Raw genomic sequence first — 72,089 nt, 5'->3', positions numbered from 1 at the left:
TATGACCTAACCCTCTGTGTCGAATTAAAATTTTGTCTTTGCATAACCCAATATTTTTCCAACCATCTTAGGATGCTAAGACCCCTCACCAATCCTCTCGCTCCACTCATAAAAGAAAGCAGGAGTCTTCTGCTGAAGATGGGGTGACTAAAAAACAAAAACCAAAACCCAAGACCCCCGAGTCTCAAGGAGCTGTGCTTCTTGACGAATCGGGCGAGGAGTCGGAGGAAATTCATTCGTCCTTAATTATGAAACGGAAAAGTAAGGTTTTTGTTCACAATAACTTCTTTTCAGCTTTGTTTGGTACTAAATTTTAGTTTTTTGTGTAGCTTCGACAACTCCTTCTCTGAAAGTTCTGCTAGACCACCCAGATTCTCCCATGGTCATAACAGCTTCAAAAGGGAATGAGGCACAATGGACCTTCAACCTGGCGCTTCAGGTGCGAACTACTCAATGATGGGTCTGCGACCTTAGCCAAGATCAAATTTTTTTCTGAAACCTTTTCTACTCATTTCAGGTAGACCCCTCTAACCCACAAGGTGATGTTGCCGGTGTGGTTGAATACACTCCTCTCTCCAATGATGCTTCCATTCAAGGAGAACCTGCTTCAGCCGCTGGTGAGTTAATTGACTTAACTGTCACGGCTATTCAAAGTGATTCTGACTCTGTCACTAGTCCTGCTACATGCTATGCTTTTTATTCGACTAGTTCTGACTCTAGCCTTTCAGATCGCTCACTGACTCTAGGGACTGCCGAAGGCAATGTTGGCCTTGTCGAAACTACTCCCCCTCAACCTGATGGCGTGCAAAGTGACATTTCGGCTGTCACATCTACTCCTTTGACCACTGCTGAAACTCCTCGGGTCGACGAACCCATAGTCGTCTTGCCAACTACCGAGAAGGCTCCTTCTCCTCCACCGACTACTAATGGTAATGCTGATCAATCAGCAAAGAAAACCTTGGCTTCGACAGTTCCCATTAAAGACAACGTTCAGCCTTCTTCGATGGATATTGATATCAATTCTGCATTAGCGAGGCTGAACAACTTCGTGAGCCAATGTTCTCCTCTCTTTGATTCAGATCAATCCAGGGAATACTCCGACAAAATAGGACCTGAAGCTGCTAAGGTCAAATCGCTAACTGACAAGCTCAAACTTCATGCCTTCAGCCACGAACTGGTCGATTCACTACATGATGATCCTAGTCTCGGCCAAGAGCTTCAGGAAACTTGTACTCAACTGCAAGAGTTGGAGATCTCTGATTTCTGCAGAGAAGCAGTAGAGGCCTTCACCAAACTTCTTCCTTCTCTTATTAAGAATGTAGAGTTGACGAAGAAAAATGAAGATCTGATCAACGCTAAGCAAACGACTGTGAAGGCCAATGTTGACACGGTGATAAAGGCGAAGCAGGTGATTGAAGGAATAAAGAATCAGCTTAGCCAAAAGCGCCAAGAGCATCTTCCCATGGCTAAGAGGTTTGTAGCAATTCGCCATAGGCTTGCAGAACTGTCAAAAGAGATGTCTGATTTAAACAGAGAACTAGACCCCATCAACAAAGAGGAAGAGGAGTTCTCCAAGGAGATTGCCCCCCAGCAAGAGCACATGTTGTTGATGTTGTCGCTGTCAGCAAAACTACAAAACAGATTGAACAAGAGATTAAGACACTCAAGGGGGAATCCGACACCCTAGAGAACCAAGCCTCAAACCTTCAGACCTTATTGCGCGAATTTCAAAAATATTACGGCCGTTTGTAATCTTGTCGAGACCATCTGCGTATGGCTTAATTTTGATGTAATTTCTTTTTTTTAGCATTATTTGTAACTCTTTGACAATTGGTCTCCGTACCAACCGTTTAATGCCATATTTTCGTGTTTACTTGTTGGTTTTTGATTCATCTAACCAACTCTGTTTCGCATTTTTAATCTACGTTGTCGAAATAGTGAGCTCCTGAAGAGTAGATCTGTATTCCCTTAAGTATTTACCATTTACCCTGATGATCCTTCGATCTGGAGCTAACTCCTCTAACTCATAAGTATTATTGGTAAAAACTTGAAATACCTTAAACGGTCCCTCCCAGTTTGGTGACCATTTCCCTAGGACCCTGTCGTTTCTGTCCATAGGCAATATTACCTTCCAAACTAAATCGTTAATAGCGAACACTTTATTTCTCACCTTCTTGTAGTAAGCTCTGGCTACCTTCTCTTTTCCTCTTCTCAACGAATCTAGAGCCAACTGTCATACCCCAAAATTTACCCGGTACAATTCCCGTTTTAATTTATTAAGGGTGTTAAAAATTAAGAGCCATAGGGTTTAATATACCTATTATTAAACTCGTTCTCTTATAAAATGCCCTTATAAACTGGTTAAAATAAAATGGAGGTGTGGATAGGAAAATTTGGGGAAATCCATTTTGTTTTGGGCCCATTTATCTCTTATCATTTAATCATTTTATTATCATTTTTCACTTTTAATATTATTATTATCACTAACTGCAAGATTATTAGTATTATTAATTTTAACTGTTCTTTTTTATTAAAAATACTATTGTTAATTTCAATTCGTTTTATTAACCAATATTACTGATAATTATTATTAAAAGTACTATTATTAACTAGTTCTATTATTAGGAGGGTGTTAATATATTATTAGGAAATTATTAGTCAGGTTAAGCGGATTAACAAATTAAGTGAAGTTAATGGGCCACGTGGGTGTTGGATTTGGGCCAGGTTATGAGTGGAATCTAGATCGGGTTAAAACCGGATCCTGTTCATCTTCGTCCTCCTCTGGGCGCCGCTACAGTTAACCACGAAACCCTAATTCAACCACCTTCAACCCAGGCCCATGAACAAAGATCCAATCTTTAATCAATCTCAATCTTCATATGAATCTTCAGCAAAATCGAATCTTAACAAAACGAATTCGTAACAAAGTTTAAACAAAAACCAAATATTTTTATTAATCAAATTTACACAAATCTAATATTACAATCAACTAAAATCTGAAACGAATCAAATCACTAAAACCTAATTGAATCTAACTATTCCTAATTTAATCTAACCTACAACTAATATAAAAACCTAAAAGAAATTAGATGAGGGGGGATTTGGATTTTTTTCAGGAGTGGAACCCTAAGCGCCGCGCACGTTAGAGTTGTATCATCATCTTCATACCTGCAATACAGAATGAACAGAAGCGGATTAGTGAGAGGAGGAGCTTACACGATCCTGAATTCAAGAACTCGAGGTAATCTAATCAAAAACTTAGCTTAGGGTTCTTCGGATTGCATGTTCATGTGTTGTTTCGATTTGGATCTGGGTTTAATTTGAAGTTAGGGTTATTCGGTTAAGGTTGGGGTTCATCGATTAGTGAGAAGTTTCTGGGTTTTTCTGGGGTTTGGTTTGAACGTATGAATTTTCCGGTTGACGTTCAATCGGAAACGGGGGTCCTACGGCGGTTTTAGGGGCGGTTCGCGGTGGGGCACTGGGTTGCGTTTGTTTTTTTTCTTTATGGGCTTGTGTTGGTTGAAGGGAAGGAAAGGGAGAGAACGAGTGAGAGAGGAAGAGAAGATAGAGAAAAAAAGTAAGAAATGAATGGTGAGTTGAAGGTTAGAGGGGATAAGATTCGTCACCAACCATCAGATGCGCAACGTGTGGCATTCTGGTGGCCACACGGTACACGTAGCGCCCTTAATACAGTACCCTTCGCTTACGCTGCTCCCTAAGCCAAACACATGCAGGACGTTGATCTCTATCTGAACCTATCAGATCTTGATCTAACGGCCACAAGCTCGAACGCCCATCATAGTCACGTGCACGCATACGCACTTGATCCTACGGACTGAAGAAACCTTGGGCCATGCTCTTTCCTATCCGCACCCCTCCAAATTACTTAACCAACACAGAATGCACCCCCTACACAAAGCTAAAAAATAAAACTTAAATAATTAATTTTGTGAAATTTTAATTGTTTAATTGTTTGTCCTCTCTTGATGATTTAATCCAATTTTCTCCCCGAACCGACTATACCTATTAGTCGCATTAGGCGAGAAATAATTTTTGATCATTTAATTTATTTATTAAATAATATAATTGATTCTAATTTATTTATTAATAATATAATCGATTCAAGTTTAATTCTCTCCTCGACCCGACTAAATCCATTAGTCGCATTAGACGAGAGATAAAAAAATTACAAAATTAAAATACATTTAATTTGCTGCCCGCGATGATCGAATCTATCGATCTGAGTAACCAGCAATGCCCCATTAATTCGTTAGCTATACTGATCAAATCTATTGATCATCGCATCTAACGGTGACATATCAAATTAGGGTTGTACGCCCAAACAAGCATTCAAAACACACTAAACCATGATACTACGGATTTTCATCCTTTCCGACAAGGCAATCCAAAATGCCTTTCAAATCAAATTCAAAACTACGAAAGGCCATTCTAAAAGCCTTTAAACCATATCAACTCTAATTCTAAGGTGTAACACGGTGAACTGACTTTTTATCGATTGAAATGTCGCGGTAAGCAAGAGTCGCCACCGACTTTTATTTTATCCGAACAAATTCGGAAAGGCAAAAAGAAACAGAAAAAAAAACCTTTTAAGAAATCTGAGTTCGGGGGGTAATTTATGCAAAGGGAAGGTGTAAGGCACCCTTTGCATCCATGGTTTTCCATGGGCTCTTAATTGCTTTGCTTGCTCGTTTTCAGAAAAAGTAGATGAAAGAGATAGGGACTTTAGCTTGTGAATAAGCGTTGCCCTTTTGAAAAATTATGAGAAAGAATATAATAAAAAGGTTTGAGCATTGCAAGGCAATTAGGGGCAATTACCTTAAACTCAGATGATAGGTCTCTTTTTGCCTTTCAGAATGAAAGGGTCTATCCTTGCCATAAGAGGGCAGGAAGCCTTTCGCTTGGAGGTTGAAGGGTCGTCGAAATATCCTTTGCCATAAGACTGTCCCATGCCATAGAAGGGCAGGTAGTCTAAGGCAAGGATCAGAATAAGCCCTTTCGTAGGCAGCCAGAAGATACCTCAGCCTTTTTCCGTAGGCAACATCCGAGGGTCGAGGTCATATTGCGTATCGAAGGCAGCATCATTTAGGGTCCTATGACCTTTTTATCTAGGCAACATGGCTGAGGTATCTTCGAATTCGAGGGACGTGGCTTATTCTGCAAAAACACAAAGGCAACAGGCAACAAGGCAACAAGGCAACAAGGCAACAGAGAGGTTACCCAAAGGGTGCGTGTGTGCAACAATCACGTGATTATATTCAAGTACATTATCTTGTAAGATTAGCGATTCTATGTTCGATTCGAGGTTACACTCCCTAGATTACTAACCACGCAGTTTAACAGAAATAATTAACAAATATGGGGGAGGGAAATTGTAACCAGCGGATCCCTTAATAGGGTTTGACATAAGTAATAATAAAAGACATAAAATAAAATAGGGTTTAGGGTGTCGCACGCTCGCGAAATGTGAACAGAGTCGCCACCAATATATTTATCCCACGAAGGGAAAGGAATATCAGAAAACCTGGAATAAGGAAAGGATAAGAAAAGGTCTTGCGACCAGAGATAGGGTACGGGAGTCGGTTACGCAAGGGGAAGGTGCTAGCACCCCTCACGTCTGTGGTACTCCACAGGATCCACTTATGTTTGTTCTATTCTAGGGTGTATAAATCTAAAGCTTAATCACTAAGAGAATGCATGCAAATGAAAGAAAAAGAAACACGGGGAAAATAAGGTTTATAAATAGTTGTGCTCGCTTAGGCCCCGCGACCTAATGCCTACGTATCCTTTTCAGGAATCAGAGCGCCGTAGTTCGGCTCTTTAGTTTTTGTTTGTTTTTGTGTTTTTTAGTTGAACAGTTACATTCGCACTCCGCTGCTCGACCTCTGGAGTCTTAAGCTGGGAATGGAGCGGAAATAACGTGTCCGATTAGGAGAAAGAATGCCCTGAAGGCAAGAGAAAGAATGCCTCGGAGGCAAGAGAAAGAAGAGAGAAACTTGGTTTGTGTTTTTTATGTAACTTCATGATGAACAAAACCCAATACAAGGCTTCGCACCACTTCATTACTTTGTTTAGGTCTGAGCCTTTATTAAGTGTTTTAAATGTTTTTGGTTGAGTGTTTTTTAAGGGAATTTACTTTGCGATTCGAATCACATAAAAATGTATAATGATCGAGAAGCAGATTAGGGAATGAATCCCACTCACTTCTATCCCATTATGTAATGTTCGAGAAACAGATTAGGGAATGAATCCCACTCATTTCTATCCCATTAGTTAATGTTCGAGAAACAGATTAGGGAATGAATCCCACTCATTTCTCTCCCATTAAGTAGTGACCGAGAAACAGATTAGGGAATGAATCCCACTCATTTCTATGCCACTAAGTGATTGAGAAACAGATTAGGGAATGAATCCCACTCATTTCTCTATCACTTTCTTAATGTGATTCGTATCTCTATTTGTTAATGTTTTAATGTTGAAAGAGAAAAAGGAGAAGAAAACTAGCTTAAGATGAATAACTAGCCTAAGTGTTTAAAAGGGAATTTCTAGATCCTAATGTTATCATGGTTTCTACCTAAAGTTAGGAATAAATGAACGAAATTACAAGCACAAGCAAAGATCAAAATTACAAGTAAAATTTACAAGTAAACAATGATACAAAAATAGTGCAAAAATGACTAAAAGAATGACTTGAAATATGGTACAAAACATGGAAGCAAATGATGCAAAATATAGTACAAAAATCGAATTAAAATACTATTATTTATATGGTTTTTATGAAGGAAATTGAATTACAAGTCAAGTAAAAGACTAAAACAAATAGCCTAAAACTACTATTTTTAGTGGTCATTTTTATATGTCGAAAATTGTATTAAAGGTCTAAAAATATAGGAGAAAAATTAGCAATTTTGTTACCTAAAAGAAACATGAAAAATCTAAATAAAGAGACCTAAGATTCTAGTAATTTTTGTGAGACAGGGGGTGAATATTGAAGATGGTGGTCTGAATAGCAGGGGCTTAGGGCCCAGTGTTTTAATGATCCAGATTAACATGGCTAAACCAGATTTTGTTTTAATTCAAATTAATCCTACATTAAAATTCAGCCAATCTTAATTAAAGAATCAAATTATGTTAATTAGTCCTAATTAAATCTGATTAAAAATAATTAGTAACAATATGAATAAACAAGGTAAAAGGGGAATTAGGGTATAGAAGTGTGACCGTTCAGCTTTGAACTTCATCTCTCCCTCAGTGAACACGGCGGCGAGCGGCGGCCTCTCCTTACTCCCATCTCCGATCCGATATTCCGTCCATCATAAACAAGAATCGGAGCAATGTCTCGTCTGTCCGGTCAAGCTTTCCTCATCTCAATCTCTCGCCCTTAACTCTCTCTTCTTTTCGTTTTCGGATTCACGACAATGGTGGAGTTGTTGATGATGAAACGTGATGGATTGTTGTTCTTGTACCCAGATTGTGACGGAGTTGTAGTAGATGCCGTTACGGATTCGATGCCGAGGCTTGATAGCGGAGATCGAGCTTCTTGAGGATGGTGATTATGTTGCAGGTCCTTCCATGATTGAATTCGGTGCAGACCGATGAATACGATTGAAGGTGAAGAAGCTTCGAACGTTTCGATACCCGGAAGATGCGAAATAAACGCAGAGCCAAGATTGATTAAGGTATTTTTGTTTCTCGCACTTTGATTCACTTCCTCTTCAACTTCAATCTTTCTTCTCTTTTGTTAATTCTTCTTTTGATTCTGCGTTTGGTATAGAGTTGTTGTTTGATGAAGATTGAAGAAGAGCAAGGTTGGTAATGATCGATGATGATATTGATGATACGACCTGTTGCAGATATATGGTGATGATGAAGAGTGATGAAGATTCAGAAGGAGAAGAAGCTTTTTACAGATCTTGTGAAGAGAAAGAGACGAAGAGTGATTGGAGAAAGCTTGAAGATATGAAGGTGATGAAGGTTGTTACGATGCCGATTAACAATCAAAGGATACAACCGTTCTATGGAGGCTCTCGGGATGTTGAAGATTATGGAGATGGTGAATTGAAGTTTCAGTCTGAAGTGAAGATGATTGAAGGTGTAGATGGATGGGAGAAAAGAAGTTGCAGAGTGAATTGAGATGAAGATGGAAGAAGTTGCTGAGAGAATGAAGTGAAGGAAGGTGAAGTGAATTGTGGAGAATGGCCGAGAATGGTTCTGAAGATGATGAATGTAGGGTGAAGAAGATGTTGGTGATTTGTGAAAATATGGTGAAAAAGAGAGCCTTGAAGGAATGAAGAAAACTTTGTTATATAGAGATATTTCAGGTTCCTTCTTCTTCTGATTTTCTGTTAAATCTGTTAACTGAATTCTGTTAGCTGTTAGGAATTAGAATGGGAATTGGTTAGAGGTTAATACTAGGTTGTTGAATTTCTGTTAGGGTAGCTGTTAGTCAGTTATGTTAGTTACATTGGTTTTGACAGTTGAGGGTTAGTTATGGAGTTTAGTAGTTAGTTAAGATATGGTTACAAGTCTGTTAGAGAAAATAGGAAGGGGTTAGCAATTATGTTAGAATTCTGTTTTTGAATGGAAATTGCTGGTTATTAGACATAGTGTTGTTATGGTTTCATGTCAGCTCAAACTTGTTTCTTTTTCAAATTTCAACTCAGTTTTCCAACTTTCCAGAGGCGAAACCAGACTGTTACTCGGTGACATCACCTTGTCTTTCAATTGGTTTTGGGGCTGTTAAAGTTTGTTAAGATTGAAACTTGTTTGAAGGTGTGGAATGTGAACTTGTAAAAATGTTGTTGGCTATTTCTTTTTGCACTGAATTCTGACTGATGTAATGATGTATGGCTACTTGTATTTTCTGGATTTTTCTATAGTTGAAGTGATTTTCTTTTGAATGTGGTACAGGGACTGATTTTGAATTTGTTGGATGCAGGTTCTGTAGGTTTTTTCTTTGTTGCCAAGTTCAATAAAAGAGTAGAGGGAATGAAGCTGAATTGGTACCGAGTTTGAAGGTGAAGAGGCAAAGTCTATTGGACTTGAGTTGAAGATTTGAGATTAGGATAGGTCTAGAGATTTGTCTCTCTTTTTTTTTATGAAGAATTTGGTAAGGATTGTAATGGCCTGATGGATGTACCTTTGGGTATGTAATGATTTCTTATAGGATTTTTTGGATGTAGGTGATGAAATGTGAATGAGCTCACATTTTGTATTTTGATGAAATGTACATGATTTGCTGACATGGTTTTTTGAATGATATGGGAAAGACTTGAAGAGATTGTTCTTTGTAGAAGTCATAGGTCAAGTGCAGATTTTGATATTGTAATATATATAGTGGCAACTGTAACATGGTCTTGAATCATGAATCATGAGGAAGTGTAATGAAGATGTCACGAACTTTATTTGGTGCAATAGTTGATAATGCAATGTCTTTTCCTTTCAATATGCATTTATTTAAATTCTCCAATATCTCTTCATATTGCAATATTGAGAACTCTAAATAACTTTGATTACTTTTTATCTCGGATCCACTTCGAACTTCAATGAATAATTTCCTAATTATTTTGTCTCTTCAAAGAAACTCTTAGCTCAAATCAATTTACCGATTCACCCGAACTTGCCTTAGTTACAAAGGATCCACAAATTATGACAGATAATCTTGATACATAAATAATTCCCCTTAAGAAATTTCCTTGGTGATGAAACTTGAAGATATGAGACCTTAATCTCATCTTTAATCGGTTAAACTCAATAAGCTTAAGCAATGGACAATTAAAATCCCGATATTTCAAGATCCTTGATCCCTAACCAGTCTTATTAATTAATGATGCATGATGTTAGATGACCTAATATGCGAATGATTATAAAGCAATAAGCCAGTTAGAAGTAAAATTAGATGGGCAAATTTTGGGGTGCAACAGCTGCCCCTATTTAATCGTCTTAAACCTGAAGGAGAGATTGGCGCTAGCCTTTCGAGCATTCAAGGTAGAAGAAGATTAAATACCAAGTGAACCTGAAAATTTGCCTGAAGAAAGATGGAATCCACTGGGGTGAAAAAGATATTAACTCTGGGTTAATTATATTAACATGAGATAGACATCGACTCTGGGTCGAGGAGGAAAAGCAAGTCAATTCTGGGTTGAGGAATAAAGGGAAGTTAACTCTGTGTTGAATAAGAGGTAAACATCAACTCTGGGTTGAGAATAGTGAGGGAAATCGGTATTAATGGGACAAGATATGGGTATCAACTCTGGGTCGAGACAAGGTAATTCAACTCTGGGTTGAAAGAGGGTAGATGAAAAATTAGAAATAACCATCAACTCTGGGTTGAGTGGGAAGAGACAAGGGATAACCATCAACTCTGGGTTGAGAGGGAAATAGAAAAGATAACCGTCAACTCTGGGTTGAGTGGGGAAGGACAAAAGCTAACCGTCAACTCTGGGTTGAGTGGAAAAAGGTAAATGATAACCGTCAACTCTAGGTTGAGTGGGAACGGAAGAAGGTAACCGTCAACTCTGGGTTGAGTGGGAAAGGAAATTAACAAGGAATAACCGTCAACTCTGGGTTGAGTTGAGTAGAAAAATATAACCGTCAACTCTGGGTTGAGTGGGAAAAGAGAAAAGACAACCGTCAACTCTGGGTTGAGTGGGAAAAGATAAAAGATAACCGTCAACTCTGGGTTGAGTGGGAAAGAAAGACAAGGATCAACTCTGGGTTGAATTAAAGATAACCGTCAACTCTGGGTTGAGTGGGAAAGAAAGACAAGGATCAACTCTGGGTTGAATAAAAGATAACCGTCAACTCTGGGTTGAGTGGGAAAGAAAGACAAGGATCAACTCTGGGTTGAATAAAAGATAACCGTCAACTCTGGGTTGAGTGGGAAGAGATAATTAACTCGGGGTTAAAAGATGAAAGGAAAGTCAACTCTAGGTTGAACACAAAAACATCAACTCTGGGTTGGAGAAAGATGAACATGATTGACTTTGAAAGATGACACCACAATGGTAACTCTGAGTGAACCAGTGGAATATCAATTGAATGCTTGTAGAGAACCTCATTTGGTGAATATATATCTGGCTTATGCTTCACATGCAATGTTGGATTTATTTTATGCACTTCTGGAGATGCAATGCTATGATTTCTATATGCAGTGTATTGATTGATCAGGGTTTCTGCTTTGTGTGGAATAGATTAGGTGGAGTTCTGACACTCTGCTTGAGAATCAAGGTGGGGTGGATGCCCCTGCTTTATTGATGATCGGATCATGTGGGATAATGATAATGAGGATGCAATGATATGCATAATGATTGTATGATTATGAGTGCAATGATTGTTTCCAAGATATAAGGAATGAATGGAGTGTGCCCTTGCGGAAAAGTTGTTGCTTGAAGGATAGAACTGGTGAATGTGAGGTGTTTGACTTGACTCCTCGACACTTGTCTCGATATCTGATACTTGATTGAAGATGAAGAAATGACTTGTTACTAGCTTGCCCCAGTTTGTAAGATCTCTTGAGATAGAACTTTGATAATGCCTGAATCATGGAGATGTGCAATGGTCTGCCCCAGTGTTGATCATGGAATGAATGCCCCAGATTGAAAGGAACTTTTCCACCTAATGGATTCTTCAAATATTTGCTCAGCGGATGACCAACCTTTGCAAGATTACTCGACGAAGTTTCGATGTTGAACTTTCCTTGGTATCAAGTACTTACTTTCAGATTAGAGACAATTCTGTTTTGAAAAGGATGATGAGAATGCAATGCACATGTTAATCTCAAAGGAAAGAATTTTATTTGTCAAAAGGTTGTACTGATACTAACACAAATGACACAGCAACATTAGGAGTCAGTTTGACACGATTTCACAGTTTGTATGCTTTCGGAACGAACCCTGCTTCAATTAGGACTTTTGAGGGTTGTAACGTGGTCGGGTTCACGGTTTGAGAAACAAAGGATAAAGGCTCAAGTTCTACTTAACCCACCCATTCTTCGTGATGTTCTCCAGTCCTACGTTCAGCTAGTTTGACACGAGCGTTCACCTTTCAGGAAGGATTGTGAGGATCTTTTATGACTTTGATGGAGGCGGCAGCCACCCTTTGGTGCTTTTATTGATGGTCACAACCACTTGTCCCTTGGAGGACTTTTCTTTTTGGTCTTGTCTTTTGCTTTCCCTAACTTTTGCTTGGACAAAAGGTTTCTTTTGATTTTGGTTTTCGTTGTCCAACGGGATATGCCCTAATTTTTGCCTAAGTCACTTGCTTCAAAGCTTTTTTCTTTTTGACTTAGCGGGCTATTCTTTATTTCTTATTTGATTATGATTTTCTTTTGATTCTTTTTGCCTCGTTCGGGAACAAGTTGTATGACTTTTGTGATTAACTTGATGAAAGGTTATGACTGCCTTCTTCCTAGTGAATGAGAGACTTCCATTGTGGATTGTGCTCTTCTTCTTTTGTTGTGAGAGATGGAATATGATTGATCCTCTGATGGAATACCTGAAAGTTGAGCACTCGGTCGCACTGACTGAAGACTACCCTGCCCCTGGTTAAGATTGAGGGTTTTGTATTTTTTTGAAAAGAAACTACTACTCCTTAGGCTCAAAGGGTTTGACGAAGGTTTCACTCCCTTATAACTCCGGTGTTTAGGAATTAAAACAATGCCTGTACATCGTCAGCAGGATCTTTGTTCCAAAAGCATACAGTTAGTAGTTCATGTGTTTTTGATTTTTCATCATTCTCCTTTTTTAATTGCTTAAGACAAATGAGTGAAGTATCAATGAACATAATGACAAAGATGAAATGATTTGAGAAAAACATGTATATTGCATTATTTTTCTTTATTCAAACAGAATGAATTTCTTACAATGGGAAGTACTTGATAACAACGAAAGTAATACAATTGAAAGTGCTTGAGAAATCTAAACAATGGCAAGATTGGCCTTATTCTGATGCAAATGAAATGTTCTCTGACAAACATAAAGTCCTTAGGCTCCTTTGGTGGAAGGTGCCCCATGGGTTTGTTTGATAATAGCTTGATCTTATTTGTAATTCCCCATGATTCTCCTTCTGTGAGATCTTGTCAGATATTGGCATCGAGGAATCGTCTTGTCTGATCTGATGGAGAGGAAGAGTGGTAAGAGTCTTAGTAACCATGGATGCACATGCATGAATGCAAAAATGTTAATGAAGATGCAAATGTATCATAAATCAGGATCAAGGATCAAGGCCTCTTGGACAACAGCTTCTCATGGACAATAAGATATTGTCGAACCCTCCAGATTCAGAGGTTCGACGTTGCTTTCTGGATAAATAGCTTGTGCATAAGTCAAAGATGGTCGAGTCCTCCAGATTCAGAGGTTCGACGTTGATTCTGATAGATAACTGATGTAGAACTTCTGTATAAGTCAAAGATGGTCGAATCCTCCAGATTCAGAGGTTCGACGTTGATTCAGGATAGATAACCGTTGCATAAGTCACATAAGGCCGAACCCTTCATATTCAGAGGTTCGACGTTGATTATGATAGATAGTCTGAATGGGCATAGGGTGGGATGGAGGCATGTTTTCCTGCAAAACAAAATTTCCCAACCCCTCTCACAGGTAGGATCTAGTACAAGGTAGGTCAAAAGGTCTCCAGCGTTAACAGTTCTCCTGAAACACCATCATTGTTGCAAATACATGCCAACAATGGTATCCCATTTGAACCTCGACTGGTCGTGGGTCTCATGATCGCAATCAACAGAACCTGACATTCTGTTGGCGTCATGACTATCCACTCTATCCTAGGTAGCCTAAGTATCACTCTGGCCTGGGTATTGGGCCTTTTACCTCAAATCAGTAACATCCCATCCCAACAGACAGCAGAATAATAATCATAGTATATAAAATGCGATGCATAAAGAAATAAAGCAATAAAGCAATAAAGTAATAAAGCAATAAAGCAATAAATAAACACCCAAAGAAAAGAAAACAAACACAAGCTAGGATCGACTCGCTAAGAATGGACCAGCACAGGTCTATCACATCCCCAGCAGAGTCGCCAGCTGTCGCACGCTCGCGATATGTGAACAGAGTCGCCACCAATATATTTATCCCACGAAGGGAAAGGAATATCAGAAAACCTGGAATAAGGAAAGGATAAGAAAAGGTCTTGCGACCAGAGATAGGGTACGGGAGTCGGTTACGCAAGGGGAAGGTGCTAGCACCCCTCACGTCTGTGGTACTCCACAGGATCCACTTATGTTTGTTCTATTCTAGGGTGTATAAATCTAAAGCTTAATCACTAAGAGAATGCATGCAAATGAAAGAAAAAGAAACACGGGGAAAATAAGGTTTATAAATAGTTGTGCTCGCTTAGGCCCCGCGACCTAATGCCTACGTATCCTTTTCAGGAATCAGAGCGCCGTAGTTCGGCTCTTTAGTTTTTGTTTGTTTTTGTGTTTTTTAGTTGAACAGTTACATTCGCACTCCGCTGCTCGACCTCTGGAGTCTTAAGCTGGGAATGGAGCGGAAATAACGTGTCCGATTAGGAGAAAGAATGCCCTGAAGGCAAGAGAAAGAATGCCTCGGAGGCAAGAGAAAGAAGAGAGAAACTTGGTTTGTGTTTTTTATGTAACTTCATGATGAACAAAACCCAATACAAGGCTTCGCACCACTTCATTACTTTGTTTAGGTCTGAGCCTTTATTAAGTGTTTTAAATGTTTTTGGTTGAGTGTTTTTTAAGGGAATTTACTTTGCGATTCGAATCACATAAAAATGTATAATGATCGAGAAGCAGATTAGGGAATGAATCCCACTCACTTCTATCCCATTATGTAATGTTCGAGAAACAGATTAGGGAATGAATCCCACTCATTTCTATCCCATTAGTTAATGTTCGAGAAACAGATTAGGGAATGAATCCCACTCATTTCTCTCCCATTAAGTAGTGACCGAGAAACAGATTAGGGAATGAATCCCACTCATTTCTATGCCACTAAGTGATTGAGAAACAGATTAGGGAATGAATCCCACTCATTTCTCTATCACTTTCTTAATGTGATTCGTATCTCTATTTGTTAATGTTTTAATGTTGAAAGAGAAAAAGGAGAAGAAAACTAGCTTAAGATGAATAACTAGCCTAAGTGTTTAAAAGGGAATTTCTAGATCCTAATGTTATCATGGTTTCTACCTAAAGTTAGGAATAAATGAACGAAATTACAAGCACAAGCAAAGATCAAAATTACAAGTAAAATTTACAAGTAAACAATGATACAAAAATAGTGCAAAAATGACTAAAAGAATGACTTGAAATATGGTACAAAACATGGAAGCAAATGATGCAAAATATAGTACAAAAATCGAATTAAAATACTATTATTTATATGGTTTTTATGAAGGAAATTGAATTACAAGTCAAGTAAAAGACTAAAACAAATAGCCTAAAACTACTATTTTTAGTGGTCATTTTTATATGTCGAAAATTGTATTAAAGGTCTAAAAATATAGGAGAAAAATTAGCAATTTTGTTACCTAAAAGAAACATGAAAAATCTAAATAAAGAGACCTAAGATTCTAGTAATTTTTGTGAGACAGGGGGTGAATATTGAAGATGGTGGTCTGAATAGCAGGGGCTTAGGGCCCAGTGTTTTAATGATCCAGATTAACATGGCTAAACCAGATTTTGTTTTAATTCAAATTAATCCTACATTAAAATTCAGCCAATCTTAATTAAAGAATCAAATTATGTTAATTAGTCCTAATTAAATCTGATTAAAAATAATTAGTAACAATATGAATAAACAAGGTAAAAGGGGAATTAGGGTATAGAAGTGTGACCGTTCAGCTTTGAACTTCATCTCTCCCTCAGTGAACACGGCGGCGAGCGGCGGCCTCTCCTTACTCCCATCTCCGATCCGATATTCCGGCCATCATAAACAAGAATCGGAGCAATGTCTCGTCTGTCCGGTCAAGCTTTCCTCATCTCAATCTCTCGCCCTTAACTCTCTCTTCTTTTCGTTTTCGGATTCACGACAATGGTGGAGTTGTTGATGATGAAACGTGATGGATTGTTGTTCTTGTACCCAGATTGTGACGGAGTTGTAGTAGATGCCGTTACGGATTCGATGCCGAGGCTTGATAGCGGAGATCGAGCTTCTTGAGGATGGTGATTATGTTGCAGGTCCTTCCATGATTGAATTCGGTGCAGACCGATGAATACGATTGAAGGTGAAGAAGCTTCGAACGTTTCGATACCCGGAAGATGCGAAATAAACGCAGAGCCAAGATTGATTAAGGTATTTTTGTTTCTCGCACTTTGATTCACTTCCTCTTCAACTTCAATCTTTCTTCTCTTTTGTTAATTCTTCTTTTGATTCTGCGTTTGGTATAGAGTTGTTGTTTGATGAAGATTGAAGAAGAGCAAGGTTGGTAATGATCGATGATGATATTGATGATACGACCTGTTGCAGATATATGGTGATGATGAAGAGTGATGAAGATTCAGAAGGAGAAGAAGCTTTTTACAGATCTTGTGAAGAGAAAGAGACGAAGAGTGATTGGAGAAAGCTTGAAGATATGAAGGTGATGAAGGTTGTTACGATGCCGATTAACAATCAAAGGATACAACCGTTCTATGGAGGCTCTCGGGATGTTGAAGATTATGGAGATGGTGAATTGAAGTTTCAGTCTGAAGTGAAGATGATTGAAGGTGTAGATGGATGGGAGAAAAGAAGTTGCAGAGTGAATTGAGATGAAGATGGAAGAAGTTGCTGAGAGAATGAAGTGAAGGAAGGTGAAGTGAATTGTGGAGAATGGCCGAGAATGGTTCTGAAGATGATGAATGTAGGGTGAAGAAGATGTTGGTGATTTGTGAAAATATGGTGAAAAAGAGAGCCTTGAAGGAATGAAGAAAACTTTGTTATATAGAGATATTTCAGGTTCCTTCTTCTTCTGATTTTCTGTTAAATCTGTTAACTGAATTCTGTTAGCTGTTAGGAATTAGAATGGGAATTGGTTAGAGGTTAATACTAGGTTGTTGAATTTCTGTTAGGGTAGCTGTTAGTCAGTTATGTTAGTTACATTGGTTTTGACAGTTGAGGGTTAGTTATGGAGTTTAGTAGTTAGTTAAGATATGGTTACAAGTCTGTTAGAGAAAATAGGAAGGGGTTAGCAATTATGTTAGAATTCTGTTTTTGAATGGAAATTGCTGGTTATTAGACATAGTGTTGTTATGGTTTCATGTCAGCTCAAACTTGTTTCTTTTTCAAATTTCAACTCAGTTTTCCAACTTTCCAGAGGCGAAACCAGACTGTTACTCGGTGACATCACCTTGTCTTTCAATTGGTTTTGGGGCTGTTAAAGTTTGTTAAGATTGAAACTTGTTTGAAGGTGTGGAATGTGAACTTGTAAAAATGCTGTTGGCTATTTCTTTTTGCACTGAATTCTGACTGATGTAATGATGTATGGCTACTTGTATTTTCTGGATTTTTCTATAGTTGAAGTGATTTTCTTTTGAATGTGGTACAGGGACTGATTTTGAATTTGTTGGATGCAGGTTCTGTAGGTTTTTTCTTTGTTGCCAAGTTCAATAAAAGAGTAGAGGGAATGAAGCTGAATTGGTACCGAGTTTGAAGATGAAGAGGCAAAGTCTATTGGACTTGAGTTGAAGATTTGAGATTAGGATAGGTCTAGAGATTTGTCTCTCTTTTTTTTTATGAAGAATTTGGTAAGGATTGTAATGGCCTGATGGATGTACCTTTGGGTATGTAATGATTTCTTATAGGATTTTTTGATGTAGGTGATGAAATGTGAATGAGCTCACATTTTGTATTTTGATGAAATGTACATGATTTGCTGACATGGTTTTTTGAATGATATGGGAAAAACTTGAAGAGATTGTTCTTTGTAGAAGTCATAGGTCAAGTGCAGATTTTGATATTGTAATATATATAGTGGCAACTGTAACATGGTCTTGAATCATGAATCATGAGGAAGTGTAATGAAGATGTCACGAACTTTATTTGGTGCAATAGTTGATAATGCAATGTCTTTTCCTTTCAATATGCATTTATTTAAATTCTCCAATATCTCTTCATATTGCAATATTGAGAACTCTAAATAACTTTGATTACTTTTTATCTCGGATCCACTTCGAACTTCAATGAATAATTTCCTAATTATTTTGTCTCTTCAAAGAAACTCTTAGCTCAAATCAATTTACCGATTCACCCGAACTTGCCTTAGTTACAAAGGATCCACAAATTATGACAGATAATCTTGATACATAAATAATTCCCCTTAAGAAATTTCCTTGGTGATGAAACTTGAAGATATGAGACCTTAATCTCATCTTTAATCGGTTAAACTCAATAAGCTTAAGCAATGGACAATTAAAATCCCGATATTTCAAGATCCTTGATCCCTAACCAGTCTTATTAATTAATGATGCATGATGTTAGATGACCTAATATGCGAATGATTATAAAGCAATAAGCCAGTTAGAAGTAAAATTAGATGGGCAAATTTTAGGGTGCAACATAGGGTTACCAACGACGTAGCTTTGACATTTGACAAACCCTGAAAAGGAAAAAGAAGAGACATAAAACAGAGAGTGAGTGCATTATCGGTTCGAAGGCGAACTTTATTAACCACAAAGGTAAAAAGAATAATGAAATTAATAAATAAAAATAATAATAAAAGGCACTTAGCTTCGAATTTGATCTGATATGGTTGGCGGAAAACCTCGGGGGTAACCCTGAAAAAGGCAAAGGCAGAAATAGTGAAGGCAAGACAAACCCCTGATTTTAAGAGAAAATGAAATAGGCCTTAAAGATAAGATACTTAGCTCTGGTTTTTTTGATCAGGCGCGTTGTCGGAGTGAACCATGTCGATAACCCTGAAAAAGGCACAGAAGAAGAAGATTTTTTAGTGTAGGGTAAACCCTAATTAGGATTCAAATTCTCTATAATGACAAATTGATTTAATTAATTATTGGTCTTGCGACCTAATTAATTAAATCGGAATAAAGAAATTAAATCGAGTGTAAAAATAAATTTTTAGGAATTTTTGGAATTAAAATAATGCATATATGGATTTTTGAAAGTATTTAAATAAATAAATAAAATAATATATACATATATTAAATCAAAAGGCAAAAACAAAATATTAAATATTATAAAAAAAAATATTTTTTTGTTATTATAAGGTTTTTATAAAGTTTTATGTAAATAAAAGAAAAGAGAAAAAAAAATAATTTAAACATGTATATATATATATATAAGGCGGATTGCATATAAATAAATATAAAAAATTTTGGAAAACTTAGCTGGTGATCGTGTGTGGCGCGCATGTGAGAGTCTATGGTGCATCCCCGCTCCTGGCTGCGTTGGATTGATCTGAAGATGGAACGGAGGGCTGTGATGATGAAGGAACTCCATAGTGCGTGTTTCATAACGCACTAGATTTTGGGGGAAGATTCAAAAACGCGCGCGCATGAATGACCAACCAGGGGCTGACGCGTCATCGTCTTCTTCCTTGGACCAGGGCTTTTAACAGCGCTCGTTCTCAGAAGCGCTGTAGTATGTCAAAGCTCCAAACCTGAAAATAGCGAATACCAGGAAACACACACAGAAATCTTTCGCGATAGGTCCATCATGCTCGTATGGACATCACGAATTCGGTTATGGAATCAATTGAATCAAAAAGAACCCGTACAAAAAACCCCCAAATCGAAGCTTTGAAACCCTAACATGGCATAACGATCAATACGGCATATAAATGTAATTAATTCTCCAGAAACGATCAACACATCAAGACAAACACAATTATGCAATTTAAATCTATGAATGATGCGTGTATTATGCAGATCGAAAGGAAATAGAAGTTGACAAACCCAGGGGTATACGTTGGTGTTCTTGCGATTCTGAACCTTGGTATTGATCGTAACAGCTTCCTTGGAGGTCCAGGAACAAGTTGCAATCAACAAAACAACCTGAAGTGTCCTGTAATTCAGAATTCGAAATTGAGTTTTTGCTCGGAGTTTTGGAATCGATTTGGGTTCTCTAGGGGCTGCCAAACTTGAAACCCTGCATCTGAATTTGTTTTTCTACTTATAGAGGTGCTATTAGGTCAATAAAACTGAGGGAAATCTTGATAAATCTTTGATTGCCATTTAAGAAAATTTGATTGAAAATTCTTTGGAAAATATGTTTCTAATTTGATCCAAACTCAATCTTTCCTTCACATATTTATTTTGCACGAAAATATATGTATAATGAAGCATCATTGTGATTAGATTTGATTCTAATCAAATTTTCTTTTCAATCTTTTGATTTTCTTTAATTTTATTGAATTTTGAATGAATAAAAAATTCTATAAAATTAATTTAAATCAAGTAAATTCGTGGATAATGATTTATGGGCCCCTAATATCATAAGGACCAAGTTTGGAAGAAAAAGAATAGGCCTATTAGCAAGAAATCCAAAATTCCTTCACACTTTCCCTTCTAAAATAGCCTAACTTTGACAAGGTGTATCTCTCTCAATTTTTGAGGTATGGGGGTGTTCTAGGACATTTTGGAAACCTTAGAGAGTCCTTTATCCAATGCCTTTGGTCTCATATCAAAATCATTTTCCATTTTTATTTTATGACCTTTTGAAAAACATGCCTTTTTGTTGACTTTTGAAAAGGACCTATAATATATGAAGCCATATCTCTTAAACCATTGACCTATGGGCTTTGATTCTTGGACCATTGGATAGAGGAATGAATTCCCTTCAAAATGAGCTTTGGTGGGAATTTTTCTGATGAAGTATGAATATTTGGTGAATTTTCAAAGTTTGGTTGACTTTTTCAGTTCATGCCCAAAATAGTAACCTTTGACTTTTGACTTTTCTGATCTTTTCTTGCATCATCATGATCAATCCTTGATCAAATGATGATTTTAGGGTTATGAGGATATTGTTGACCAAGTATCTTGAACTTTGACTGTATTTTGACCTGAAATGACTGTTTTGCCCTTGAGAGTCGACTGTTGACCTAATCAAGATTTGAGGAGCCAAATTTGTTCTATTTGACTTGAAACTTTATATGGAGATGCTTTGGGATGTTAGTGACCTTATGGAACCACCTTGAGCCATTGATTCAATGACTTTCCCTTGAATTAGTCAAACCCTAGTTTAGAGCTTCTGTGTGGGAGACTGTGTTTTGGAGCTTTGTATGGAAAATAGCATGGGCAAATTTTGGGGTATGACAGCTGCCCCTGTTCAATTATCTTAAACCTGAAGATGTAGAGTGGTCTGCGCGCCAGTCGGTATCTGAAGGTGGAAGATGATTGAACATAAGAATACCAAGAAATTTGCCCTCTTTGAAGTAGGGACTTTTTTGTCGGAGATGGGCTTGTGGATGCCATCTTGGTAGTTGAATTGAATTAATTGTAGTGACTCTATTGTCATGATTGTTTCTGTACTGAATACCAGGATTAGACATGTGACTTAATCGTTATGACTCCATCATCGTGACTTAGTTGTCGCGATTCCATCATCGTGACTCGGTTGTCGTGATTCCATCATCGTGACTCGGTTGTCGTGATTCCATCATCGTGACTCAGTTATCGTGATTCCTTTATCGTGACTCAGTTGTCGTGATTCCTTTATCGTGACTCAGTTGTCGTGATTCCTTTATCGTGACTCAGTTGTCGTGATTCCTTTATCGTGACTCAGTTGTCGTGATTCCTTTATCGTGACTCCGTTGTCGTGATTCCTTTATCGTGACTCAGTTGTCGTGGTCTTTTCTGATTTGCGTGTTGTGATTAAGTCTATTTCTTTCTTTGATTGTGTCAGCACCATTCGTGGTGGCCAAATTAGGTCTTGGAGAGATGATCGTGTCAGTACCATTCATAGTAACTGAATTAGATCGTAGATATTGTTTATCTGCTTGTACTTATGTCCTGGGAAATGTAGAGTTAGTCTTTATGCAATGTTATGATGCATGTGTTATGAGTTTCTCAAAATAAATGAGAAACTTGTATATGAGACAATGTATGTAATGTATGAACATGTTTATGATATATGATGTCAGAATGTGGTTTGTCCTTGATTGAGAAAATAACTCTCTGCATCATTGTGATTTTGATATATGATCTTTTTTGAAGATGCTTAGCTGGGGATTTATGATTTCTGCTTGGGGACAATCAATAACTTGATGCACCCTGATTGGGAATAAATATATTAGTAAACCATGTTGGAGAAGAGCGAAGTGTTGAAGAAACCGATTGTGTTGAAGATGTAAACTCTATTGGGGAGCCATATCTTTGTCGGGACGAGAGCATTTGAAGATATCTTCTTAATGATTGCTCTGTGGGGATATGATCTTGTGAACCCGACTCTGTGGGGGAGACATGGGTGTCTTGAAAGTTGCCCCCAGTATTATAGCTGCCATTCATGGATTTGTATTGGGACACCCCGCTGAGTATTGATCAAGATGTCGGACTGGACTGGCATAGTTTTGCCCCAGTTAGCAGGAACTTTAGAAAGATTCGCCTCGCGAGGACTTTGTGAGATATAAACTATGGGCGATATGCCCCTAGTAATCATAGGCCCTATATAATGTCCTATGTTGGTTGAGAAGTAGCTTCGGATTTTCTGGGATGTGTGCCCTTGATTATTTTGGCATCCTTGAGAGATTCTCGGAATCTTGACTTGATTGCCCCAGATTGACTGGATAAACTATGTCATGCCCCTTGTATACATAAGAGACATTGCTTCTGAAGTAATCTCGTCTGTCGGAGTAACTTTCAGTCATTAGTTGTACCCTGTGCAAGTTCTTTCTGATGCTAACATTTGAAATTATGTAGCAGAATATGTTTAATAATGAATTCATGAGATGCAATGCATACGTTTGTCTTGAGTTTTAAAACAAGAGATGTAAAAGCGTGATATTTGTAAAACATGCTATTTTTTGTAGAAGCGAAATATCCACTCAGCATTTTAGTAAACCTTAAGGAGTCAGGATACCTTTTTGGTGACAGTATGCTTTCGAACTAACCATGCTTCAGTTAGGACTTTTAAGGGTTGTAACGTGGTTTGGTTCACGGTTTTAAGAAACAAAATATAAGGGCTCAAAGTTTATTTATACCCATCCCCTTCTTCGTGATGTTCTTCATTCCTAAGCTCAGTTGGTTCGACTTATGCATTCAGGCTCCAAGAGACTTTTGGATTTGCGCCTTTGATAATGTTGATGGTTCGCAAACAGAGAGAACTTTTGAGATGGCAGTCACTTCTTCCTTTTGGTAGTCACAACATTGTGTTGTTTAGGAATTTATTAACTTCTCTCTTTTTTTCTTCATCTTTTGATATCCCTAACTTTTTCCTGAACTGTCTATTTTGAGCTTGCAGTCAGCGGGATGCCTTGATTTTTGCCTAAGTCTTCTTTTTGATTTTTGACTTAGCAGGCTTTTCTTTGTACATATGTTTTTTCATTTTTTTTTGAAAGATATTGACTGCCTCGCTTGACGATTGATGAACCATCATTGGCTTTTGACATCTCCAACATTTCTTTGATGTGTACGAATGATCGTTTGTGATTGAACCCTTTGTTAAAAGGCGTAATGAACGATTTTCTTGAAATAGAATGCACAGCCAAATTAAACTGAGAACTACCCTGCCCCCGGTTATGATCAAGGGTTTTAAATTGTGCAAGAAAGAAAACTTCTACTCCTTAGGCTCAAAAGGGTTGACGAGGGATTAACATCCTTGTATCTCCACTGTTTAGGAATTGAAATAATGCCTGTACATCGTCAGCATAGTCCGCTCAAAAGCATATTGTATGAGGCTGCGGTATCGTTTTCGTCATCCTCCCTCAAAAGGCTTACAGTTTTAGCAGGAGTTGAATATCATAAAAACATATGTAAAGTAAAGACATAGCTTTAAAATGAGTGATAACGAAATAAATTATTCAAGCCAAACATATGCAATGCACTGATGATGATTATTAAAAATAGATAATGTCTATCATAATTCGAATGTTTACACAAACAGAATAGGAATTTGCAAACGAAAGTAAAACTAATGATTAAAAGTTTATCCTTCTAGCCATCCACATTATTAGCAGCTACATTAGGAGTCTCAGGAGGATCAAACTCGACTTCTCCAGCATCGATCATATCTTGGATTTTGTTCCTTAATGTCCAGCAGCTGTTCGTATCATGTCCAGGACTATCAGAGTGGTATGCACACCTCATATTGGGGTTATAGCTTCGAGCAGAAGTACTAGGATTCTTAGGGGGATCCTTTAGAGTAATCAACTTTAACTTCAGCAGGTGTTGTAGTGCTTGAGCCAGTGACATATTGATCTTTGTGAACTGACGCCTAGGCGTGTCTTGCGTGCTTTGACGACTTCTCTGAGGTGTCGGTGTGGAGATCAAAACTGCCCCAACAGATTGGAGAGGCTTCTTTGTAATACCTGAGGATGTAGCAGCTTGAATCTTACCACTTCGGATGCCATTCTCAACGCGTTCCCCAGTCAGTATAAGCTCAGTGAATCCAGATGACGAACTTCCCAGCAAATGACTATAGAAAGGGCCAGTCAGTGTATTCATAAACATATCTACCAACTCTCTGTCAGTCAAGGAAGGTTTGACTCTTCCAGCTAGATCTCTCCATTTCTGAGCATACTCCTTGAAACTTTCCTCGGGTCCCATAGACATGCTTTGTAGTTGGATGCGAGTTGGTGCGAGGTCAGCATTGTATTGGTATTGCTGGTAGAAGGCAACAACCAAATCTTCCCAAGTATGGATGTTGGTACTTTCTAGTTGATAGTACCATTCGAGTTGAGTGCCAGATAAGCTTTCCTGAAAGAAATGGATCCAGAGCCTCTTATCAGCAGTGTGAGGCTGAATCTTCCTTACATAAGACCTCAAGTGCATCTTGGGACAGGAGACTCCATCATACTTAGCAAAGGCGGGAGTTTTGATTTTTGGAGGAATAACAACCCCAGGAACGAGTCCAAGCTCTTCAAAATCTAGCCCAGGTACCTTCTGAATTTCCACGCTTCTCAGACGCTCTTCTAACAGCCTATACTTCTCATCAGAATAATCCTCGTCTTGAGGATACTCTTCTTCTTCTTCTTCCTGAGCATCAGAACCTACATGGCTTCCCTGGTTGTTCTTGATACTGAAATCATCTTCTTCCTCTTCCTCTTCCTCGTCTTTAGGAATCCCAGCTTCTTCGGCCTTCTTGGGACGACCCTTGAATCTTCTTCCCAGGTTGATCACACTTTTGGGTTTCTTGGTCTTTTTCTCCTTCTTAGTCAGGAGAGCTTTCAACTCGTCTTGCCCTTTGGACAAGTTCAGGATCAGAGCTTGAAATTCAGCATTTTGAACTTGGAGATTCTTCACAGATTGTTCGAGATCCATGATGCTGAATTAAACAGCGAGGAAGGATGAGAGACCTATTGTAAGAAACCTGTTATGCGGTGTTATGAATGCAAATGCAATGTTTTCAAGGATCTTTAGGAATTAAGTTAGCAACATTTAGAAAATGATTTGGTCATGTCTTTGTCTGAAGAAATCTGAACTTTGTCTTTGAACGTCTTTCTTTGAGAATCAAGCTCACCATATCCAGTGGGTCATAGCCTCTGATTCGGGATACTTCTGAATTTGAAGATATATGGCTAGAGGAAAATAAATCCTCTTGCCCCTTGCTAGGTATTATGTCTTTGAATTGGAAGGTATGTGGCTAGAGGAAAATAAATCCTCTTGCCCCTTGATTAGGACATCAACCTTTGATAGAGGTACCTGAAATTGTGCGCCTTAAATCCCTAAGATCCTTGAAAGGGTTAGTTAAATCATGTTATGCTTATGATGTCATGATGTCATGATGTCATGCGAATGAAGTTCATTAGGCATAGTGTGAGATGGTAAGGACAAACAAGTCCTTTCGACAAAACCTGCGAGGAAATGAAGGTTAGTAGCAAACACAAACAAGTCACACAAGTCACACAATTTTTGGCTTAAGGCTTGCATGGAGTATCATCAGGTGTCCTTCCCAAGGGTATTTCTATGGATAAGGAGATTTTCTGCAACGGGTTCTACCAAGTGACTCAGAATTGTCGACCCTCCTAAAGCACCCTCGAACATGATACATACATACCATGCAATGATACTTTGAGAAAGAGCCTATCTGAGTTGTAGTATCGGGTAGCGACTATGCTCTCAACATACATCAAGAGTAGTCCCCCCACTACGTTCCTAAAAGTCAGGATGGGTTAAAGGTTACTAACAGTTCTTGAGCTCCGACTCACCCACAGGTATCCACACGAACCTCCCTCATACAAGAGAAGCATGTAAACACCTATAGAGGCCTAACTCAAGCGTGAACTCTCATATTGACCAATCCTCCACATACATGAAGGAGGTCGCCATGACTATGCCACTTCCTATCTTAGATGTACTTGAATCCGGGAATAGGATTCGTCCTTCAGTTAATTCCCAAAACGCCCCTGAAAAATAAAACAAACAAAGCAAACAATAGAAAACATTTAAAGTGAATCCTAAACTTTTAAGGTAACCCCTCTTTTATTCCAAAAATCCCCAGCAGAGTCGCCAGTTCCGTAACACGGTGAACTGACTTTTTATCGATTGAAATGTCGCGGTAAGCAAGAGTCGCCACCGACTTTTATTTTATCCGAACAAATTCGGAAAGGCAAAAAGAAACAGAAAAAAAAACCTTTTAAGAAATCTGAGTTCGGGGGGTAATTTATGCAAAGGGAAGGTGTAAGGCACCCTTTGCATCCATGGTTTTCCATAGGCTCTTAATTGCTTTGCTTGCTCGTTTTCAGAAAAAGTAGATGAAAGAGATAGGGACTTTAGCTTGTGAATAAGCGTTGCCCTTTTGAAAAATTATGAGAAAGAATATAATAAAAAGGTTTGAGCATTGCAAGGCAATTAGGGGCAATTACCTTAAACTCAGATGATAGGTCTCTTTTTGCCTTTCAGAATGAAAGGGTCTATCCTTGCCATAAGAGGGCAGGAAGCCTTTCGCTTGGAGGTTGAAGGGTCGTCGAAATATCCTTTGCCATAAGACTGTCCCATGCCATAGAAGGGCAGGTAGTCTAAGGCAAGGATCAGAATAAGCCCTTTCGTAGGCAGCCAGAAGATACCTCAGCCTTTTTCCGTAGGCAACATCTGAGGGTCGAGGTCATATTGCGTATCGAAGGCAGCATCATTTAGGGTCCTATGACCTTTTTATCTAGGCAACATGGCTGAGGTATCTTCGAATTCGAGGGACGTGGCTTATTCTGCAAAAACACAAAGGCAACAGGCAACAAGGCAACAGAGAGGTTACCCAAAGGGTGCGTGTGTGCAACAATCACGTGATTATATTCAAGTACATTATCTTGTAAGATTAGCGATTCTATGTTCGATTCGAGGTTACACTCCCTAGATTACTAACCACGCAGTTTAACAGAAATAATTAACAAATATGGGGGAGGGAAATTGTAACCAGCGGATCCCTTAATAGGGTTTGACATAAGTAATAATAAAAGACATAAAATAAAATAGGGTTTAGGGTTACCAACGACGTAGCTTTGACATTTGACAAACCCTGAAAAGGAAAAAGAAGAGACATAAAACAGAGAGTGAGTGCATTATCGGTTCGAAGGCGAACTTTATTAACCACAAAGGTAAAAAGAATAATGAAATTAATAAATAAAAATAATAATAAAAGGCACTTAGCTTCGAATTTGATCTGATATGGTTGGCGGAAAACCTCGGGGGTAACCCTGAAAAAGGCAAAGGCAGAAATAGTGAAGGCAAGACAAACCCCTGATTTTAAGAGAAAATGAAATAGGCCTTAAAGATAAGATACTTAGCTCTGGTTTTTTTGATCAGGCGCGTTGTCGGAGTGAACCATGTCGATAACCCTGAAAAAGGCACAGAAGAAGAAGATTTTTTAGTGTAGGGTAAACCCTAATTAGGATTCAAATTCTCTATAATGACAAATTGATTTAATTAATTATTGGTCTTGCGACCTAATTAATTAAATCGGAATAAAGAAATTAAATCGAGTGTAAAAATAAATTTTTAGGAATTTTTGGAATTAAAATAATGCATATATGGATTTTTGAAAGTATTTAAATAAATAAATAAAATAATATATACATATATTAAATCAAAAGGCAAAAACAAAATATTAAATATTATAAAAAAAAATATTTTTTTGTTATTATAAGGTTTTTATAAAGTTTTATGTAAATAAAAGAAAAGAGAAAAAAAAAATAATTTAAACATGTATATATATATAAGGCGGATTGCATATAAATAAATATAAAAAATTTTGGAAAACTTAGCTGGTGATCGTGTGTGGCGCGCATGTGAGAGTCTATGGTGCATCCCCGCTCCTGGCTGCGTTGGATTGATCTGAAGATGGAACGGAGGGCTGTGATGATGAAGGAACTCCATAGTGCGTGTTTCATAACGCACTAGATTTTGGGGGAAGATTCAAAAACGCGCGCGCACGAATGACCAACCAGGGGCTGACGCGTCATCGTCTTCTTCCTTGGACCAGGGCTTTTAACAGCGCTCGTTCTCAGAAGCGCTGTAGTATGTCAAAGCTCCAAACCTGAAAATAGCGAATATCAGGAAACACACACAGAAATCTTTCGCGATAGGTCCATCATGCTCGTATGGACATCACGAATTCGGTTATGGAATCAATTGAATCAAAAAGAACCCGTACAAAAAACCCCCAAATCGAAGCTTTGAAACCCTAACATGGCATAACGATCAATACGGCATATAAATGTAATTAATTCTCCAGAAACGATCAACACATCAAGACAAACACAATTATGCAATTTAAATCTATGAATGATGCGTGTATTATGCAGATCGAAAGGAAATAGAAGTTGACAAACCCAGGGGTATACGTTGGTGTTCTTGCGATTCTGAACCTTGGTATTGATCGTAACAGCTTCCTTGGAGGTCCAGGAACAAGTTGCAATCAACAAAACAACCTGAAGTGTCCTGTAATTCAGAATTTGAAATTGAGTTTTTGCTCGGAGTTTTGGAATCGATTTGGGTTCTCTAGGGGCTGCCAAACTTGAAACCCTGCATCTGAATTTGTTTTTCTACTTATAGAGGTGCTATTAGGTCAATAAAACTGAGGGAAATCTTGATAAATCTTTGATTGCCATTTAAGAAAATTTGATTGAAAATTCTTTGGAAAATATGTTTCTAATTTGATCCAAACTCAATCTTTCCTTCACATATTTATTTTGCACGAAAATATATGTATAATGAAGCATCATTGTGATTAGATTTGATTCTAATCAAATTTTCTTTTCAATCTTTTGATTTTCTTTAATTTTATTGAATTTTGAATGAATAAAAAATTCTATAAAATTAATTTAAATCAAGTAAATTCGTGGATAATGATTTATGGGCCCCTAATATCATAAGGACCAAGTTTGGAAGAAAAAGAATAGGCCCATTAGCAAGAAATCCAAAATTCCTTCACACTTTCCCTTCTAAAATAGCCTAACTTTGACAAGGTGTATCTCTCTCAATTTTTGAGGTATGGGGGTGTTCTAGGACATTTTGGAAACCTTAGAGAGTCCTTTATCCAATGCCTTTGGTCTCATATCAAAATCATTTTCCATTTTTATTTTATGACCTTTTGAAAAACATGCCTTTTTGTTGACTTTTGAAAAGGACCTATAATATATGAAGCCATATCTCTTAAACCATTGACCTATGGGCTTTGATTCTTGGACCATTGGATAGAGGAATGAATTCCCTTCAAAATGAGCTTTGGTGGGAATTTTTCTGATGAAGTATGAATATTTGGTGAATTTTCAAAGTTTGGTTGACTTTTTCAGTTCATGCCCAAAATAGTAACCTTTGACTTTTGACTTTTCTGATCTTTCCTTGCATCATCATGATCAATCCTTGATCAAATGATGATTTTAGGGTTATGAGGATATTGTTGACCAAGTATCTTGAACTTTGACTGTATTTTGACCTGAAATGACTGTTTTGCCCTTGAGAGTCGACTGTTGACCTAATCAAGATTTGAGGAGCCAAATTTGTTCTATTTGACTTGAAACTTTATATGGAGATGCTTTGGGATGTTAGTGACCTTATGGAACCACCTTGAGCCATTGATTCAATGACTTTCCCTTGAATTAGTCAAACCCTAGTTTAGAGCTTCTGTGTGGGAGACTGTGTTTTGGAGCTTTGTATGGAAAATAGCATGGGCAAATTTTGGGGTATGACATAAGGCGTACAACCTTGTGCCCGAACTACGTTGACTCTGATTCTCCCTAAGGAGATACGTAGGCACTTGGATAACCAAGGCGAGTCCCCCTCCCTAAAATCTCAATTTTGCCCTTTTCACTTCCTTAGCTATTAACCTTTATAATTTTGCCATAAAACTGTTACCTTAAATTCAAAGCCATAGGAAAGGGTTGAGGGTGCCTAACACCTTCCCTTAACCTGATTATAATAATCTTACCCCGATCTCTATACTGCGTAGAGTTTCCTATTTGCCCTTCAGAATAGGTGGCGACTCTAAGTCTAATTTTTAGGGCAGGTTGCTACACCAACATTCTTTCTTCATCTAAATCGACGAGCTCATCTCTCATCATACTCCAATAGTCTTCGAATGGTATCTCATGCTGTCTTTGTATCCTTACTGATTGAACATATACTTCGACTGGTAACACAACGTCGTGTCCATATGTCAATCTAAACGGTGTCGTGCCAGTTGCCTCTTTGGGAGATGTTCGACATGCCCACAGGGCCTGACTTAAAGAGTGATGCCAAGTTTTCGGCTTTTTTCCTACATACTTCTTTATTAGGTTGATTATTACTTTGTTGGCAGCTTCGACTTGACCATTCTCCTGGGCATAGTATGGCGTCGACGTCAGTAACTTTATGTCAACCTCCTGGGCGAACTCCTGCATTTTCTTTCCAGTGAACACGGTTCCTTGGTCGGTTGTGATAGTCTCCGGTATCCCAAATCGACATATAATGTGATCTTGTATGAAATCTATCACAGCTTCTTGGTCGACGTTTCTCAAAGCTATGGCTTCGACCCACTTTGTAAAGTAATCAATACCGACCAAAATATATCTCTGCTGCTTCGACGATGCTGGTTTTATTTCCCCGATTACGTCTAAAGCCCACCCTCTAAACAGCCAAGGCATCACAATAGCATGCAACTCGCTTGCAGGGACGTGCTGAATGCCCCCATGCATGTGACACTCTTGACATCCTTTTGTGAATTCTATGAAGTCTTTTAACATTGATGGCCAATAAACTCCCGAGCGCATTAGAGTACACTTCATCTTATTGCCAACTTGATGTGCTCCGCAAGCCCCGCTGTGTACATTCAACACGGCCAGATAAGCTTTGCTCTCTCCTAGACACTTGAGGAGCACTCCTTCGGGTGTTTTCTTGAATAGTTCGTTTTCCAACAAGACGAAACTAAGAGCCCTGTAATTTATTTTCTGATCTGTCAAACCTGTAGGGTTCGCAGTTATTCCAACAATGGCTTACGCTAGTCGTCTTCTCGACCATTATCGATTGTAAAAATTTCGAAATTTTTGGCGTCGGCTGCCCCTGATTTTATCATAGACAAGTCTGAGGGGGATAACACAGTTGCTCGAATTATTTCACTCACCTGAATAGGCTCTTCATCACCGCCTCTCTTATATCTTGACACCTCTTGTGCTAGATCATTGGCTTCTTGATTTTCTTGCCTGGGTATATGTCGAATATTCGCTGATTTGAATCTTCTAAGCAATCTGTTCGCCACTACCAAGTACATAATTAGATTTTCTTTAACGCATTTGTACTCCTTGGAGACTTGCTTTACTACCAACTCAGAATCTCCCATAATTTCGACATTCCTTGCCCCCAATTCTAGCAGCAGTTCAAGTCCAGTTATTAAGGCTTCATATTCAGCCTCATTGTTGGTACACATACCAGCTATTGAGTACTTGAACTCTGCTGGAATTCCATCTGGAGAAATTATGATTCCTCCAATACCCGTTCCATATTTGTGACTGGACCCATCGAAATACAATTTCCAAGGTGCCAAGTCGACATAATTTTTAGGAATTTCAACCATAGAATGGTCGACCAGGAAGTCTGCTACCACTTGCCCTTTCATTGCTTTCAGAGGAGCATATGTTAGGGAATATTCAATTAATGCTAATGCCCATTTACCAATTAGACTATGTAAAATTGGTTTAGACAACATGTGCTTAATAATATCAGAATGCAAAGAAACATACACATCAACTGGTTTTATATATTGCTTCAACTTCATACAAGAGAAATACAGACACAGGCATAGTTTTTCTATATCACTATACCTAGTTTCAGGATCATTTAACATTCGAATAAGGTAGTACACCGGTCTTTCGACACCCTTTTCATTTTCTTGAACTAACATACTTCCTATAGTCGATTCCGAGACTGCAATGTACAACCTCATGGGCCTGCTTCTGACAGGTGGTGCCAATATTGGAGGTTTCGTCAGATATTCTTTGATCCTGTCGAAAGCCTCTTGATGCTGACTTTGCCAGATGAAGTCTTCGTTCTTCATTTGAAGTAGTGGTGAGAACGCCTTCGTCTTTCCACTTAAGTTAGATATAAACCTCCTTAAGAAATTTATCTTCCCTAATAAAGATTGAAGTTCCTTCTTTGTCGATGGAGGTTTAATATCCATAATGGCTTTGGTCTTGCTTTGGTTGACTTCTATACCATTTTTATGCACTACAAAGCCAAGGAAATCTCCTGCCTGCACACAAAAAGCACATTTTAATGGATTCATTTTTAATCCATGTTTCCTCATTCTTTCGAAAGATTCCTAAGATGCTCTAAGTGTGTCGACCTGCAGGTCGACTTTATGACAATATCCTCGATATATATTTGCATAAATTCTTCAATAAAGTCATGAAACATAGAATTCATTACCCTTTGGTACGTGGCACCGGCATTCTTCAGGCCGAATGGCATAACCACCCATTCATATGTTCCTAATGCCCCCGAGCATCAAAATGCCGTCTTCGGCATGTCTTCTTCTGCAATAAAAACTTGGTTATAACTTGCATAACCATGTAACATACTTAAATATTCAAAACCTGCCGCTGAATCGATTAACATTTATGCTATCGGCATGGCATACTCATCTTTTGGGGTAGCAGCATTTAGATCTCTAAAATCAATGCATACCCTTAGCTTCCCATTCTTTTCCATAATTGGTACTATGTTCTCTAACCATTCAACGTACCATGAATTTCTTATGAACTTGCTCTTAAGAGTCGTTCGACCTCTTCCTTTATCTTCGACATTATTGCTGGCGCAAAACGTCGAGGTGTTTGTTTTACTGGTTTCTTGACAGCTTGTATTGGCAATTTTAATTCAACCAATTCCCTGATCAATCCAGGCATTTCATTATAATCCCATGCGAAGCAATCTTTAAATTCTTTTAATGATAAAATTACCTGCGACCTGAGTTCTGGGTATATGTTGACGCTGATGAATGTGGGTCTCTTATCTCCCTCTTTGCCCGGATCGATTTCTTCCAAAGGATCTTGTGGTTGCATCTTCTTTGGCGCCATAGGATCCTTTTCGAACCCTAAAGGTTCGTCGTTGTATATGCAGTCGAAATGCTGATTATCGACGTCTTCTTTTGATGTTTCTGCTTTTGTGGTCGAACTGTCATTTATATCTTGTATTTGATTTTCTTTGTCAACCATGTCGGTTTCAGGTTTTAAAGTCGAATTGATTTTGTTTTCAGCAATATATGCCGAAATCCTTTTTAGAGCTTCTAGTTCAGACATCACCAGTTGTGTTTCCCCAGCCTAATGGCACAGGGTCTGACAGGTATGGATCCTCTAAAGGCTCCACATCCCAGATAAAGCCATGGGTCTCGTGTAATTTTCAGGAGACAAATGCTTCACTGAGGTTTGGGTAGAAATCTTCAGTTGGCTGGAAAGGGGCTATGTTGGCCAGCTTCATGTCGAACTGCTTTTGACCAATATTGTTAACATCAGCCATGAAAAAGCTTTGGTCGTCCTCAATATTCTCGACAATACCATATTCCCTCCAGATAATTAACCGTTGGTGCATGGATGATGGTACAGCTCCTACACCATGTAACCATTCCCTTCCAATTAGCAGGTTGTAACTGGGCTTTCCTTTGATAACCATGAAGATGGTTGGTCGAGTCACCGAGCCGACAGTGATACTCAGTTGAATGACACCCATTGTGTTTTTGGTGCTTCCTTCGTAGTCTGAAAGGACCACGTTATGAGATCTAATATCAGTGTCAAACATTCCAATTTTCTTCAGCATGTGATGTGGTATAATGTTCAATGTCGCACCACAATCGACCAACACTCTGTTCACAGCTACCTCCTCTACTTTAGCTCTTATTAGTAAAGGTTTCAAATGGCCTCTCATCGTCATATCTGGGCATTCGAAAAACGCATCTTGGTTCTCTATGGAACCATTGTTCATCACAAAGTAACATGTAGGCCTATGCAAGGCCATTTCAGCAGCAGCAGTTTCGTCCATATCCTCAGCTTCGGTCGGGACGTTGAACTCCTGGGGCAAGATCGACACCACATTGACTAGGATATCGAGACTCTCTCCTGAATCAGAAGCAAAGCTGTCTGTTGCTTCATCTGGATCCTTGGTAGCAGGTTTACCAACAAATTCCTTGATTTGTTGCTTGACAGCTGAATCGACCTTCACCTTATATTGCTTCTTTTTGTAGACCTTTTCATTTGCAGCCTGCCTAGCAGCAGCAGCGACTTGCCTTTCAGCCTGCTTCCTTCTTTGAAAACACCTCCATTGGGTTCGACTCATGGGATTTTTGCCCATGTAGTTCTCAGATATGTGGCTCTTTCTCTCTGAATGAATCTCCAAATGATAACTCATTGGAGCTTTTCCCTTCCTGTCCTTCTCAGCTTCGACGAATTCAGGTTTTTCCCGCGACATCTGAGGCTTGATCCAAGTGCCTTTGGGCGCAGCAGCTGGAGGCACATAGCTTCTTGGCCTATTTTGAGATGCTTTTTTAGGGTCCCTCCTTTCCCATTGGGCTCTGCCTCATTCCAACTGCAGCTTTTGGAAATTCTCTGCAGCAACTCTGTCAGTCAAAGCACTGCATCTGGAGCACAACCCCACTTGGGAATCCTGATTCCTGCATCGAAAAGGAAATCCAACAAATCTTCATCATGTTTGGGGTACATATCAGCAAGTCGAACTTGGGGAGTTTCGCCGGTGCTTTCTTCCAGCATGTCATCAGGTATCTCAATCAGTTCCACCATGTTGATATCGACAGGGTCAGCAAACAAAGCCTCTTCCTGTTTGAGTGGGTCAGCGTCGATTTTTCATCCTTCTGGCAGCAGATTTCAGTCGACCTTCGTGAAGTGACTTATGGACCAGATCCCTGAAAAGAAAACATCGAGAGATTGAATGCCCAAGAAAATTATGATACTTGCAAAATACTTTTTTTTGTCGATGTTCTAATGGTGGTAGTTTAGTATTTGGGGGTACTAAAATCTGGCCATCTTTAACTAATACATCGAAAATTTCCTCGCATTTACTAATATCAAAAGTGTAAGTTTTAGCAGGGAATTTCGAATTGTTATCAACAGAGACATTTTTTCCTTTCGACGGAAACAATGATTTACATTCGTATGCTGGCCCTGGTTTCATTTCGGCCAGATCAATCTCTGCCTCTGTCGATGAGATGTAGTCAGCTTCATATATGGGGTCTGTATCATCATAATCGACGTAAGCTACCTTTTCCTTTTTAGCTTTTGCCTTGGTATGCCTGAATTTTTCTAGTCTTAAGCGTTCAAGGTGTCGAACCCTATCAGCTAACTGCGACATACTTTTGACAAAAGTTGGGTCTATTTTCTTCCTAATGGAATAATCTAACCCTCCTGCCGCCATCTGAACCAGTTCATGTTCAGGCACCTGCATGAAACATTTTGCTTTAAATGACCTAAACCTATTCAGATAGTCGTCGATGGTCTCTGTGAACCTCCTTTTGATGCTCGACATTTCGACCAGACTGATTTTCAAATGGCCTTCGTAAAACTGCTCATGGAAAAGCTTTTCCAATTTTGTCCATGAATCGACAGAGTTGGGGGGTAATGTAGTAAACCAAGTGAACGCTTCCTTTGTAAGAGACAATGGAAAATGCTTAACTCTGAGGCTTTCGTTATTCGCCATGTCCCCTGATTCAGTCAGATATCTAGCAATATGCTCGACTGTCGATTCCCCAGTTTTACCTCCGAACTTGGTGTACTTAGGTATTTTCCAGCCCCTAGGATTCTCTTTCTGTACAATGTATTCAGCTAACGGGGAAGAATATGTCGGCCTTTGTAATGGAGTATTCATTCTATTTCTAGCCATAATCCTTTCGATCATTGTAGTAAGGTTATTCTCCATGGCTACTTCTTCTTGTTGATATTGCTCAACAAATTGATCTGCATCCTGTTGTCGACCCACCATCACAACCTGTTGTCTCCCTCGTACTCCACCTTGATTTGGTCGCCACTTGGGGATTTGATTTTGTGGTACTATTTCTTCATCCAATGAATCGTCTTTTGTAGGTGTGTGCACAACCATCTGCCTGTGAGCTTGAGGAGGTTGTCAACCGGTCGTCTGAGGTGCCCTCAGATAGTTGCATAGTTGAGTGAGTTGATCGACCACCTGTCTATTCGATTCTGCTGATTCCTGCATTATAGGATTAAAGACAGTTCCTTTTTAGTTAGTCAGCATGTTTACCAACTCATGATTGCTATCGTCCATCTGTTGCCTAAGCACAGCTACAGACGTGCTCGACAAAGGTACAGCTCTGTTCTGATTTGTCCTATTTTGGGCACCTGGTGTGGATCCTTGTGCATCTGACACTAAAGCAGGACTTAACGTCGACTGACTCCCAACCATCAAGGAATACAGCATTCCATATGTGGGGTCAGCGGTTCCGAAACGAGGTACATTGTGTCGAAATGATGTACCTCTTGCTCTAGTTCCCCCTGGTGATATCACAAGGATATCTGTTGTTACCATTCTCAGAACTACAGCATCTGTCTCTGCACCAGTCACTGGGTCGACCGGAGTAAGCACTGTGTTGGAGGAGTCTAGAGAGTGTGAAGGGACTTCATCAATGTTATTTGGGTTAGGTCTTTTCGTCATCCTAGACCTAACCTTTTTGGGTGTTTTCGTCATACATATAACGAAATAATAATTAGCACGACGGTCCCACTGGGCGTTCCATTTTGTTCACTATGGAAATTGGTGAACAACCGCTGGTCTTCCCAAAGCCTTGAAACCAAGGGTTACTTGCAAGATCGACCAGTTGATCTTAGGACCACGTGCTAAAGTTCTTTGGAGTTGTACTTATCTCGTCGAAGTGTTTGCCTAAGAGACGATTTTCTTAGACTGGTGACAAATACAATGCTTTTCCACACTAACTGCTAGATTCGACCGACAGGTGACTCGTGACCGACGGGACGAACTTAGACTTAAACTTTGTGATATTGTGACTACTTTGACTCTAAACCTCTGGGGGTGACTCTTGACCACCAGATGGTGTCGACTCAAGGGTGGTTTTCTGATGACTACAACCAGTTTCAGTTTACTTATATGAAACAATAATTAAAAGACAAACACATATTGGTTAAAAAGCACAATGTAGATGATAGTTTCGAAGCATATAATTAAACAGTAAAAGGATTGCATTGAAATTAAAGATGGTGATTCACATACATCAGAACTCTTAGCAACTCTTGTTTCCTGAAGGGCGGAAATTGGGCAGAGTGTAAGCAAGTAGATTGATTGTAATAGTGAACACTTATATGCTTTACATGAAGTAACCACCTAGTACAATCTACGACTAAGATTCAAATAATCAGCAACGGCCTCACAGGATCTTTCTTTGTGTTTTGGCGCCTTTGGCACACGATTTTGGTCTTGTAACCGTTTCCTTGATATTTCAAACTTTGATTTTTGAAGTCTCGCACTTCATCTGTTCCTGATAACCGTCTTCTGTCGACACTGCATCCCACCATCGAACACTTCATCTATAAAAATTGCTAAGTGTGGAACCTCCAGGTTCGACTTCTGCTCTTGCTTCGACTCCTAACCATCTCGACATCATCTAATGTCGATTTTGGCTTTGTTTTACTTTTGTGCAGGTTTCCTGTTTGAATGTGGGAGTCTTCTGATGAGGGCACGTGTCTTGTTTTTCCTCTAAGAATTTTTTTAAGGGTAACAGTTACCTATATTTTTAATAAAGGAGTTTCATATTAACAACAAATACTGCTTAGAATACATAAATATGCCACGGTTTTAATAGTTAGTTTAGATCACAAACATGATTTTTTACGTTAACAAAAGGTTGCTTTAACAAATCTAGTTCACAAATCAAAAATTGATGGTTAAGATTGTTTACCGTGTGTAATCAATATTAATATTTGTACTTGCTAAAAGTACAATAAGCAAGCGTGACCTTCCCTAATGTAAAAGAGCTATAAGAGGCTTTAAAGTGGTTAGGATATTGAGACCTAAACTCAAATGAGGTGAGAAGCTACTATAAAGGTGTATTTTTCTATGTTATTAACCCTCTTTTAGTATTATGGTATTGATATATTTATCTACCAATGGTCCAAATCGAGTGAATCAAGTCTCCCTATAATTTAGCAACAATTCTCAGCATGATTGCACTTTATAGACATGAAAGCTGGAGATTCCAGTGAGACACATTTGGACAAAGAGAGCTCGAACCAAAATGGTGGCACTTGAACTAGTGTGAGAGAGACTTGGAAGGGTGAAGGGTAAGCGTGTTCACTCGCCCCGATCCCCAATGTCTTTCTAAATCATACCACTTCATGATCCTTTTAGCACGAGAACTCGTAGAGGCTGAACTGTTTTAACCCCTAAATCATCTTTGGTCCCTCAGCATGGTTGGTACCCTTCTCACAACGTATTAAGGAAAATTTCCTAGTGGCATTGGAGGCAAAAGCATCAAAGTTTGTATCTTGTGTAGTTTGTTGGATAAACTTAAATGCTACATTGGGCAGCAAAAAAGTTAGATTCTCTTGGGTAGTTAAAAGTTTGTTTCTCCTAGGAAATAACAATTTATTAAATGCTATAACCTTTCTCTCTTATCTCTTGGTCTCTATATAAAGACCTCATTGTAACAATTCTTAACATATTGTGAAAACTATCAATATCAATAGAAGAGTCTTGCTTCCTTCAAATTGGCATCAGAGCTTATGGCAAATATGATGAGTCAAATGCCACTGCCTTAATTATCAAAATCAAATTATGAAAACTGGAGCATCCAGATGAAGGCGCTGCTTGGATCGTTAGATGTATGGGAAGTAGTAGATGTTGGGTTTGAAGAACCAGAAAACACGACGGGAAACACAGCAGCCCAGAACAAGGCGTTGAAAGAGACGCGGTCTAAAGACAAAACAACATTATACATGTTGTTTAGAGCTGTAGACGAATCAGGATTTGAAAAGATCGCTGGTTCAAATATGTCAAAGGAAGCATGGGAAACTTTAGAAAAGGCGTTCAAAGGAGCAGATAAAGTCAAGCAAGTTCGATTACAAACTCTTCGAGGAGAATCAGAAAGAATGAAGATGAAGGAGTCGGAGTTTACTACATCACGCGTGTACAAACAAGTGTAAACCAACTGAAATGAAATGGAGAAGCAATGACTGATGCTCGTGTTATCGAAAAGATTCTAAGATCTTTGATAAACAAATTCGAAAACATAGTATGTGCAATAGAAGAATCGAAGGATCTCTCGACAATAACTGTCGAAGAAATCGCTGGTTCACTTGAGGCACATGAACATCGCAAAATACAGAGGAAGGAGGAGACACTTGATAATGCATATCTAACAAAGGAATCCACTAGAGACGAAAGGGCACTCTTTTCTCAAAATTGGCATGGGAGAGGACGTGGCCGTGGAGGTCTAGATGGTGGTCGAAGTTATCAAAACGACAAGTTTGAGAGAAGACAGGCAAGCCAACAAAATTGGCGAGGTAGAGGACGTGGTCCGAGAGGTGGTAGATCGAACTACTCCAACATCGAATGCTACAAATGTAACAAGCAACTCCTACAGATGCTATAACTGTGGTAAAGGAGGACATCTTGCAAAGATTGTCGACTCAGAAGAAAGGTGAAAGAGACAACAAATTTTATCCTTGAGACAGAATCGAATGAAGGATTCCTATTGATGACTCAAAAGGAGGTAAGCACAGAGAATGACACTATGTGGTATCTTGACTCAAGGGCAAGCAATCATATGTGTGGTCACAAACACCTATTCAAAGAAATAAAAAAGATTGAAGATGGTCATGTATCCTTTGGAGATGCATCAAAGGTGAAGGTTTAAGGCAAAGGAACAATTTGTTACTTGCAAAAGGATGACTTGCTTGGGTCAATTCAAGACATCTATTTTGTGCCATAACTCAAAGCAAATATTTTGGGTTTGGGATAACTCACAGAGAAGGGTTATTCGATATTCATGAAGGATCGAATACTGCATATGAAGGATAAATTAGAGGATTTGATTGCCCAAGTCGAAACGGAGGGAAATCGAGTGTACAAACTGAATCTAAGAAGCATTCGAGAAAAATGGTTGAAAGTTAATGTCAAAGACCAGTCGACCTTGTGGCATCTGCGGTTTTGTCATCTACATCATGCTGGGATAAAGAGATTAGCAAAGAAGAACATGGTGCATGGACTACCTAGCATGGAATATGAAAGAAAATTTTGTGAAGAGTGTATACTTGGTAAGCAAACAATAACTTCCTTTTAGAAGAAGTCAGAATATCAGGCTAAGCACATCCTTGAATTAATTCACACTGATATTTGTGGACCAATCACTCCAGAATCCTTTAGTGGAAAGAAGTATTTCATCTCCTTCATTGATGATTTTTCAAGGAAGACTTGGGTCTATTTCTTGAAAGAAAAATCTGAAGCACTCGACACATTTAAGAAGTTTAAAGTAATGGTGGAGAAGATAACTAATCGACACATCAAAGCTCTTCGATCTGATAGAGGAGGAGAGTATACCTCAACAACCTTTATGAAGTATTGTGAAGAGCAAGGCATAAGGAGATTTCTAACTGCAGCATACTCACCTCAACAAAATGGGGTTGCTGAAAGGAAGAATCGAACAGTCCTTGACATGGTTCGGTCAATGCTTAAGGGCAAAAACATGATGCTTGAAAAAGGAAAATATAAACTCTATATATATATATATATATAATAATAATTTAGGTGTAAATTATAAATAAATAAATAGTATATTGAAAAAATAAAATGATATTAAAACACACTTGTTGTGCTAAAGTGACACTTATTTAACACTTTAGGGGTAGTTAGAAATTGATGGACTGCGTATTAAATGAAATCCCATTGTGTGATGATGCTTAGTCAAGTTTGTGATTGGCATTAAATTGCTAGATCGAAGAAAGAGGCCAAATCCAAGTCAAACTTAATAAACATTAGGTGGTTACAAACTTAAATGCATTTATAAAGCCCTTTATTAAACAAATAATGCAAACTTGGTGGTCATGGTAGTTGATTCTTCTGAATCAGAAAAAGACGAAACCTTAATTTCTTCTCCGAAAAGTACTCTTACACCAGAGAAGAAATCTGTAGCTCTAAAAGAGGAGGAGCCAAGGAAGTTATGGAAAGACGTAATTAGCGAAAATCGGAATACAGAGAATGGGATGTCTCTTGAATTCATTGCACCCACTGTGGTGAATGGAGTGTTGGAGGCTGAGATTGAAGTGGAGGACATTATTGGAGAGCTCAAATACTGGGAATAAGCCCTAATCATGTACGTTATTGGGCGTGATATTAGCATGACTTCAGTTAAACAATTCATAGAAAGGAACTGGAATTTTGTGAAGCTTCCAGACTTATTCTACAATGATGAAGGGTACTTCATCATGCGATTACACTCATTCCAGGAGAAAGAAGCTGTGTTATCTAAAGGGCCTTACACTATACTGAATATGCCAATGTTAATCAGAGATTGGTCGCCAGATTTTAATTTGAAGAGAGACATTCTCAAAACTATACCAATTAGGGTCACTCTTCCTCATCTACCTTTATATCTATGGGGAGCCAGAAGTTTAGGGAGAATTGGAAGTATTTTGGGGACTCAAATTGTTACTGACGAATGCACTGCACAAAGGCTCAGAGTCTCATATGCTCGAATTCTAATAGAAGTTGATATCACCCAGGAGCTTCCTACAGAGATTGTTATCAAAGACACAGAAGGGAACAAGATGACTCAAGTTTTGGAATACGAATGGAAGCCGAAGTTTTGTGGTAAATGCAAGAAATTCGGCCACATTTGTGATAAACCTCTAGTGAAGAAGGAGAAAGTATGGAAACCAAAATTTCCTCCTAATCTGAACAGCATTGATGCAGCTGAATCAAGTAATAAGGGAGTGACTACTACCAAGGATGATGATACTGACTGGACCAAAGTGCAGAGGAGTGGTAAGAAGCAGTGATAGAAGCATGTACACCTAGGATTCAATGCACAAATGATTTTGGACCTCTTGGAGATTTGAATGCCTCCTTGTTGGTACAAGACAAGGTGCCATGATTGTTTCTTGGAATGTTAGGGGACTCAATAAGGTAGGAAAGACTAGAAAAATTATTTCCCTTCCCAAGGGTCTAAATCCTACAATCATAGTTCTTTTGGAAACTAGAGTGAAAAGAAATAAGGCAGTGGCTATTAGAAATAAGCTTAATGTGCATGAAAAGTACCTTGACAATTATGATCATCATGAAAATGGGAGAATTTGGTTACTTTGGGATGACAACAAAGTTGATGTTAAACCAATTAGCAGCACTAGTCAGTTGCTACACTGTGGAGTTTATAACAAAAATGGTGAGTTCCTTAATTGGCTTACTTCCATCTATGCGATGAACCACTTGGAGGATAGGAGAAAGCTATGGAAAGACATTGTGAATTTGCAGGTTCAGAATCATGACTCTTAGTGCTTACTTGGTGATTTCAACAATGTGATTCATGCCCAAGACAGAATTGGGGGTAGAGATGTCACTGAAGCTGAAACTTCTGATTTTAAAGAGATGATGCAAAGTGTTGGGGTGTATGAAATAGACAGTACTGGTGACTACTTCACCTGGTTGAATAAGCAAGTTGAGAACACCATCTATTCGAGAATTGACGGGTTTTTGGGGAACTTAACGTGGCTGCAGCAGAACATTGATTCTACTTTAATCATCATGCCTCCTACCATTTCTGACCACAGTTTATTATGTCTAAAAATAACAATAAAGCATAACCATTTCAGAGGCAATTTCAAGTACATAAATAGTTAGGCTAGGATCACAGGGTTTCATGATGCTGTTGAGAAAAATTGGAGGATTCCTATATCGGGGAACCCTATGTATGTGTTATGGGTGAAACTAAAGAGGCTGAAAGATGTGTTAAGAGTTCTTTGCACTCCTTTCCATGATATGAAGAGGAAAATAGATGCAGCCAGGCAGGAGCTTGAAAAGGCTCAAATTGAGCTCTGCACTAACAGATTCAATATTGATAAAATTGAGAATGTTCAAACTTGGTCTAATAATTTGATGACTCTTAATGCGGTGGAGGAAAGCGACCTGAAACAAAAGGCTAAGTTGGATTGGATTAGGCTTGGAGACGGAAACAATTGGTACTCCCATGCATCTATTAGAGGAAGACTTAAACAAAATACCATCCAATTATTACATAAGGAAGATGGCAGTATTATAACTAGTCAAGAGGACATTGAAAAGGAGGTGTTGGAGTTCTATGGAGGTCTTCTTGGCTCCACTGACAGCAACTTGTTGGGAATTAATATTCCTGCTATTAGAAAAGGCAATACTCTAAACTAGCTTCAGAGGGATTTCCTAGAGGGTCCTGTTACAAACTGTGAAATAACCAAAGCTATTAAGGAGATGGGAATCAACACTACTCCTGGGCTGGACGGCTTTGGTTCGGGATTTTTCAAGGATGCTTGGAACATTGTAGGAAATGATGTCACTGCTGCTATTCAAGACTTTTTCACTCATAACAGGCTGCATAAAGGTTTCAACAGTGTTGTTGTTGCTCTAATCCCAAAACATAAAGAGGCGAGAATGATGAAAGATTATAGGCCCATTTCGTGTTGCACTACGATTTACAAGGTGATCTAAAAAATTTTAAACAACCGGCTAGGAAGCCTAATTGGGTGCATTGTAAGTAAGAATCAGGCTGCCTTCGTGCCTGGCCAGCATCTGCACGATCATGTATTGTTGGCTTTCGAGTTGTTGAAGGGCTATGAAAGGAAGCATGGCGCTCCAAAATGTATGCTTCACATTGACATTCAGAAAGCGTACGACATGGTGCATTGGGATGCTCTGGAGAAAATTCTAAGTGAGTTTGGTTTCCCTGGAAAATTTATAGGGTGGATAATGACTACTATTAAAACGGTGTCATATATGTTTAAGGTTAATGGTAAGCACACTGTGAAGATGTCAGCCAAGAGAGGTATTAGGCAGGGGGATCCCATCTCCCCCTTGCTGTTCATTTTGGTCATGGAGTATCTAAATAGAATTCTTTGCCAATTGGAGAAGATTCCTGATTTTAAGTACCATTCAAAATGCAAAAATTTGAAAATCACTAATCTCTGCTTCGCTGATGATTTGTTGTTGTTTGCTAAGGGTGATGCGGTTTCGATTAGCCTCTTGATGGAGAAAATCAATTCTTTCTTAAACTCCATGGGTCTCAAGGTCAACCCTACAAAATGCTCTATTTTCTTTGGGGTTGTTGATTGGGAAACAAAAGATGACATATTGAAAATCACTGGCTTTTCGGAAGGCAAAATTCCGTTTTGCTATCTTGGGATCCCTATGTCTAATAAGAAACTAGCAATAAAGCACTATGATGTCCTTATTGAGAAAATTATGTGCAGAATCACTCACTGGAGTTCCCGTCTCCTTTCTTACACGGGAAGGGTACAACTTATTCAAAGTGTCATTTTTGCCACGGTTAATTTTTGGATGCAGTGTTTGCCTCTTCCCAAAGGAGTTATTCAGAAGATCAATGCTTCCTGTAGAAGTTTTCTTTGGACAAGTGATAAAGCAATTTCCCGTAAATCTCCGATAGCCTGGGAGAAAGTTTGCAGCCCCAAAGCAAATGGAGGTTTGAACATTATAAATCTCTCTCTTTGGAACCAGGTTAATTTACTAAAGTTGTTGTGGAACATTTGTCAAAAATCTGATAGTCTGTGGATAAAGTGGCTTCATATTATGTCAAAGATAAATCTATATGGAGCTTAGACATTAAGAATAGCCACTCTTGGATTTTTAAGTGTATACTGAACCTGCGACCTATCTATCAGCAGCACATTCAGCTTATGCAAGATGGTTTCAAGTCAAAGAAAATATATTTGGCCTTGGTCAGTGGTACTGATAAAGTTTTCTGGAGAACGATATTTTTTTGTAATTTGGCAAGGCCTCGTGCCCAGTTTACTCTTTGGCAGGCTTGCCATACCAGACTCGCGACTAAAGACAGGTTAAAGAAGTTCGGTCTTTTGACGGAGGACAAGTGTTTTTTCTGTCCAAACCCGGAAATTCATAACCACTTATTCTTTGGGTGCCAGCGGCTTAGGAGAATTTGGCAAATGGTTCTATCTTGGCTTCAGGTGCAACACCAACCGGGTGAATGGTATGATGAGATTAGGTGGATTGCTCAAGTTTGCAAGGGTAAAGGGTGGCGAGCTGCTCTTTTAAAATGCGGTTTCACTGAAACCGTATAATTTACGTGGAAGTTTAGAAATAACAGTATTTTGGGAAAGTTTGTAGATAAGAGAAAGATTGAGGATTTGGTTATCGATACGGTGATTTATAGAGTTTGGGCAAATAGGATGTATAGGAAAAACCTTGAAATTCTCATGATGTAGGTTTTTCTTTTTGGTGGTGTTTCTTGCCCGTTTTCTTTTTCGTGTCTTGTTGGGCTGGATCGTTAGCGATCGCCTTGTATATACCGTTTATGTGATTACTTTCTTCTTCAGATGCAATCATTTTCTTGTAATATCGAGCATTATTCTTGTAATATCATGATAATTTTCATTTATGTGATTACTTTCTTCTTTAGATGCAATCTTTTTCTCCACTAATGAAACAATTTTAAGAAATAATTAAATCAATAAATGGAAGAAACATGAAAAGGTAAAATGCTAAAACCAAACCGAAAACAAAAAAAAACTATAAACTATACTCACTGGAAATTGAAGTGAATGCCAAAACAGAAGAAATTGGCAAACTGTTTGTTAAAACCAGAGTTGTAAGAGATGTAGAGTATTAGACAGCTAGAACAACAAGAACAGACAATGGCGGTGACATAGGCGGCGAAAAACAACAGTAAAGCTACCATAAAAACGATTGAGAATTAATTTATTTTTAGGATGAGGGATTACGGCATCGTCACTATATTGTACAAGGGTTATAGGTTGTAGAAGTTGCAGAATTAACGCGCTAAAATTTAGCGGGAATTTTTTATTCTTTTACTAAATGAGATCGTGTGGTAATTATGTGAACAATATTTATTTATTTAAAAAAAATTATAATTAGTGAAATAGAACGTGCCTTAAAAAACGTGTTCGTATGATTCGTCATTTTTACCATTCGCTCCAAATAGCAGTGCTGTTTTTTTTTATTAATTTAATTATTCATCTTGCAACAAAAAATATATCTTTATTTTTTTGTTAATATTTATTAATTTTTAGTTATATTTTTTTGTAGCAGTAAATTTTGAAGCAACAAAAGATACAAATTTATATGTCATACATATTTCACTTCTTCATCTAATTCACTCTCTCTATAATTCAACTTCTTCAACAATATTTTTACTAAATTTTTTATTTATAATTTGCTAATTCTTAGTCATGTTTTTCAAACCATATATTTATCATGCAACTACTAATTTCGAAATCATGTTTTCATTATTGTTGAAATTGATAGTTGTGTTGTTGGAGTTTGAAATCTCACCTTAAGTAGGTTTCTTGGTTGTTGGGTGTATAAAATTGTGGTGACAACTTCATCCTTAGAGCTAGTTTTTGAGGTTGAGATTCAAGCATATTTAATAGTTATTATTAATGTGTCTTGCTTAATTTTTTTCTGTTTTATTTAATTTCTAATTTTATTGTTCTCTTAATTATCTTCTATATTATTTTTCTAGATATAGGCTTTAAAAAAGAGAAAAATATATATTTTTTCTTAATAAAATTGTAATTGAAGAAGTTAGGCTATCGATGGGGTGAGATATAATATAAATAAAAGTATCTATTGTCCGAGAAAGTATTAAAGTTTAAAAATAAATTTAAAATAAGTTAATATGAGTTTTTATGTTGATTGATTTTATAAAAAGATTATGAATAATTTGATAGTTTGTATTTTAATATAGTTTTAAAAATAAAAAATATACAAAAGTTTAAACACGATAAAATATAAAGGTTTAAAAATAATAAAATGAAAAAAAAAATGCTAAAGTAATGGCCTTCTTATTTTTGGTCTAGACAAAAAAAAAATCTCCTCTTTTTAAATGTAACATTTTGTTTTCTCAAATTTTATGGATTTTTTTTTAAAATATTGACTTTCAAGCATCATAAAATAATTATTTTATTAGAATTTTTGAAAATATTGGATTATATGATATGATGGATTAGAAGATGAATTTTTATTATTGTTTTGAAAACGAATTTAAATTAATTTCATTACCATAGGTCGTAAATTATTGCATTGATCTCGGTAAATTTTTTCATTTATTTTAAATTCACATTCCTTCCTTTTCTTTATTTAAATTAATAATGTAAAATATAATACAATAAGTTGTCTATTTAACTTTTTTTACTAATTTTATGTTAATTTCATTTTAAATAATGAAATCATACTATGAAGCATTGAAATAATTATCTTATATTTTAAGTTACAAGACAACCAATATTAAATTTTTTATATTAATATACTCTACTTATTTCTCTTAATAATAATAATAATAATAATAATAATAATAATAATAATAATAATATTAATAATAATAATAATAATAAGATTTAAATTACTCCACTAACTACGTTAGTTATTAAAAAAAATCCATGATAATAAGTATAACTTTTTTTTATATATATATTTTTAGTTTTATAATATTTATTTTTTAATAATATTTATGTTGTTTATGAATATTAACAAAAATAAGAATATTTTTAAGTAAATTTAACAATAAAACTATTATATTATTATAATTTCAAATTAAGAATATGTGTATTCCAGATATATTCTTGCATCGCACAGGACAAGCAACTAGTAAACCTAAATGTAAAATAGTCTAATACAATCACGAAAAATAATTTAATCATATTATATAATATTATATAGTTTTAATTCATTTTTACTTGAAATGGAAAACATAGAGTTAAAGTTTAATATTTAGTAATACATATATTGAATTAAGTATTTATAATATAAGCAGCAGATTTAAAATTGTATTTTTATTTGGTGTTCGGTTGCGTAGTATACTGACTTTTTTTAAAATCTTATTTTAAATATTTTCTTACCAATTTGTTTCAATATTTAATCTTGACTTCCAACTGGATAATCATGTCTAAGTATTTATTAAAAAAAATTAAATTCGGCCCAACATCGCTTATAACGTTAATCATTACAAATTGAAAAATATATAGTAGTCGTTTTATATGAATTAAAAAAAATTAAAACTTTAAATTTGATTAATTAAAAAAAGGACAATCATATTTTAATTTATATTTAAATGAAAAATCAAGTTACTTTAAGAATAACCTAATAAGTTTATCAAAATAATAAATTTTACAAATTTAATCGTCAAATAAATATTTCTTATTGAATATATCACATTAATAAATTATTTTAATTTTTAAATTTTACTAAGGAAGTTCGATTTAATGTATCATATAATTTTAAAAGTATAAGTAAAATATTGACAATATATAAGATGTCATAGTTATGTCAATCTAAGTGAAACAAAAATTAATTTTGAATAATTAAGTTTCTTTAAATGTTGATGAAAGTTCTTATAAATATTCCGTTATGGTAGGTTATGCTTTTGTAAGAGAGATCTCATAATTGTAACTGTTAAAATTTAGTGGACATATTAATTTTGTTGGTAATTTATTTTTAATGGATTGATGTTAGCTTGGAATAAATTATAGAAATGTGTGTTGCGATAATGTAAACATTATCAAAGAATATATTTGTAGAGATTGTATTATTTGATTTTACCATACTTAGACATCTATTCATTGCTTGTATTCTTTACTTTTAAGTGATTATACGAGAATTCTATTTATAATTACAAAAGTATAATTATTATTTTTCATATAATTTTTTATTTTTAATTTTTCTTAGTATAGGATATCTCAAATAGTAAATATAGGGATGTAATCGGATCGGTTTGGACCGATTTTTGGTCAAAAAAATGTTTGATCCGATGATATTTCCATCGATTTGGTTTGGTTCGATTTTCAAAATTTTTCAAAAATGGAACCGAACCAAACTAACCGGTTTGGTTCAGTTTGATTTGGTTTGGATGATCAGTTTATAATGTTTATTTTTTTAAACATTACATTCATTAGTATATTCTTCACTATCGTGTTTTTTTGGTGTATTTTATGCTATTATTTTTTTAAATAATACATTTCATGTCATTTATTTCATACTCTATTTCATTTCATGTCATTTATTTTTTTAAATAAATAGTTTGAAAAAATAAAATGATATTAATTTTAGAACACACTTCTTGTGCTAAAGTGACACTTATTTTAACACTTTAGGGGTAGTTAGTAATTGATGGACTGCGTATGAAATGAAATCCCAATGTATGATGATGCTTAGTCAAGTTTGTGATTGGCATTAAATTGCTAGATTGAAGAAAGAAGCCAAATCCAAGTCAAACTTAATAAACATCATGTGGTTACAAACTTAAATGCATTTATACAGCCCTTTATTAAACAAATAAAGCTGTTCAAGAAAAAAAAGCCATTTTCTGAACTTTGTGAACACTAAACAATGTCCAACCATAACCATAATCACACATTTTCAATTTCTGCTACTTTGTTAATTTTTATGCTGCTAAATCTGTGTTTAGAGACTTCAGGGCTAACACAATTTGAAGCCTTGTTAAAGTGGAAACAAAGTCTCCCTTAACAATCAATTCTTGATTCATGGATCATTAGCAACTCAAGTTCAACACAAACACCATGTTCATGAAGAGGTATCATTTGTAATTCAAAAGAAGCTGTGACAGCTATAAACTTAGCTTAAACTGGACTTCAAGATACTCTTAATCACTTAAACGTATCCGTTTTTTCAAACCTTCTTTACCTTGATCTTAAAACAAACAACCTCACCGGTGTCATATTTGAAAACATTGGTGTTCTTTCAAAACTCCAATTTCTTGATCTTTCTGCTAATTATTTTAATGGAACTTTGCCTCTTTATATATCCAATTTGACTCAAATTATAGAGCTTAATGTTTCAAAGAATGACGTATCAGGTATATTAGACCGTTGTTTGTTTCCTGGAGAAATTGATGAGTCTGGTTGCAATATTGGACTTATCAGTATCAGGAATTTGGTTTTTCAATATACTCTTTTGGGTGGTCGACTTCCGAAAGAAATAGGGAACATAAAATACTTGACTTCTCTAGTACTTGATGGAAACTATTTCTCTGGGCCTATTCCTTCGTCTTTAGGAAATTGTAAATATTTAAGCATTCTTAGATTGAATGAAAACGAATTCTCTGGCCCAATCCCACCAAGTATTGGCAAATTGACCAGTCTAACTGATCTAAGGTTTTTCAAGAACAACTTAAATGGTCTTGTTCCACAAGAATTCGAAAACCTTTCATCTTTGGTTGTGTTGCATCTTGCTGAGAACATTTTCATTGGTGAGTTACCACCACAAGTTTGCAAAAGTGGAAAACTTGAAAATTTTAGTGCAGCTTACAACAGTTTCATAGGTGCATTTTCCAAGAAGTCTTAGAAACTGCCCTTCTTTGTATAGAGCTAGACTTGAACACAATCAGTTAACTGGTTATGTAGATCAAGATTTCGGAATTTATCCAAACCTTACTTATATGGATTTCATCTATAATAAAGTGGAAGGTGGTTTATCACCAAAATGGGGATCCTGCAAAAAGTTACAATTACTCAAAATGGCTGGTAATTCAATAAAAGGCAACATTCCAAGTGAAATTTTTCATTTGGAACAATTACAAAATCTTGATCTATCTTCAAACCTATCGACTGGAACTATTCCTTCACAAATTGGATATTCTTCAAATATGTATAATTTAAATTTGGGTGGAAATAGGCTTTCGGGTAAAATACCAATTGAAATTGGAAATCTTTTTAATTTACAATATTTAGACTTTTCAATGAACACGTTGTTAGGAGAAATTCCGATTCAGATAGGAAATTGTTCTAACTTGTTGGATTTAAATTTGAGTAATAATCATTTGAATGGAACAATTCCATTCCAAATTGGAAACCTTGGTTCCTTACAAGAATCTTTGGATTTGAGTTACAATTCTTTTTCAGGGGAGATTCCTACAAATATTGGTAAGCTGTCAAAACTGATAAGCTTGAATATCTCTAACAATAATTTATCAGGTTCTATTCCTGATGAAATTTTCGGAATGTTGAGTTTGTCGAATCTTAACCTCTGTTACAATCATTTGGAGGGAAACATTCCTAAAGATGGCATTTTCGAATTCAACTCTTGTAATTCATATGATTTGAGCATTAACCAAGGTCGATGTGGTAATTTCCAAGGTTTTAAACCATGTAATGTATCACTAAGTGAACATAATGGTAATGGAAATGACAAGAAAAAAGTTGTGATTCCAATTGGTGCTTCTTTAGTAGGTGCACTTTTACTTTCATTGGTATTTGTTGACATATTTTTCTTATGCTATAAGAAAAAAGCAAGAATGTCAAGGCTAAAAGAGTCTTCATTTAAGATAACAAATTCATTTTCAGTTCGGTACTTCAATGGAAAAGTTGTATACAATGACATAATTGAAGCTACAAACAATTTTGACAACAAGTATTGCATCGGTGAAGGAGCATTTGGAAATGTTTACAAAGCAGAATTGAGAGGGGGCCAAATATTTGCAATGAAAATTTTGAAAAGTGGATAGAATTCAGACACTAAGAACATAGAAACATTTGAAAGTGAGGTTGAAGCTATGACAGAAACAAGGCACAGAAACGTTGTGAAGCTTTATGGATTTTGTTTTGCAGGGATGCACACATTTTTAGTATATGGATAAAGGGAGTTTGGCTGATATGTTGACTGATGATATGAAATCAATAGAGCTTGATTAGTTTAAAAGGGTTAATATTGTTAAAGGTGTGGCAAGATTTTGGTACTGCATTGTTTCTCAAGCCAAATTCACCTATTTGTACATCTTTTGCTGGAACATATGGCTATGCTGCCCCAGGTGATGTTTGATTATGAAAATGATATCTGTCATACCCCAAAATTTTCCCATCTCAAAGACACCCTCTCCTAAACAATGGCTCAATGAACTAGGGTTTTGAATTCTCTAAAGAAAATCAATGAATCAAAGTCTCCAATGGATTTCATATGGCTTATGATGTTTAAAACCATCTCTATGGCAAATTATAAGCTTTAATTCCAAGGATTGCCCAGTCAATTGCTCAGAAAGTCAACAGTCGACTAGTTTGACCTAAAAGTCAACTGTGGTCAAAGTGTAGTCAAAATTCCTGATTTTTGGTCAACATCCTTATTTGGAAGTATCATTCATAATTTGATCAAGGATTGATCATGATTCATCAAGAAAAGATCAGAAATCAACAAAACCTAAAGTTTCTAAATTAGGATTTTTTTGACCTAAAGTCAACTGAACTTTGACCAGCCATAACTTTCACATGGAACATCATAAATTTTCCATCCAAAGCTCAATTTAAAGGAAATTGAATTCCCTACAAATATGTATCTCACAAGCCAAGTACAAAAATTCTTCATTTGAGAGATATGGATCAAAATATTATAGGTTATTTTTGAAAGTCAACCAAAAGCAGTTTTTTGTCAAAGCCCATATCATCAAGATAAAATCCTCAAATGGAAAAAAACTTCCAAAGTGGCTTATAGAGGACATCATGAGGTTTCCAAAAAGTCCTAGAACTCCTCCATATCTTAAAAATTGAGGGAGATGTGCTTTGTCAAAGTTGGACAATTTTAAAGGTAAAAATGTGAAAGAAACGGGTTCAGAGTGAATTTCTTTGCAAATAGGCCCAAGTTTTTAAGGTCCAAACTTGTTGTTCAAGTTATCAAGAAGGTCTAATTCAATGCCATGAATTTTTTGGTTTAATATTCATATTTTTATTGAATTTAATTCATGGAAAATATAATATAAATCAAATAATATGAGAAAATATGAGGGGGATTTGTTTGACTCTATTTTCACTTGATTCCAATCACCAATTATACCACATGATCACAACAAATTCGTGCTAAGTGTGATTGGTGGGAAAAGATTGAAATTTGACTATTTTAGAAACATTTACAAATCAAGTTTCAATCAAATTCAATATTTGATTTGGTGAAGATTTAATCAAGTTTCATAACCCTAAATCCTTCACATATAAGTAGGTAATCACACCAAATGGCAAGGACACGATTTTGCAGCCTCAAAGAACCCTAACTAAGTTCTCAAAGATTCAAGTTCCAAAGCAATTCGAATTCGATTTGGCAGCCACTTTCAGAAAGATTTGAGGATCAATTTGCGTTCCAGGAGCATCAAGGAAGCTTTCCCAGTCAAATTCAAGGCTTGAAGCATCACGAATCATCGTCCCTGAGCCACGGTTTGCATCAAAATAAACTAACTTCGATTTCATAATTCCATGCATCATAAATGAATTTTGATTGTGTACTCGGGTTTAATATGATCCTGTGAACGTACCTGGCTATTTTAATTATCGTTTAATCGTTCCTATCAAGAACTGCCATTGTTAGGGTTCGAGTTTTGAAAATTAGGGATCCATAGCTAGGGGCGATTGCAGGCCCAATTAACAGGTTCATTAGGTTCATAAGGCCGATTAGAATCAATATGGGCATTCGTTTTGCGTTTTTGGTTTGTCTTCTTGCAGGTTCCATGTTCTTGAACTTCGCTACGAGGGTTTGTTCATAAAATCGCAGCAAAGCAGAAGCCAAATCGTAGCAAAATCTGGGCTCCAAAACGGTGAAGAAGACGATTACGTGGAGACGTCCCATTGGCCCGTTTCAAACGAAAAAAGGCGCGCTGGTCTTTTAATTTCAGAGGGATCCGGTGACCAGCTTTCCACGTGACTATGATGCACCCTCGCTCTCCAGCCACATGATCTCATCCGTTCCAGATCTGACGTCCCAGGTCTTGCGACCATATCATGCGCCCTCAGCCATGCCACACTGAATAAAAGCTAAGTTTTTTTCTATTTTTTTTATTTTTAATTACATAGTTTCTTTTAATTATTTATTTTCTTTTTGTCTATTAAATATTTATGTTTAAACATCTTTTTATCTATTTACCAAAGTTTATAATTTTTTTATATTTGTTTATTTTATTTATTTCTTTTTATCAAATGTTCGATTTTTTATTCTGTTAATAATTGTTTTGTTTTAAAAATTCAATGTTATTTTCATAAATACTTTTAATCAATTAAATAATTAGGATTTAATCCAATAATTATTTGATTGATATATTAAATCGAACTTTCGACTTTTCTTTAATTTTTGGTGTTATTTAAATTATTTTTAAATTATTTAATTTTATGGTTTCTAACCCTGATTTATCCTAGTAAATCAGGGTTGTCGATCTTTAATGCACTAACCATCTCTCTTCTTCGTGCCTAATTTTCAGGGTTAACCAGATTGATTAAAGCTCAAACCTTGTGGTAACCCTAAACTTATCAGCTATTTAATTATTTCTTTTCTTGTGGTTTGCCCACAAACTGTTTTTGCCTTATTATGTAACTGCTCCGAGGTTGTAATAGTAATTAGGATTCTATTTTGCTGCTTTATTTTCTGATTAACTGCATGGTTAGTAATTTAGGGCGTGAAAACCTTGAATTGAATTTAGAATAATTAATTACAAGATAATATATCTGAATCAACCACGTGATTGTGCACCCACACACCTTTAATGGTAACCCTTCTTGTTGCCTGTTGCCTTGTTAATTGCTGCCTTGTTTATTACAGAATAGTCAAGTCCCTCGGATACGAGGATGCCTCAACAAATGTTGCCCTCAGTTCATTATCATTACTGAAGATCATAAGTCCCTTCGATGTTTCCTCCGGTTATTAGATCTCGTCCCTCGAGGTTGCCTACGATATGATATGATAGTCCCTTTCGATTGCTGAGGTGTCCTCATTGGTTGCCTAAAATGAGTATTTTATCCTTCCCTTAGACTACCTGCCCTCTTTATGGCAGGGACAGTCTTATGGCGAATGATAACTTCGATGACCCTTCAACCTCCAATAAAAGGACTTCCTACCCTCTTATGGTATGGATAGCCCTGAAAGGCTAAAAGAACTTTTTTAACTTTAATGGTAATTACCTCCTAATTGCTTGCTCTGGTTTAAATTTATTTTTGCCCTTTTATAAAAAATCTTCAAAAAGGCTATACGCTTATTTACAAGCTAAAGTCCTTATTCAAATGCTTTTTCTATACATTTCTAAACTTTTGAAAACAAATGAGCTAAGCAATTAAGGGCCCATGGTTAACCATGGATACAAAGGGTGCTTTAAACCTTCCCTTTGTATAACCTACCCCCGAACTCAAAATCTTTTAAAAGGTCTTTTTCTGTTCTTTTATGCCTTTCTTATTGGATAAAATAAAAGTCGGTGGCGACTCTTGCTTACCGCGACATTTCTAAAATGTCAGTTCACCGTATTACAGAACTGGCGACTCTGTTGGGGATACTTCGAATAAAAAGAGGGGTTACCTTAAAGTTTAGGATCACTTAAGTGTTTTCTATTGTTTGCTTTGCTTGTTTTATTTTTCAGGGTTGTTTTGGGAATTAAATAGAGGACGAATCCTACACCCGGATTCAAGTACACTTGAGATAGGAAGTGGCATAGTCATGGCGATTCAAGTACACCCGGATTCAATAAACTTTAAAGTCGTGTGTCTTTCCCGGGGCACAACGGTCCGTTTGTTTGGGCTTTTCATTTCATAAGCATATTTTCATTCAATAAAGCATTGGACGTTTCGTATTCAAATTGTGTGTTCTCTTGAATTTTTTTTACTTTTCTATAGCTATGTGTCATACCCCAAAATTTACCCTATTTTATTTAATATTTTATTCTATTATTTAGCATATTATGATTATTATTCTTGTTTGTTTTTATATTTAACTTATAAGAAGTGTATGCAAAATAGAGGTGTGAGCTATTAAAATATTTCTTAGGCCCATAGAATTAGAGCCCATATAGAAGTATCTTGTTTTAATATTTATCTTACCTATATTTATTTAACTAATTGATTAATTTAAAAAAATTGCATTTTTATTACTTATTTCATTAAAATGTTGGTTTTAGTTAAATAAGTTTTTTAAATTAGAAAAAGAATGAACCACGACCTTATCCTCATTAAAATTAAAACAAACCAATTTTCTAGAACTAATTAGTTTAAATAATAAATATTAATGAAAAAATGACAAGAATTAGTAAAGAAAAAAGGGGGCGCTTGTGGCCTATTTTTTAGGCTATTTTTAGGCTAAATTTGTGTTTTATTTTTTATATTTACTAGAATTATGACCAAATTAGGGAAAATTCTTAGGTGGACAGGGACCTAAGAATTTGTTTTACAAACAACCAATCACATAATTTTAATTAATTAAAAAATAAATTAATAATTTTCTCTCTCCTTCATAATCTCAATCACCCCATGAATCCAATTAAAAACAAAATTAAAATAAAAATAAATTAAAAATTACTCACTTCTTATTGGTTGTGCCTAAGAATATAGATTTATGACCGTGTCCATGCAAGATTTGCTCCCAAATTAGCTATTAAATTTTTGATTCTCACGTGTAATGCAAGTATCCAATCTTTTTGTTTAACCTGATTAATTTGTTATTATTAATAGTATTAATTATCATTTAAAATATTGTTATTATTATCATTCCACTCATTATTATAAATATCTCTATTGTTATAACTAGTGTCAATAATCACTTAAAATAATAATTATTAACATTATTATATTTATTTTTTTTATTTTTTTTATTTGGAAATAATTGACTAAGTCAAATTAGGGTTTTAAACCCTGTTCATCTTCTACATTCAGCAGTCGCAGCCCCTTCATCCCCATCTCCTTCAACACTAATTCTGCTAAAACACCCTAAAACTAATTTTGAATCAATAAACGGACTTGAATAGAATCAAAAGTTCATGAAAGAAAAATCTTTATTAATTAACAAAATTATCATAACCAAATCAATTTACAGTAAAATCAAAACACAACTTTAACAGCAAATCGGATCTTTCCTAATCTAAATCGAATCAAACAAATTCGTAAGCTTTAATCATATTACATAAACAAAAAAAACGAATCAAATCTCCAATCTCCAATCAATTTGAATCAATACTAATTAAAACATATTTCCTAATTCGTTTATCCTAAAAACTGTATAAAACGAAAACCTAAACAATCTAAAAAGGGGTGGAAAAAAAATGAACACAATAGAAGGAGTAGAAAAAGAGTTGGAAGCATAGAGCCTTCATCTTTTTTTTCTTTGACCACCGCCGCCGCGTCCTTCATTTTCCGACGTACCTACGAGAAAGAAGGAGATCGGAGATCAGAAAGAGGAGGAGAGGAAAGCTATACGAAAAGAATTTCTGGGAAGAGGTAAATCCTTCACTTAGCTTTTAGGACTTGATTGCTTTTTTTTTTGTGTGTGTTGTTTTCTCTGAGTTATTTGGGGTCGAATTCCGTGTAATTGATTCAAGTTTTTGGGCGATTGTTTTTTGGGTATTCATTTGGGATTAAGGTTCGCGTTCATGGGTTTTGGACTTGGTTTATGAAGATGAGAGGGGAAGAAGATGAAGATTATGAATATCTTCATATGGGTTTCATAGTTCTGGGTTTTCTGTTGTTTGCAGAGAGGGAAAAGGTGAGAGGCTGAAGGTTAGAGAGAGATGGGGATCAATTAAAAATGAAATAAAAATTGAAAAAATTGAATTATGATTAAAACTAGTCAGAGACCCGTGCTGTCGCCCGGGTGTATTATTTGTGGTGTAGATACGAAAAAAAGGTGAAGTAAAGAATTTTGACCAAAATGTATTTAAAAAATTGAAATTAACAATATAAAAAAAGATTTTACTAATAAGATATTAGTAGTATGAAAATTAGATTCTAAGTTAAAATAATGATCCACAAAAAAATTTGATAAGGTTTGATCGCTTCAAAAAAATAAGTACTATGGTCATAGTGACTTATGCAGCCGCACACATAAATTCGTTCATATCTTTCATCTGATAAGGTTTGATCACTTAAAAAAACTAAGTATTATGGTGCTAGTGACCCGCACGGATAAATTTATTTTTTAAATTTAAAATAAAGATTGTTCTTTGTAAATAAAATTCATTGTTAATTAAAATAAAATAGACATTGTAATGATAGTGACCCGTAAGATTAAATATTTTATTATCATAAAAATTCAATTATATTAAATAAACATACAAAATAAAAAGAAAAAGGACCAATGAAAATAGAAAAAAAAAAGGAAAATTTTAAAGCACATTAGACATCCATGCATCCGCACGAGTATGATCATTCAAAAGAATGAAAAGATACATGAAACAACTGGAAATAAGGCTTTACAATTTAGTCTCTTGGTTGTGAGCCAGCAACCAGCAATCGTAGTAGCATCCCTGCTACATATGACTATATATTTTCGTAAAATACTGACACAGATTGAAAAACTATGGCAGGATAAATTAGACCATGTACATTAAAGTTACCTTATAGTCAAACGATTTTGTACATAGATAAGACTGGTTTTGAAACCCGATATAGTAGGTTGTAGCTGCCCACACGCAGTGGCGGAGCCAGAAAATTTAGACAGCCTGGGCAAAAATTTTACACGATTTATTATTCATCTGTTTTAATTTTCACACCTTATTTTTACTAATTTTGCCCCTAATTTTACTCCTGATTTTTTCTAAAAATCGACTACTAAATTAGGGAAATACAAAGAAAATAGGGGTTGAGCCCGGACGCCTGCCCGGGCTGGCTGGGCCTTGGCTCCGCCCCTGCCCACACGGCTACTCATATACTTGGTGAAATCGAGAGAGTAGAAATGCAATGTTTGAAAACATGCTGTTATGGATTTAGTTTAGTGTAATATGAATGGGAAACATATTATGCATTAATCTCAAATAAAAACATTGATCACATGTATTATAAAAAATTATTAACAAAATAATTTACGTGTTCAAAATTTGTTAATGCATGTTAAATATTTATTTTAATTAATTAGTTAATAAAGAACCACTTTTAAATAATTGACCAATAAAAAAATATTTGTAATTTGGTTAGATGATTATTAAAAGAAATTGAGGAACATTGTTTCCAATATCAGTAAAGTTACATCATAGGTTTGGTTAAATGATTATTAAAAAAAAATTGAGAAATTGTTGTTCATTTGTAATTTGGTGAATAGCGCAAAGCTTGCTTCTATCTTACATAATAAACTTTATTTTCTGCCTCGTTGAAGGAGTGGCACAAACAAATGTCTTGGAGGCAAAAAGTGGTTGTTAAGTTCTGTTTGGTGAATAGCGTGGCAGTACAATCAGTAAATGTCAAATTGAAACAAAGTCAAATTTTGGAATAATTAATTAAAATTGTAGTGTTGGCATTTAGTTTTTTTTTTTAAAATGTTTGGTTACTACATGTTAACCGAACTACCCCAAAGGAATAGGTTATCTCCAGCTTGTACGTGACAAGACACATGACTGCCAAACATTGAGAACAACAACATTGGATGATTTCCCCAAGGACATACTTGGTACGAAATTTGCATGAAGTAAGCTGAAAGGTGGGCACATCCCTCAATAAAAGGCTGTAATTTGCCACATTCGTGTACTTTGTTTTACTTTAATTCAAATGTTATGTCAAAGACAAAGACAGAAGATTATACTCAAAATAAACTCCTTGACCCCTTGACAAAAGCACTATCATATTTTAAGTTCCAACTTTTTCAAGCTCCAGTGGTGATATTTTATTCACCTTTTCCTGTTATGATTAGTGTGGTTGTACAGACTTGCGCAAAAGAACCTTTAAGGCTTACTAAAAGCTTTAACCTGTTGGATATGTAGAGATTTTGTATTATTTTTCAATTGTTATATGCATGTGTATTTGTACTATAAATGGTCAGAAGTGTGCTTTCTTTCTTGCAGTTATTGTTTTTTTAAAAAGTCTTGGGAGTTTATTGTTATGATTTAAAACTGTAATGACACTTGATAGAGGAAAGGTTCGATATAACAAAAAGGTGAATAATATCACCATCCAATTAATGAAGCTGATTAAAGTTGAATATTTCAACACAATTTCTTACATAGATTATGCTAGCATCATTACACCATTAGGTGACATTATGTCTACCATTGACATTAATAAAAAACAGAAACATTGTTCAAAAGAGAATTAAACATCTAATATAGCTAAAACAAAGGCGGGTTGAACAAAAAAAAACTTGTCAATGATAAATCAAACAGTTGCCCGAGCCTGTAAATATCCATGCTAAGCACTTGCTCTCCATTACCACCTGCTACTTTCCCTTCAAAGAGGGCAGTCTGGTTTAAACTAACATCCCTACCTTTTCCAACCTAAAGAAGGTAAGAGCAATTAGCAAATGGAAAAGTTACATGGAGCTGAAACCAGACAATATTTGCAGTGTACTTGTATATTCAATGGGGTTAAATACTAACTCAGGTTAACCAACTTTAGTAGATAAAAACAACTTATACATTTGATAGCAAAACAACTTAATGTCTTAGCTTTTACCATGTTTAGCACTCTCTACTGAAACCTTTACATAAAAGTGAAAAAGTACAACATGAAAACACTAAAATCATACATTGTAAAAGAAACAGACATATAAAATATTATAAAATATCAGAGAACTCAGGATGGAAAGCAAAAGGGATTTGAAATGCAAACAAAAACAGCTTATACATTTCATAACAAAACAACTTATACACTCTCTAATGAAAACCATGTGTTAGCTTTTACCATGAAAAAGTATAACATTAGTTGAAAACATTATACCATAACACAGTCAGTGTCGTATGAAGATGGAAGAATCAAAAGTAGAGCTACTGGTGAAATTCGGCTTATACATAAAATCAGAGCATTGGTATTTAAACACAACTTATTTGGTTAACTGTGAAAATAAATTATTGAAAACAACTTATTTGAAAAGTGATTAAAACATAAAAAACCAAACCATAAAAACAGCCAAAAGAGGGAGAGGAACAATATTTTAGTGAAAGACTCTTGCATCATAATTATCTTTTGTGCTTCTCCCATTGTCATAGTGAACTGGCCCTATACTTCTACCTGGTTTGGCTGAAGTGAGAAGAAAAATTCATCCAGACCCTAAACTCAACACTCTTTGTCCTAACAACTTGTGCCTGCATAAAAAATTCAAGAAAATCATTAGCTTCATTAATCAATTCATAAGCTAGCTTATATATATTAATTATATTTAACTATATCTACATACCACAATGCTTAGTGGTGCTGCAAAGACACTAACAGATAGAGAAACACAAATCCATCCAAGAACTTGAACACGAACTGAACCATGCACTGCATAGTTTGTCACTAACACAATCAAAGCAAAGGATCCAACGTTCATTGCCGAAAGCAAGGGATTCCATAATCACTGTTAATCATATTTGTCTTTTCCAGAATTTTATCAAACACATGGTGTGCGTATATAAAATTGAAAAATAGGCATATATAACACGAAACTAAAAGCAAAGTCGAACCTTGATTTGGACTGTGATGCCAATTAGGACCTTTAGAGCTACTCGACTGTGATGCCAGGCTTTGAACATAGAGTACATAAAATGAAAAAGTAGCAAAAAGAAACACAGTTATCAAAGAAAATGAACAACAGTTAATAAAAAACAAAAGGAAACTCATGTTGTAAGATACACAAATCAGTTGTTCAATAGTTCAACATTCAGAAATAATAAGGAAAAACATGAGAAATCGATTTCAACAGAGGAACTCACATTTTGCATATATGGATGTAGCGACGCTCAAACCAGGCTATTCCTGCAAATTAGAAATACAGAAAAATCAAGATCGAATAATGGTTCGTGATATAAAATGCTCAGCAAAAACAGCATAAACAAAGGCAATCACACGCGTGAGATAGAGATACGGCGAAGAAACGGCTGGAAGACTGATACCTGAGCGTTTGAAAACGAAAGATGTTGGAGATTATCCGGTGCTTGAGAGTAATGCAGATTTGCAGGTTTTTGAAAAGGAAGAGTGAGAAAGAGCTGTTTCTATTTTACTTGCAAAGGCGTGTATTTGTTTGGAGGAAAGAGTTGAGGGAAGTACAAAAAGTGGGTGGCAAGTACAGAGATTTTGGAATACAGGCCAATGAGAACCGCAGGTTTGGCCATTTGTATTATTGAATTTGTTATTTACCGGAACAACCTTTTGCAAGTGGAAGAAGTTTTTGGTAGAAGGGTAAAATAGTCACTTTGGTCAATTTATTAGTATTGGGTAGATAGATTCTTCTCAAGTGTGATTGTGACACGTGGCCACTTAAAGGCCACGTGATTGGTCATATGTGCGGCACCCCATTAAAACTACCATACTCCCTCGCTTAAAAAGAAACGCATGCAGACCGTTCGATTAATACATTCTAGATCTACGTCCCAGATCATGATTCTGTGGACCATTAGATCTGGATCATACGATCAGAACACTGCGGCTTATCGTAATAACGTACACCCACTCATACAGTGTCCAGTGTGTTTTGATAATTATTGGGCCTGCCCTGCTTATATTTACACCTCTCTGTAATTACTTAACAACATAAAACGCACCCCATTAAAACTACCATACTCCTTTTTCTTAATCAATTTATTAGTTATTTATTTACTTAATTGATAATCGAAAAAAAATTTAACTAATAATCTTTTTTTTTTAAATAAAATATATAATGATTATTAATATTGCATATAAGTGTTTTGTTTTACTTTAATAGTCTCTAATCTCTAATAATTAATTTTTACTCTAATCTACATTTAATAATTATTAAAATAATACATTTACTAAGTAATTTGACAATTGGTTTAGAAATAAAAATTAATTTATTCCAACACCTAAAAAAGGGATTTATTTTGTTTAAAACTTGGTAGAATCATATTTCATGATTATTTCTAACCGTTACTTAATTACTATCCTTCGTTAGTTTTTTTTAAAAAAACTTTACTATATAATTACAATTGTAAAACACTTAAAATTATCTAAGTTAAGTGTAACAAATGCGACATAACTATTCTAATTTCATTTAATACATCTACGATTCAAATAAAAGAAAACATAGAAATAATTATTTATTAACCTATTCAAATATCTTTTTATATACATATCTTTCATGTTATAATTTTTAATGTATCAAAAGAATTAAAATACAACTATGCTAGTTAAATTTCTTTTTTTACTAATTATCATTATTATAAAAGTACAAAAATAGGGATTGTACACCCAAAAAAAAAAAAAACTTTTAATCACAATTACAAACTACGATAACTGCGAACTACGTGAACTCCCTAAAATACACTTCAACATACAAAAATAATGGCGTACAATCCCATAAAAAACACCAACAAACCTACGAACTACGTTGACTCTGATCCTCCATTAAGGAGGTACGTAGGCATTCGGACAACCGAAACGAGTCCCCTTCCCCTAAATTTAAGTAGGTTTGAGATTTTATTCTCTACCCTACTGTACATTTTTAACCATAAACTATTTTATAAACCTTACCGTAATATTCTTATAAACCTTAGAGACATATAGAAAACCTTAAGGAAGGGTTAAGGGTGCCTAACACCTTCCCTCGACCCTAATTTCTCAACTTACCCAGAAACTCTTATTTAGGTTTTTATCCCATGTTTACCCTTATCTTAGGATAAAATAAAAACATAGGTGGCGACTCTGTAGGTTAAGTTCTATAACTTAAAATTTGAAGCCGGTCGTAACACTATGTGTTCTTACACACCCACATAATGCACTGCAGATCCATACCCACTCTGGATCCCATTGATAACGACTCTGCTATTGCTAAATATGACTTTGAAAATTCGATCTACCTAGCTGAGGATGAAGGTGAGGAAGATTAAGAAGTGCCCAGAGAACTTGCTAGATTGCTAGAGCAATAAGAAAAGACTATACAGCCGCATGAAGAGCCAATTGAGGTTGTGAACATAGGTACTGATGAAGAAAAGAAAGAAATCAAGATAGGGGTTGAGCTAGAAGAGGGTGTCAAACAGAGATTGATCCAGATGCTACGAAACAATGTTGAGATATTTGCTTGGTCTTACGAAGACATGCCTAGGCTTGATACTGATATTGTGGTTCACCGTCTATTTATCAAAGAAAACAGTCCTCCGGTTAAGCAGAAGCTACGAAGGAGCAGGCCTGACATGGCTCAGAAAATCAAGGAAGAGGTTGAGAAACAGTTCAATGCCGGTTTCCTGAAGGTTGTGAGCTATCCACCATGGATTGCTAATATAGTCCCGGTACCTAAGAAAGACGGAAAGGTCAGAATGTGTGTAGATTACAGAGATTTGAATCGAGCAAGTCCCAAAGATGATTTTCCTCTACCACATATTGATATCCTAGTTGATAGTACTGCACAGTGCAAAGTGTTCTCCTTCATGGATGGTTTCTCAGGTTATAACCAGATTAATATGGCTCCCGAAGATATGGAAAATACAACTTTCAATACTCCTTGGGGCACCTTTTGTTACAAAGTCATGCCGTTTGGGTTGAAGAGCGCGGGGGCAACGTATCAGCGTGCAATGGTAGCTCTGTTCCATGACATGATTCACAAATAAATAGAGGTCTATGTTGATGATATGATTGTGAAGTCCAACACCGAAGAAGAACATCTGGTCCACCTACAGAAGTTGTTTGATAGATTAAAGAAATACAAGTTGAGATTGAATCCAAACAAGTGTACTTTCGGGGTGAGGTCTGGTAAGTTACTAGGGTGCGTTGTCAACAGTAAAGGTATTGAAGTCGATCCTGCAAAAGTAAAATCCATACAAGAAATGCCTGCTCCACAGAACGAGAAAGAAGTTAGAGGGTTCTTGGGACGTTTGAATTACATCGCCCTGTTTATTTCCTATCTGACCGCTACTTGTGAGCCAATCTTCAAGTTACTGAGGAGAGGTCAAGTAGTGAAATGGAATGACCAATGTCAAGAAGCTTTTGACAAGATCAAAAAGTACCTTCAGGAACCTCCGATCATGATACCACCAGTTGAAGGAAGACCTTTAATTATATACTTAACAGTGTTGGAGAATTCAATGGGGTGTGTACTGGGGCAACATGACGAGTCTGGTCGAAAAGAGCATGCAATATACTACCTTAGCAAAAAGTTTACCGACTGTGAAACAAGATACTCACTGCTCGAGAAAACTTGTTGTGCTTTGGCATGGGCTCTCGCCGACTGAGACAGTATATGTTGAACCATACCACTTTATTGATCTCTAAAATGGACCCTATCAAGTATGTGTTTGAGAAACCCGCTCTCTCTGGACGAATAGCAAGATGGCAGATGATATTAAAAGAGTATGACATTCAGTACACAACACAGAAAGCAATCAAGGGAAGTGTGTTGGCAGACCACTTGGCCCAGCAAGCTGTAGACGACTACCAATCTATGTGTTTTGAATTTCTAGATGAGGATGTTATGCTTGTTACTGATTGTGAACAACCCGGTCCGGATGAAGGACCTGAACCAGGATCCCGATGGACCATGGTTTTTGACGAAGCTTCGAATGCACTTGGTAATGGTATTGGCGCTGTGATTATCTCTCCAGCAGGTGGACACACTCCGTTTACAGCAAGACTGTGTTTCGATTGTACCAACAATATGGCTGAGTATGAAACATGTATCTTAGGTCTCAGAGCTGTGATCGACTTAAGAATCAAGTTCAGATCACTCATCATTCAGTTTAATTAGAAATGTCAAGTTCAAAGGGCACAAACCGGTTCAATCATCTTTCTCCAACAAGCAAGGGATGAGATGCTCGAAGACATAATGGCAATAGCAGAGTTGAAACTCAATAGGATCGTTTCCACATAGCTATTTTTCTTTTGTTTTACTTTGTACCTTTTCAAAAAAAACACACACAAATGTTCCCCTATCATTTTTTATATTCATGGCTCTTTCTTAATACAAGTCATTTTCTTTTTCTATTCTCCTGAGTATTCTTTTCTTTCGAATGCGCAAATGTCCAATGATAGTATTGAATGAACGCATGCATATGAATATGATTAACATTTATCTTTTCCTTTGCAAAATATTTGTTTGTTTGTAAAAAACAGGAAAGGCAATTAGACAATGTCTAAGTAATCCCGAGGTTCTCCCTCAAAGTCAAATATTCTAGAAAGATCCCCACAGAGTAATCAATGGGAATTATCTTCCCAACAAAGATTCAATTCCCCAACAAAGTTTACATCTTTGGCACTGCCAGTTCCCTGACACCTTAATTTCTCCAACAAAGGTCCATTCATCTCTCTTATCCCCAGACAGGGCACATCAAGATCAATCATTCAAAATCACTTTCATCCCCAAACACAAATCAAAAATCCCCAGCCGTATATCTTCGAAACAAGAGGAGGCATTAGGGTCCCGATCAAGATACTTCATATAACATAAATCATGTTCATACATCATATATACATATCCATACATGGCATACAGTGTCTCATACATAACATACGGGTTTCTCATTTATTTTGAGAAGCTCATCACATAATACATGCACCATGACATTGCATAAAAATTAACTTCAGTTTTTCAGGACACAGGTACAAGCAGATAAACAACATCTCGGACCTAATTCAGTTACTACGAACGGTACTAACACGGTCAACTTTCAAAGATCTAATTCAGTTACTATGAACGGTGCTGACATGATCAACCTTCAAAGATCTAATTCTATCATCACGAACGGTGTAGACACGATCATCTTTCCAAAGTCTAATTCAGTTACTACGAACGGTGCTGACACGACAAACTTTCAAAGATCTAATTCAGTTACTACAAACGGTGCTGACACGATCGACCTTCAAAGATCTAATTCTATCATCACAAACGGTGTAGACACGATCATCCTTCCAAGATATAATTCAGTTACTACGAACGGTGCTGACACGATCGACCTTCAAAGATCTAATTCTATCATCACGAACGGTGTAGACATGATCATCTCTCCAAGATCTAATTCAGTTACTACGAATGGTACTGACACAGTCAACTCTCGAAGATCTAATTTCATCATCACGAACGGTGTGGACACGATCAACCTTCCAAAGTCTAATTCAGTTACTACGAACGGTGCTGGCACGACAAAAGATCTAATTCTATCATCACGAACGGTGTAGACACAATCATCTTTCCAAGATCTAATTCATTTACTACGAACGGTGCTGACATGATCGACCTTCAAAGATCTAATTCTATCATCACGAACGGTGTAGACACGATCAACTTTTCCAAAGTCTAATTCAGTTACTACGAACGGTGCTGACACGAATAACAATCAACAAATACAGATATAGTCTAACAAACGACTCATTCTGACTTTCAAAACTTATCAAAGACAGGTGGCATCTTAAAGCCCACCTCATATTCCCAACAGCCGGATGGCATCTCTAAGCCCATCCCCGATGGTACAAATTTTCTGGTACTCTAGTGTTCAATCCTCTTCCACCTTCAGATACCGACTGACATACAAACCACTCTACATCCTCAGGTTTAAGAAGATTGAACAGGGGCCGCTGTCATACCCCAAAATTTTCCCATCTCATCTCTCCTTTCAAGCTCATACCAAAGTTCAAGACTGAAATACACACTCTCCTAAACAATGGCTCAATGAACTAGGGTTTTGAATTCTCTAAAGAAAATCAATGAATCAAAGTCTCCAATGGATTTCATATGGCTTATAATGTTTCAAACTATCTCTATGGCAAATTATAAGCTTCAATTCCAAGGATTGCCCAGTCAATTGCTCAGAAAGTCAACAGTCGACTAGTTTGAGCTAAAAGTCAACTGTAGTCAAAGTGCAGTCAAAATTCCTGATTTTTGGTCAACATCCTTATTTGGAAGTATCATTCATCTTTTGATCAAGGATTGATCATGATTCATCAAGGAAAGATCAGAAATCAACAAAACCTAAAGTTTCTAAATTAGGGTTTTTTTGACCTAAAGTCAACTGAACTTTGACCAGCCATAACTTTCACATGAAACATCAGAAATTTTCCATCCAAATCTCAATTTGAAGGAAATTGAATTCCCTACAAATGTGCCTCTCATAAGCCAAGTCAAAAAATTCTTCATTTGAGAGATATGGATCAAATCATCATAGGTCTTTTTTGAAAGTCAACAAAAAGCAGTTTTTTGTCAAAGCCCATATCATCAAGATAAAATCCTCAAATGGAAAAAAAATTCCAAAGTGGCTTATAGAGGACATCTTTAGGTTTCGAAAAAGTCCTAGAAATCCTCCATATCTTAAAAATTGAGGGAGATATGCCTTGTTAAAGTCGGACAATTTTAAAGGGAAAAATGTGAAAGAAAAGGGTTCAAAGTGAATTTCTTTGCAAATAGGCCCAAGTTTTTAAGGTCCAAACTTATTGTTCAAGTTATCTAGAAGGTCTAATCCAATGCCACGAATTTTTTGGTTTAATATTCATATTTTTATTGAATTTAATTCATGGAAAATATAATATAAATCAAATAATATGAGAAAATATGAAGGAGATTTGTTTGATTCTATTTTCACTTGATTCCAGTCACCAATTATACCACATAATCACAACAAGTGCTAAGTGTGATTGGTGGGAAAAGATTGAGATTTGACTATTTTAGAAACATTTACAAATCAAGTTTTAATCAAATTCAATATTTGATATGGTGAAGATTTAATCAAGTTTCATAACCCTAAATCCTTCACATATAAGTAGGTAATCACTCCAAATGGCAAGGACACAATTTTGCATCCTCAAAGAACCCTAACTGAGTTCTCAAAAATCAAGTTCCAAAGCAATTCAGATTCGATTTGGCAGCCACTTTCAGAAAGATTTGAGGATCAATTTACGTTCCAGGAGCATCAAGAAAGCTTTCCCAGTCAAATTCAAGGCTTGAAGCATCACGAATCATCGTCCCTGAGCCACGGTTTGCATCAAAATATACTAACTTCGATTTCATAATTCCATGCATCATAAATGAATTTTGATTGTGTATTCGGGTTTAATATGATCCTGTGAACGTTCCTGGCTATTTTAATTATCGTTTAATCTTTCGTATCGAGAACCGCCATTGCTAGGGTTCGAGTTTTGAAAATTAGGGATCCATAGATAGGGGCGATTGCAGGCCAAATTAACAGGTTCATTATGTTCATAAGGCCAATTAGAATCAATCTGGGCATTCGTTTTGCGTTTTTGGTTTGTCTTCTTGCAGGTTCCATGTTCTTGAACTTCGCTACGAGGGTTTGTTCATGAAATCGCAGCAAAGCGGAAGCCAAATCGTAGCAAAATTTGGGCTCCAAAACGGTGAGAAGACGATTACGTGGAGACGTCCCATTGGCCCGTTTCAAACGAAAAAAGGCGCGCTGGTCTTTTAATTGCAGAGGGATCCGGTGATCAGCTTTCCACGTGACTATGATGCACCCTCGCTCTCCAGCCACATGATCTCATCCGTTCCATATCTGACGTCCCAGGGCTTGCGACCATATCATGCGCCCTCAGCCATGCCATGTCGCACGCTCGCGAAAAATGAACAGAGTCGCCACCAATATATTTATCCCATAAGGGAAAGGAATACCAGGAAACCTAACAAAGGAAGGAACGGGGTCTTGCGACCAGAGAATCTAGGTACGGGAGTCGGTTACGCAAGGGGAAGGTACTAACACCCCTCACGCCCATCGTACTCGAAGGTATCCACCTATGTCTGTTTCTATCTAAAGGGTGTGTACTATGTCTATGTCTATATGCGAATGAATGCAAAAGAAATACGGGGAAAAGAAGGAAATATTTACAATTGTGCTCGTTCAAGCCCCGCGACTTGATGCCTACGTATCCTTTTCAGGAATCAGAGCGCCGTAGTTCGGCTCAAGATTTTCTGTTTGTTTTTGTGTTTTTTAGTTGGGCGGAGTTAACGCTCGCGCTCTTGCATAAGGGGACAGCCTAGGATGCAATAGAGCGGAGATAACAATGCCCTTAAGAAAGGAGGTGAGAGAGAGAGTTTGAGTGTTTCGAGGAAATCCCTTAAGCAAGGGAAACTCGAGTTACTCTTTGGTTGGTGTTTTTTAGAAGTTGGGAACTTACGCCTGAATGGGACCCTAAAGCAAGGGAGATCCAAGCACTCAAACATTCCCTTAAGCAAGGGACGTTCAAGCTTCCATTCCCTTTTTAAGAATTTTCACTTTTTTATTAATGTTTTTTTGGTGTTTTCTTTGTGTTTTTTAAAGGGATTTTATTTGAATATTTTTTAGATGTTTTAGGTTGTAAAAGAAAAAGAATGAAAAAGGGGGAGACTAGCCTAATTTTTAAGCCTAGAATTATTGTGCAATTTTAATTCCTAATAGAATGGGGAAAACGTTATTTAAGCATTTCACAATATAAGAAAATATTCACAAAAATAAAAGAATTAAAATCTACACTATTCATGGAAATTATTCACAAGCAAAGGCATTTTTATTCATGCTAGAAACTATTTTTGGATTAAGACTAAAAATTATTTATTTATTATTTATTATGGTTTATCAACCAATCACAAATCAAAGAAATCAATCAATTAAGATTCAATGAAAAGAAAAAAATAAAATTCTAAAAAGGTCTAATTGAGTAAAAAAAATATTTTTGTCATTTTTCATTTAAAAAAGGGTGAATTAATATGCAAAAAAGAATTATAGGAAAATCAGTTTTTATTATGCTTTTATTAACAGCAGGGGGGGAAATTGGCAATTTCTGAATGAACTGAAATTAGTTAAAAGCAAACTGGGCCGTAAAACAGGGGGGGTGGAAATAGCGCTAGCGTTCAGGCCCAGATTTAGTGAAATGTATGTGCATCAGTAAGGCCAGGGGTGCAAATTCAGAAACGGGCAAGGCCCAGAGCGAGTGGCCCAACGCAACCAACACACCATCTATTCCATTTTATTTCATTTTTGTTTTAGTCAGCTTTTATTTATCTCTCTCTCAATCTGCATGTGATTTATTATTAGCATATGGAAAAAACGTGACATGAAGCTAGCAACCCAATATCTATCAGTCAGATTATCATTAAGTCACAAAAGGACAACAATCACTATTGGCCAACCACAGAATGAAACCACATAATTCAATCACGTGCATGACGATGAAAAATAAAAAAGGACGAAGGACCAGCACATGCAAGACACGTGTGCCATCTGAAAACGGTAAACTCAGGTTCAGACGCCGGAAACCGATCGTCTTCTCCGGGCTACTCTCGCCGGAGCCAACCAAAATTGCCCAGAAAACCACTAAACCACCACCGTTCTCCTCGGATTTCCGAGCTGAATCCGAAACTTGCCTCGTTTTTCTATGAATCTTACTCTAAGGAACAAACTGTGGCCATTTCTAAAGCCCTAGTATGAACAACGTCCATGGAAGCGTGACGTAACAATGTCAAAACAACCACCACACAACGTGGCATTAATATA

At 36.5% G+C, this 72,089-nt stretch overlaps 4 protein-coding genes and 1 long non-coding RNA gene across 5 annotated transcripts; 2 read left to right on the top strand and 3 right to left on the bottom strand.

Moving 5' to 3' along the window:
- Positions 1 to 30,591: 30,591 nt before the first annotated feature.
- LOC131604940 (uncharacterized) lies at positions 30,592 to 33,849 on the bottom strand. Its single transcript, XM_058877353.1, has 3 exons — positions 33,511 to 33,849; positions 31,680 to 32,804; positions 30,592 to 31,452 (listed from the first exon to the last, which is right to left on the bottom strand). Exons 1-3 carry the CDS (start codon positions 33,847 to 33,849, stop codon positions 30,592 to 30,594), a joined length of 2,325 nt encoding a protein of 774 aa, XP_058733336.1.
- A 1,317-nt stretch (positions 33,850 to 35,166) lies between these two features.
- On the bottom strand, positions 35,167 to 36,652 carry LOC131604939 (uncharacterized). The gene is made up of 2 exons (XM_058877352.1): positions 35,522 to 36,652; positions 35,167 to 35,376 (listed from the first exon to the last, which is right to left on the bottom strand). Exons 1-2 carry the CDS (start codon positions 36,650 to 36,652, stop codon positions 35,167 to 35,169), a joined length of 1,341 nt encoding a protein of 446 aa, XP_058733335.1.
- Positions 36,653 to 41,916: 5,264 nt separating this feature from the next.
- On the top strand, positions 41,917 to 42,576 carry LOC131604938 (uncharacterized). Its single transcript, XM_058877351.1, has one exon. It carries the CDS (start codon positions 41,917 to 41,919, stop codon positions 42,574 to 42,576), a length of 660 nt encoding a protein of 219 aa, XP_058733334.1.
- Positions 42,577 to 51,209: 8,633 nt separating this feature from the next.
- LOC131604936 (probable leucine-rich repeat receptor-like protein kinase At1g35710) lies at positions 51,210 to 52,274 on the top strand. The gene has a single exon (XM_058877350.1). The coding sequence runs from the start codon at positions 51,210 to 51,212 to the stop codon at positions 52,272 to 52,274; it is 1,065 nt and encodes a 354-aa protein (XP_058733333.1).
- Positions 52,275 to 61,426: 9,152 nt separating this feature from the next.
- On the bottom strand, positions 61,427 to 62,427 carry LOC131606811 (uncharacterized). The gene is made up of 3 exons (XR_009285056.1): positions 62,139 to 62,427; positions 61,871 to 62,032; positions 61,427 to 61,778 (listed from the first exon to the last, which is right to left on the bottom strand). It is a non-coding gene; the product is annotated as an uncharacterized LOC131606811 (long non-coding RNA).
- Positions 62,428 to 72,089: the final 9,662 nt, after the last annotated feature.

The sequence above is a fragment of the Vicia villosa genome, linkage group LG5 (genome assembly GCF_029867415.1).
Source record: "Vicia villosa cultivar HV-30 ecotype Madison, WI linkage group LG5, Vvil1.0, whole genome shotgun sequence".
Lineage (NCBI taxonomy): Eukaryota > Viridiplantae > Streptophyta > Magnoliopsida > Fabales > Fabaceae > Vicia > Vicia villosa.
This window is presented reverse-complemented; position numbering and strand designations above follow the sequence as displayed.

Coding starts and splice junctions, on each gene's coding strand:
- LOC131604940 (XM_058877353.1), bottom strand. CDS start 33,849: ATGTCTGAACTAGAAGCTCTAAAAAGGATTTCGGCATATATTGCTGAA. Junction 32,805..33,510: donor ACCCAGAACTCAGGTCGCAG/GTAATTTTATCA, acceptor TTTTGTGTGCAG/GCAGGAGATTTCCTTGGCTT. Junction 31,453..31,679: donor GTGATGAAGAGCCTATTCAG/GTGAGTGAAATA, acceptor GAACTATTCAAG/AAAACACCCGAAGGAGTGCT.
- LOC131604939 (XM_058877352.1), bottom strand. CDS start 36,652: ATGGTTGTGCACACACCTACAAAAGACGATTCATTGGATGAAGAAATA. Junction 35,377..35,521: donor TAGAACATCGACAAAAAAAA/GTATTTTGCAAG, acceptor CCACTCAAACAG/GAAGAGGCTTTGTTTGCTGA.
- LOC131604938 (XM_058877351.1), top strand. CDS start 41,917: ATGACTTCAGTTAAACAATTCATAGAAAGGAACTGGAATTTTGTGAAG.
- LOC131604936 (XM_058877350.1), top strand. CDS start 51,210: ATGGATTTCATCTATAATAAAGTGGAAGGTGGTTTATCACCAAAATGG.